A 67372-nucleotide genomic window follows, 5' to 3' on the forward strand; every position below is an offset into this window, starting at 1 on the left:
ATGGGGTGAGTACAGGGCCCAGGATATGGGTGAGTGGTGATGTCAGGTGCGGCATGGGGTGAGTACAGGGCACAGGATATGGGTGAGTAGTGATGTCAGGTGCGGCATGGTGGGATTACAGGGCACAGGATATGGGTGAGTGGTGATGTACGGTGCGGCATGGTGTGAGTACAGGGCCCAGGATATGGGTGAGTGGTGATGTACGGTGCGGCATGGGGTGAGTACAGGGCCCAGGATATGGGTGAGAAGTGATGTACGGTGCGGCATGGGTGAGTACAAGACCCAGGATTTGGGTGAGTAGTGATGTACGGTGCGGCATGGTGTGAGTACAGGGCACAGGATATGGGTGAGTGGTGATGTCAGGTGCGGCATGGTGTGAGTACAGGGCACAGGATATGGATGAGTAGTGATGTACGGTGCGGCATGGGGTGAGTACAGGGCCAGGATATGGGTGAGTGGTGATGTATGGTGCGGCATGGGGTGAGTACAGGGCCCAGGATATGGGTGAGTAGTGATGTACGGTGCGACATGGGGTGAGTACAGGGCACAGGATATGGGTGAGTGGTGATGTACGGTGCGGCATGGTGGGAGTACAGGGCACAGGATATGGGTGAGTAGTGATGTACGGTGCGGCATGGTGGGATTACAGGGCACAGGATATGGGTGAGTGGTGATGTACGGTGCGGCATGGTGTGAGTACAGGGCCCAGGATATGGGTGAGTGGTGATGTACGGTGCGGCATGGTGTGAGTACAGGGCCCAGGATATGGGTGAGTGGTGATGTACGGTGCGGCATGGTGTGAGTACAGGGCCCAGGATATGGGTGAGTAGTGATGTACGGTGCGGCATGGTGGGATTACAGGGCACAGGATATGGGTGAGTGGTGATGTACGGTGCGGCATGGTGTGAGTACAGGGCCCAGGATATGGGTGAGTGGTGATGTACGGTGCGGCATGGTGTGAGTACAAGACCCAGGATTTGGGTGAGTAGTGATGTACGGTGCGGCATGGTGTGAGTGCAGGGCACATGATATGGGTGAGTGGTGATGTACGGTGCGGCATGGTGTGAGTACAGGGCACATGATATGGGTGAGTGGTGATGTACGGTGCGGCATGGGGTGAGTACAGGGCACGGGATATGGGTAAGTGGTGATGTACGGTGCGGCATGGGGTGAGTACAGGGCACAGGATATGGGTGAGTGGTGATGTCAGGTGCGGCATAGGGTGAGTACAGGGCCCAGGATATGGATGAGTAGTGATGTACGGTGCGGCATGGGGTGAGTACAGGGCACGGGATATGGGTGAGTGGTGATGTATGGTGCGGCATGGTGGGAGTACAGGGCACAGGATATGGGTGAGTAGTGATGTATAGAGCGGCATGGGGTGAGTACAGTGCACATGATATAGGTGAGTGGTGATGTCAGGTGCGGCATGGGGTGAGTACAGGGCACAGGATATGGGTGAGAGGTGATGTACGGTGCGGCATGGTGTAAGTACAGGGCACAGGATATGGGTGAGTAGTGATGTCAGGTGCGGCAGGGGGTGAGTACAGGGCCCAGGGAATGGGTGAGTGGTGATGTCAGGTGCGGCATGGTGTGAGTACAGGGCACATGATATGGGTGAGTGGTGATGTATGGTGCGGCATGGGGTGAGTACAGTGCCCAGGATATGGGTGAGTAGTGATATGTATGGTGCAGCATGGTGTGAGTACAAGGCACATGATATGGGTGAGTGGTGATGTAAGGTGCGGCATGGTGTGAGTACAGGGCACGGGATATGGGTGAGTGGTGATGTACGGTGCGGCATGGGGTGAGTACAGGGCACAGGATATGGGTGAGTGGTGATGTCAGGTGCAGCATGGTGTGAGTACAGGGCACAGGATATGGGTGAGTAGTGATGTACGGTGCGGCATGGGGTGAGTACAGGGCCCAGGATATGGGTGAGTGGTGATGTCAGGTGCAGCATGGTGTGAGTACAGGGCACATGATATGGGTGAGTGGTGATGTATGGTGCGGCATGGGGTGAGTACAGGGCCCAGGCAATGGGTGAGTAGTGATGTATGGTGCGGCATGGGGTGAGTACAGGGCACTTGATATGGGTGAGTGGTGATATATGGTGCGGCATGGGGTGAGTACAGGGCCCAGGATATGGGTGAGTAGTGATATGGTGCGGCATGGGGTGAGTACAGGCCCAGGATATGGGTGAGTAGTGATGTATGGTGCGGCATGGGGTGAGTATAGGGCCCAGGATATGGGTGAGTAGTGATGTATGGTGCGGCATGGGGTGAGTACAGGGCCCAGGATATGGGTGAGTGGTGATGTATGGTGCGGCATTGGGTGAGTACAGGGCCCAGGATATGGGTGAGTAGTGATGTATGGTGCGGAATAGGGTAAGTACAGGGCCCAGGATATGGGTGAGTAGTGATGTATGGTGCAGCATGGGGTGAGTACAGGGCCCAGGATATGGGTGAGTAGTGATGTATGGTGCGGCATGGGGTGAGTACAGGGCACAGGATATGGGTGAGTAGTGATGTATGGTGCGGCATGGGGTGAGTACAGGGCACAGGATATGGGTGAGTGGTGATGTACGGTGCGGCATGGTGGGAGTACAGGGCACAGGATATGGGTGAGTGGTGATGTACGGTGCGGCATGGTGGGAGTACAGGGCACAGGATATGGGTGAGTGGTAATCTACGGTGCGGCATGGTGTGAGTACAGGGCCGTGATGTACGGTGCGGCATGGGGTGAGTACAGGGCACAGGATATGGGTGAGTAGTGATGTATGGTGCGGCATGGGGTGAGTACAGGGCCAGGATATGGGTGAGTGGTGATGTATGGTGCGGCATGGGGTGAGTACAGGGCCCAGGATATGGGTGAGTAGTGATATGTATGGTGCGGCATGGGGTGAGTACAGGGCACAGGATATGGGTGAGTGGGGATGTATGGTGCAGCATGGGGTGAGTACAGGGCCCAGGATATGGGTGAGTAGTGATGTATGGTGCGGCATGGTGTGAGTACAGGGCACAGGATATGGGTGAGTAGTGATGTATGGTGCGGCATGGTGGGATTACAGGGCACAGGATATGGGTGAGTAGTGATGTATGGTGCGGCATGGGGTGAGTACAGGGCCCAGGATATGGGTGAGTAGTGATGTATGGTGCGGCATGGGGTGAGTACAGGGCCCAGGATATGGGTGAGTAGTGATGTATGGTGCGGCATGGGGTGAGTACAGGGCCCAGGATATGGGTGAGTAGTGATGTATGGTGCGGCATGGGGTGAGTACAGGGCACAGGATATGGGTGAGTAGTGATGTATGGTGCGGCATGGGGTGAGTACAGGGCCCAGGATATGGGTGAGTGGTGATGTATGGTGCGGCATGGGGTGAGTACAGGGCACAGGATATGGGTGAGTAGTGATGTATGGTGCGGCATGGGGTGAGTCCAGGGCACAGGGGAAACATAAGCTGCTAATACAGCACATCACTGGCAGGTCACACTCCCGGCCCCGCGGACAGGATTGGCAAGCCTGGAAGAATGATGCTATATGTGTTATTGTAGCCCCGCCCCCACTGAGCAATGCCTGGAATACACCCCGGAGAGGGCAGCCAGGGACCCTGATGTCACGTGCGCAGAGTTTCTGTGCAGGGTAAATACTGACTGCTCTATGTTTTTCCTGCTGTTTACATTCTAGTTTGAACACCCCCCCCCCCCCACCACCCAAATCTAATGGGACCTACCGATGGGGCGACATCAGGGCATTGTCTCAGAGTTGCCGACCCCTGCGGAATGACCAGGAGGCCCCCATAAAGGTCCAGTGATCTGCGAGCACTGGAGAACCCATTTAATGGTCGCCTACCGTGAAATGATTTCTCCCACGCACTCATTGTGCAAATCATTCATTCTCAGCTGTGCGGGGAATCCTGGCATGCGATGGGGCATGGCCATCCGCGCATTCAGCGTTCATGAGGTCCCAGTCCTAACTTAAGGTGCATACACAATTTTCTTAACGATATTGATAATTTTGGTCCCTTCTCAGCGAGATCATATAAAATATTGCGCAGTCTGTATGCTATAATAGATTAAGGACGTGCACCCCTGGGGCAGGGGCTGATGTGACTGATACGCTCTCTGTAATGTGTGTACATGTGATAGGGAATATACAGTGTAAGCCGCACTGGGGCAGGGGCTGATGTGACTGATACGCTCTCTGTAATGTGTGTACATGTGATAGGGAATATACAGTGTAAGCACCACTGGGGCAGGGGCTGATGTGACTGATACGCTCTCTGTAATGTACGTACATGGGATAGGGAATATAGAGTGTAAGCACCACTGGGGCAGGGGCTGATGTGACTGATACGCTCTCTGTAATGTGTGTACATGTGATAGGGAATATAGAGTGTAAGCACCACTGGGGCAGGGGCTGATGTGACTGATACGCTCTCTGTAATGTGTGTGTACATGTGATAGGGAATATAGAGTGTAAGCAGCACTGGGGCAGGGGCTGATGTGACTGATACGCTCTCTGTAATGTGTGTACATGTGATAGGGTATATAGAGTGTAAGCAGCACTGGGGCAGGGGCTGATGTGACTGATACGCTCTCTGTAATGTGTGTACATGTGATAGGGAATATAGAGTGTAAGCAGCACTGGGGCAGGGGCTGATGTGACTGATACGCTCTCTGTAATGTGTGTGTACATGTGATAGGGAATATAGAGTGTAAGCACCACTGGGGCAGGGGCTGATGTGACTGATTTGCTCTCTGTAATGTGTGTACATGTGATAGAGAATATAGAGTGTAAGCAGCACTGGGGCAGGGACTGATGTGACTGATACGCTCTATGTAATGTGTGTACATGTGATAAGGAATATAGAGTGTAAGCAGCACTGGGGCAGGGGCTGATGTGACCGATACGCTCTCTGTAATGTGTGTACATGTGATAGGGAATATAGAGTGTAAGCACCACTGGGGCAGGGGCTGATGTGACTGATACGCTCTCTGTAATGTGTGTACATGTGATAGGGAATATAGAGTGTAAGCAGCACTGGGGCAGGGGCTGATGTGACTGATACGCTCTCTGTAACGTGTGTGTACATTTGATAGGGAATATACAGTGTAAGCACCACTGGGGCAGGGACTGATGTGACTGATACGCTCTCTGTAATGTGTGTGTGTACATGTGATAGGGAATATACAGTGTAAGCACCACTGGGGCAGGGACTGATGTGACTGATACGCTCTCTGTAATGTGTGTACATGTGATAGGGTATATAGAGTGTAAGCACCACTGGGGCAGGGACTGATGTGACTGATACGCTCTCTGTAACGTGTGTGTACATGTGATAGGGAATATAGAGTGTAATCACCACTGGGGCAGGGACTGATGTGACCGATACGCTCTCTGTAATATGTGTACATGTGACAGGGAATATAGAGTGTAAGCAGCACTGGGGCAGGGGCTGATGTGACCGATACGCTCTCTGTAATGTGTGTGTACATGTGATAGGGAATATAGAGTGTAAGCAGCACTGGGGCAGGTGCTGATGTGACCGATACGCTCTCTGTAATGTGTGTACATGTGATAGGGAATATAGAGTGTAAGCACCACTGGGGCAGGGGCTGATGTGACTGATACGCTCTCTGTAATGTGTGTACATGTGATAGGGAATATAGAGTGTAAGCACCACTGGGGCAGGGGCTGATGTGACTGATACGCTCTCTGTAATGTGTGTGTACATGTGACAGGGAATATAGAGTGTAAGCAGCACTGGGGCAGGGGCTGATGTGACCGATACGCTCTCTGTAATGTGTGTACATGTGATAGGGAATATAGAGTGTAAGCAGCACTGGGGCAGGGGCTGATGTGACCGATACGCTCTCTGTAATGTGTGTACATGTGATAGGGAATATAGAGTGTAAGCAGCACTGGGGCAGGGACTGATGTGACTGATACGCTCTCTGTAATGTGTGTACATGTGATAGGGAATATAGAGTGTAAGCAGCACTGGGGCAGGGGCTGATGTGACTGATACGCTCTCTGTAATGTGTGTACATATGATAGGGAATATAGAGTGTAAGCAGCACTGGGGCAGGGGCTGATGTGACTGATACGCTCTCTGTAATGTGTGTACATGTGATAGGGTATATAGAGTGTAAGCAGCACTGGGGCAGGGGCTGATGTGACTGATACGCTCTCTGTAATGTGTGTACATGTGATAGGGAATATAGAGTGTAAGCAGCACTGGGGCAGGGGCTGATGTGACTGATACGCTCTCTGTAATGTGTGTACATGTGATAGGGAATATAGAGTGTAAGCACCACTGGGGCAGGGGCTGATGTGACTGATACGCTCTCTGTAATGTGTGTACGTGTAATAGGGAATATAGAGTGTAAGCAGCACTGGGGCAGGGGCTGATGTGACTGATACGCTCTCTGTAATGTATGTGTACGTGTGATAGGGAATATAGAGTGTAAGCATCACTGGGGCAGGGGCTGATGTGACTGATACGCTCTCTGTAATGTGTGTACATGTAATAGGGAATATAGAGTGTAAGCAGCACTGGGGCAGGGGCTGATGTGACTGATACGCTCTCTGTAATGTGTGTACATGTAATAGGGAATATAGAGTGTAAGCAGCACTGGGGCAGGGGCTGATGTGACTGATACGCTCTCTGTAATGTGTGTACATGTGATAGGGAATATACAGTGTAAGCAGCACTGGGGCAGGGACTGATGTGACCGATACGCTCTCTGTAATGTGTGTGTACATGTGATAGGGAATATACAGTGTAAGCACCACTGGGGCAGGGGCTGATGTGACCGATATGCTCTCTGTAATGTGTGTACATGTGATAGGGAATATAGAGTGTAAGCAGCACTGGACTGATGTGACCGATACGCTCTCTGTAATGTGTGTACATGTAATAGGGAATATAGAGTGTAAGCAGCACTGGGGCAGGGGCTGATGTGACTGATACGCTCTCTGCAATGTGTGTACATGTGATAGGGAATATAGAGTGTAAGCAGCACTGGGGCAGGGGCTGATGTGACTGATACGCTCTCTGCAATGTGTGTACATGTGATAGGGAATATAGAGTGTAAGCAGCACTGGGGCAGGGGCTGATGTGACCGATATGCTCTCTGTAATGTGTGTACATGTGATAGGGAATATAGAGTGTAAGCAGCACTGGACTGATGTGACTGATACGCTCTCTGTAATGTGTGTACATGTAATAGGGAATATAGAGTGTAAGCACCACTGGGGCAGGGGCTGATGTGACTGATACGCTCTCTGTAATGTGTGTACATGTGATAGGGTATATAGAGTGTAAGCACCACTGGGGCAGGGGCTGATGTGGCCGATACACTCTCTGTAATGTATGTACATGTGATAGGGAATATAGAGTGTAAGCAGCACTGGGGCAGGGGCTGATGTGACAGATACGCTCTCTGTAATGTGTGCGTACATGTGATAGGGAATATAGAGTGTAAGCACCACTGGGGCAGGGACTGATGTGACTGATACGCTCTCTGTAATGTGTGTACATGTGATAGGGAATATAGAGTGTAAGCACCACTGGGGCAGGGGCTGATGTGACTGATACGCTCTCTGTAATTTGTGTACATGTGATAGGGAATATAGAGTGTAAGCACCACTGGGGCAGGGACTGATGTGACTGAGACGCTCTCTGTAATGTGTGTGTACATGTGATAGGGAATATAGAGTGTAAGCAGCACTGGGGCAGGGGCTGATGTGACTGAGACGCTCTCTGTAATGTGTGTGTACATGTGATAGGGAATATAGAGTGTAAGCAGCACTGGGGCAGGGGCTGATGTGACTGATACGCTCTCTGTAATGTGTGTGTACATGTGATAGGGAATATAGAGTGTAAGCAGCACTGGGGCAGGGGCTGATGTGACTGATACGCTCTCTGTAATGTGTGTGTACATGTGATAGGGAATATAGAGTGTAAGCAGCACTGGGGCAGGGGCTGATGTGACTGATACGCTCTCTGTAATGTGTGTACATGTGATAGGGAATATAGAGTGTAAGCACCACTGGGGCAGGGACTGATGTGACTGAGACGCTCTCTGTAATGTGTGTACATGTGATAGGGAATATAGAGTGTAAGCAGCACTGGGGCAGGGGCTGATGTGACTGATACGCTCTCTGTAATGTGTGTGTACATGTGATAGGGAATATAGAGTGTAAGCAGCACTGGGGCAGGGGCTGATGTGACTGATACGCTCTCTGTAATGTGTGTACATGTGATAGGGAATATAGAGTGTAAGCACCACTGGGGCAGGGGCTGATGTGACTGATACGCTCTCTGTAATGTGTGTGTACATGTGACAGGGAATATAGAGTGTAAGCAGCACTGGGGCAGGGGCTGATGTGACCGATACGCTCTCTGTAATGTGTGTACATGTGATAGGGAATATAGAGTGTAAGCAGCACTGGGGCAGGGGCTGATGTGACTGATACGCTCTCTGTAATGTGTGCGTACATGTGATAGGGAATATAGAGTGTAAGCACCACTGGGGCAGGGACTGATGTGACTGATACGCTCTCTGTAATGTGTGTACATGTGATAAGGAATATACAGTGTAAGCAGCACTGGGGCAGGGGCTGATGTGACTGATACGCTCTCTGTAATGTGTGTGTACATGTGATAGGGAATATAGAGTGTAAGCAGCACTGGGGCAGGGGCTGATGTGACTGATACGCTCTCTGTAATGTGTGTACATGTGATAGGGAATATAGAGTGTAAGCAGCACTGGGGCAGGGACTGATGTGACTGATACGCTCTCTGTAATGTATGTGTACATGTGATATGGAATATACAGTGTAAGCACCACTGGGGCAGGGGCTGATGTGACTGATACGCTCTCTGTAATGTGTGTGTACATGTGATAGGGAATATAGAGTGTAAGCAGCACTGGGGCAGGGGCTGATGTGACTGATACGCTCTCTGTAATGTGTGTGTAACAATGATTCTTACCTTAAATGAAACCAACCTTTACATGTTGAGAAGTGTAGAAAGATAAGCTTCCAAGGTGTTTCAGTGCTGTGTGTGGCTTGCAGGTAGTGAAATCATGGTTTGGACTTAATAGGCTGCAGCATTGCTTATTACATTCAGGTGTATGTGTGTGACTAGTAATCAGCGTTAATTAGCAGACACAGGCGTCCGCTCTCATACTGTATCTGTAGGGGTGGTCTGGAGCAATCTTTGGCGTCCATTCACAGCTGTATGAGCGAATTCGCCCTACGAAGGGTGACGGGCAGCAAAATGAGCAGTGGGTGGGTTAAAAAAGACACACAGCGCTGCGAACCAACCAGAATAAGGTCCATAGAGTGCAAGCTCTTTGGGGCAGGGGCTGATGGGAGTGCTTATTCTATCTATGTAAATAACAGCTAATATCAGCACAATGGCCGGGGGACCCTACATTGGATGTCAGTAAATAAATCAGACAGCTCCCTGCTGGTTACGGGGTGACTGCTATCGTTCTGGTTACAATGACACCGGGTGACTGACGTGCACATAATACTGCAGGAAACACAAGGCATCCGATAAGAATGTTTACGGTAATTATTAGTGATTGGATGACCGGTCTGAGCCAGGACACGGCTGGTTTGTGTGACCGGATTGCATGTGGGACTGGAGGAATGGCTGGGAACCTGCCTATGTTACACTGGAGCAGGCCGGCGTGTGACATAAGTGTGCCGGGAATTCTATACATACGGAGTGCAATAAACACAGAGAAGAGGGTCTGTCACCCCCCCAGGGTGACAGTATAGAGGGCACATCAGGGCGCACTCTCCCATAACCCTCATTACTGACTAGTACACACAGATAAAGGCTGGCATGGCCGCCACTTATTGACACAACAAACATAGCAGCCAAGGTGACGCTGGCAGTGACATGAAGGGTATGTGTCCTATCAACACACATGTAAGATGCAGATCTGGTAATACAAATGTGACACCTGACGCACATTCTGCGCTACAGCTGGCGCAGCCACAAATATCACACGGGATTCCCATGTTACTGCTGGGCACCAGCTGCCTGCTCCACAACAAGGCTAGAAGACTGGTCTCACACTTTCTGCAAGCTACTGCCCTCTGTTATCAGCCTTTCAGGCTCAGGAATGTTGGCCGCTGCGATACTGTCTGCAATACACAGAGGAAGCAGCCGCACTCACCCACTGTGACACGCTAACACAAATACATCAGTATACAAATGATGTGTTTATGTATTTGTGGAGCCCATTAGTGGTCTCAATGTCAGATCTGCACTTCAGGATTAATGGTCCGAAATCAGCAGGAAATGTCCTCACACTGGGTGACCAGCTCCTGGTTCTCATGTGGAAGCAGCAAAGGCAAGTTACCATATAAGGGGTGCAAACAAATATTTTCTGTGCAGGGTAAATACTGGCTGCTTCTGCATGTAGCCCACACCTAACTCTCTGCACATGTTACATCTGCCCCCTGCAGTGCAGCATGGTGTTACCCAGGTGCTCAGTTACTGGCTGCTTCTGCATGTAGCCCACACCTAACTCCCTGCACATGTTACATCTGCCCCCTGCAGTGCAGCATGGTGTTACCCAGGTGCCCAGTTACTGGCTGCTTCTGCATGTAGCCCACACATACTGGGCAGCTTTATTCTCACACTGCAATGTAGCTCTGAGCTAGGACACCCCTCCCACACCTAACTCTCTGCACATGTTACATCTGCCTCCTGCAGTGCAGCATGGTGTTACCCAGGTGCTCAGTTACTGGCTGCTTCTGTATGTAGCCCACACATGCTGGGCAGCTTTATTCTCACACTGTAATGTAGCTCTGAGCTAGGACACACCCCTCCCACACCTAACTCTCTGCACATGTTACATCTGCCCCTGCAGTGCAGCATGGTGTTACCCAGGTGCTCAGTTACTGGCTGCTTCTGCATGTAGCCCACACATACTGGACAGCTGTATTCTCACACTGCAATGTAGCTCTGAGCTAGGACACGCCCCTCCCACACCTAACTCCCTGCACATGTTACATCTGCCCCCTGCAGTGCAGCATGGCGTTACCCAGGTGCTCAGTTACTGGCAGCTTCTGCATGTAGCCCACACATACTGGGCAGATTTATTCTCACACTGCAATGTAGCCCTGAGCTAGGACATGCCCCTCCCACACCTAACTCTCTGCACATGTTACATCTGCCCCCTGCAGTGCAGCATGGTGTTACCCAGGTGCTCAGTTACTGGCAGCTTCTGCATGTAACCCACACATACTGGGCAGCTTTATTCTCACACTGTAATGTAGCTCTGAGCTAGGACACGCCCCTCCCACACCTAACTCTCTGCACATGTTACATCTGCCCCCTGCAATGTAGGACACACCCTTCCTTCTCATTCCCCAGCTCTATGCACATGTTACATCTCAATAAGGCCACGTGTTCATGACATCACTATCCATATTAAGGACTTCATTCATCCGGGGTATGGATCTCCTGGATAATATTAACCGATGCAGGTGGCGGATACCTGGTGGGCTCATGAAGCGGCAGATATATAGCGGTGCGGACTGCTTACAGCTGCAGACGCCGGGAGGACTCAGAGGCCTGGAGGACACGGATGCCAGGACTCAGGCGCCGGGAGGATGCAGACGCCAAGAAGACGCAGCCGTCGGGAGGACTCAGAGGCCTGGAGGACAGACATCAGAACTCAAGATGCCTGGAGGACACAAACACCTGGACACAGACGCAGGGAGGACGCAGACGACAAAAAGACGCAGCTGCCGGGAGGACGCAGATGCCTGGAAGACTCAGAGGCCTGGAAGACAGACATCAGGACTCAAGACGCCGGGAGGATGCAGACACCGGGAGGACTCAAGACGCCTGGCGGAGGCAAACACCAGGAAACAGACGCCCGGAGGATGCGCATATCTGGAGGATGCAAATGCCAAGACACAGATGCCAGGAGGACTCAGACGCCAGGATGCAGACATCTGGAGGACGCAGACACCGGCAGGACGCAGACACAAATGCCAGGAGGACGCAGACACAAGGAGGACACAGATGCCGGGAGGATGCAGACACGAGCAGGACGCCGATGCTACGAGGACGCAGAAACTGGCAGGATGCAGACACCAATGCCAGGAGGATGCAGACACGAGGAGGACACCGACGCTACGAGGACGCAGACACCGGCAGCACGCAGACACCAATGCCAGGAGGATGCAGACACGAGGAGGATGCCGATGCTACGAGGACGCAGAAACTGGCAGGATGCAGACACCAATGCCAGGAGGATGTAGACACGAGGAGGACGACCGACGCTACAAGGACACAGACACCGGCAGGACGCAGACACCAATGCCAGGAGGACGCAGACACGCGGAGGAAGGAGATGCCGGGAGGATGCCGACACTACGAGGACGCAGACACGAGGAGGAAGGAGATGCCGGGAGGATGCCGACACTACGAGGACGCAGACACGAGGAGGAAGGAGATGCCGGGAGAATGCCGACACTACGAGGACGCAGACACCGGCAGGATGCAGACACCAATGCCAGGAGGATGCAGACACGAGGAGGACGCAGACGCTACGAGGACGCAGACACCGGCAGCACGCAGACACCAATGCCAGGAGGATGCAGACATGAGGAGGACACCGACGCTACAAGGACACAGACACCGGCAGGACGCAGACACCAATGCCAGGAGGACGCAGACACGCGGAGGAAGGAGATGCCGGGAGGATGCCGACACTACGAGGACGCAGACACGAGGAGGAAGGAGATGCCGGGAGGATGCCGACACTACGAGGACGCAGACACGAGGAGGAAGGAGATGCCGGGAGAATGCCGACACTACGAGGACGCAGACACCGGCAGGATGCAGACACCAATGCCAGGAGGATGCAGACACGAGGAGGACGCAGACGCTACGAGGACGCAGACACCGGCAGCACGCAGACACCAATGCCAGGAGGATGCAGACATGAGGAGGACACCGACGCTACAAGGACACAGACACCGGCAGGAGGCAGACACCAATGCCAGGAGGACGCAGACACGCGGAGGAAGGAGATGCCGGGAGGATGCCGACACTACGAGGACGCAGACACGAGGAGGAAGGAGATGCCGGGAGGATGCCGACACTACGAGGACGCAGACACGAGGAGGAAGGAGATGCCGGGAGAATGCCGACACTACGAGGACGCAGACACCGGCAGGATGCAGACACCAATGCCAGGAGGACGCAGACACGATGACACAGATGCCAGGAGGACGCAGACACGATGACACAGATGCCAGGAGGACGCAGACACGAGGACACAGATGCCAGGAGGACGCAGACACGAGGACACAGATGCCGGGAAAAAGCAGACAGCAGGATGCAGGAACTGGGAGGACGCCGATGCTGGAAAGACGCAGACATGAGGAGGACACAGACGCCAGGAGGACTGATAGGCCAGGACTCAGGCACCAGGAGGACGCAAACACCAGGACACAGACACTGGGAGGACTCAGGCACTTGGAGGATAAAAATGCCAAGACTGCCAGTAGGAAGCAGATGCCGGGAGGACTCAGATGCTGAGAGGATGCAGAGGCCGGGAGGATGCAGACACCAGGATGCAGATGCCTGGAGGACACAGACGCTGGGAGGACTCAGGCGTCTGGAGGACGCAAATGCCAGAACGCAGACATCTGGAGGATGCCGATGCCAGGAAGACGCAGACATGAGGACACATACGCCAAGAGGACGCAGATGCTGGGAGGACTCAGGCGTCTGGAGGACGCAAATCCCAGGAATTAGACGCCAGGAGGACTCAGACGCCAGGACGCAGACATCTGGAGGATGCAGACACAAGGAGGACACAGACGCCAATGTCAGGAGGACACAGACACGAGGAGGATGCAGATGCTGGGAGGACGCAAAAGATCTGCGGGTGCCATTGACGGGAAGACACAGACACAAGGACGTAAGGATGCAGATATATGAGGACGCAGACATGAGGATGCCAATGCTGGGCAGATGCAGACGCTGAGAGGACGCAGACATGAGGATGCCAACGCTGGGAGGACGCAGACATGAGGATGCCAACGCTGGGAGGACGCAGACATGAAGATGCCAACGCTGGGAGGACGCAGACATGAGGATGCCAACGCTGGGAGGACGCAGACATGAGGATGCCAATGCTGGGTAGATGCAGACGCTGAGAGGACACAGACGCTGAGAGGACGCAGACATGAGGATGCCAACGCTGAGAGGATGCCGACGCTAAGAGGACGCAGACATGAGGATGCCAACGCTGAGAGGATGCCGACGCTAAGAGGACGCAGACATGAGGATGCCAACGCTGAGAGGACACAGACGCTGAGAGGCCACAGATGCTGAGAGGACGCAGACATGAGGAGGACGCAGACAAGAGGACGGAGACGCTGGGAGGACTCAGACACCGGAGGACGCAGAAACAAGGAGGATGCAGAATGAGGACACAGTTGCCAGGAGGACGCAGGCACCGGGAGTCACGGTACTGTAGACCTTTGGGCACTGCTAGTTTCCGGTTATCTCTTCCAGTAGGGGAGAATCCCTATAATTATTAACCAGCTGATAAGTTATATTTGTCTACTAGCATAATGGAATAATTCTAATAAAAGGGGGAACAAGATTGTACTCATTGTACTGGTGAAGGTGGTGCCAACTTATCAGTGCTTCCAGTGATGGCGACGTGTCGGTGCTTCCAGTGATGCCGACGTGTCGGTACTTCCAGTGATAACAACTTTACATAGATCACAGAGGAGGGAAAGGACTTCACATAACACTTTGGTATCCATGATGTAATGTGATAGGGACTCCTCCCGCACTGCCCTGGGATTCTCCTCTGCTCGGTATCCGGTACTGTACACTGCAACCTCCTCCTGAGACCACCCCTTACCTCCATGCCCTCATTACCCCCACCCCCGGAGGAGGGAGCACTGCCACCATCCCTTACCTCCATGTCCTCATTACCCCCACCCATGGAGGAGGGAGCACTGCCACCATCCCTTACCTCCACGTCCTCATTACCCAGACCCCCGGAGGAGGGAGCACTGCCACCATCCCTTACCTCCATGCCCTCATTACCCCCACCCCCGGAGGAGGGAGCACTGCCACCATCCCTTACCTCCATGCCCTCATTACCCAGACCCCCGGAGGAGGGAGCACTGCCACCATCCCTTACCTCCATGTCCTCATTACCCCACCCCCGGAGGAGGGAGCACTGCCACCATCCCTTACCTCCATGCCCTCATTACCCCCACCCCCGGAGGAGGGAGCACTGCCACCATCCCTTACCTCCATGCCCTCATTACCCCGACCCCCGGAGGAGGGAGCACTGCCACCATCCCTTACCTCCATGTCCTCATTACCCAGACCCCCGGAGGAGGGAGCACTGCCACCATCCCTTACCTCCATGCCCTCATTACCCCGACCCCCGGAGGAGGGAGCACTGCCACCATCCCTTACCTCCATGCCCTCATTACCCCACCCACGGAGGAGGAAGTAGTGACAACATCCCTTACCTTCATGCCCTCATTACCCCGACCCCCAGAGGAGGGAGCACTGCCACCATCCCTTACCTCCATGCCCTCATTACCCCGACCCCCGGAGGAGGGAGCACTGCCACCATCCCTTACCTCCATGCCCTCATTACTCCGACCCCCAGAGGAGGGAGCACTGCCACCATCCCTTACCTTCATGCCCTCATTACCCCGACCCCCGGAGGAGGGAGCACAGCCACCATCCCTTACCTCCATGTCCTCATTACCCCCACCCCCGGAGGGAGCACTGCCACCATCCCTTACCTCCATGTCCTCATTACCCCCACCCCCGGAGGAGGGAGCACTGCCACCATCCCTTACCTCCATGCCCTCATTACCCCGACCCCCGGAGGAGGGAGCACTGCCACCATCCCTTACCTTCATGCCCTCATTACCCCACCCCCGGAGGACGGAGCACTGCCACCATCCCTTACCTTCATGCCCTCATTACCCCGACCCCCGGAGGAGGAAGCACTGCCACCATCCCTTACCTCCATGCCCTCATTACCCCACCCCCGGAGGAGGGAGCACTGCCACCATCCCTTACCTCCATGCCCTCATTACCCCGACCCCCGGAGGAGGGAGCACTGCCACCATCCCTTACCTCCATGTCCTCATTACCCCCACCCCCGGAGGGAGCACTGCCACCATCCCTTACCTCCATGCCCTCATTACCCCCACCCCCGGAGGAGGGAGCACTGCCACCATCCCTTACCTCCATGCCCTCATTACCCCCACCTCCGGACAAGGGAGCACTGCCACCATCCCTTACCTCCATGCCCTCATTACCCCCACCCACGGAGGAGGAAGCAGTGACAACATTCCTTACCTCCATGCCCTCATTACTCCCACCCACGGAGGAGGAAGTAGTGACAACATCCCTTACCTCCATGCCCTCATTACCCCCACCCACGGAGGAGGAAGCAGTGACAACATCCCTTACCTCCATGTCCTCATTACCCCGACCCCCGGAGGAGGGAGCACTGCCACCATCCCTTACCTCCATGTCCTCATTACCCCACTCCCAGAGGAGGAAGCACTGCCACCATCCCTTACCTCCATGTCCTCATTACCCCACTCCCAGAGGAGGAAGCAGTGACAACATCCCTTACCTCCATGTCCTCATTACCCCACCCACGGAGGAGGAAGTAGTGACAACATCCCTTACCTCCATGCCCTCATTACCCCGACCCCCGGAGGAGGGAGCACTGCCACCATCCCTTACCTCCATGCCCTCATTACCCCCACCCCCGGACGAGGGAGCACTGCCACCATCCCTTACCTCCATGCCCTCATTATTCCCACCCATGGAGGAGGAAGCAGTGACAACATCCCTTACCTTCATGCCCTCATTACCCCGACCCCCGGAGGACGGAGCACTGCCACCATCCCAGTGGCGTAAGTTCATCCCAGTTGCCCGGAGGCAAGATAAATATTGGTGCCCCCCTTCCCCATGAAACACACACATACTGTACCACCTTTATATAAATACATTTTTGCATGTGTGTATGTATGTTATGTGAATTATCTTTAAAATAAAGAGAGTGAGACCTCTATGGTCCTGCTAGGAGGGGGAATCAGCCACAGAAGTGATATCAATGGATTTCAAACTTGCAGAGGAGGAGAGGTGCCCCCTTGGGAGCAGGAGCCCGGTGGCAGATGACTCCATTGCCTCCCAGAGTTCTGCCTCTGCACTATCCCTTACCTCCATGCCCTCATTACCCCACCCCCGGAGGACGGAGCACTGCCACCATCCCTTACCTCCGTGTCCTCATTACCCCACCCCCGGAGGACGGAGCAGTGACACCATCCCTTACCTCCATGTCCTCATTACCCCACCTCCGGAGGACGGAGCACTGCCACCATCCCTTACCTCCATGCCCTCATTACCCCCACCCCCGGAGGAAGGAGCACTGCCACCATCCCTTACCTCCATGTCCTCATTACCCCACCCACGGAGGAGGAAGCAGTGACAACATCCCTTACCTCCATGCCCTCATTACCCCGACCCCGGGAGGAGGGAGCACTGCCACCATCCCTTACCTCCATGCCCTCATTACCCCCACCCCGGACGAGGGAGCACTGCCACCATCCCTTACCTCCATGCCCTCATTACCCCCACCCCCGGAGGAGGGAGCACTGCCACCATCCCTTACCTCCATGCCCTCATTACCCCCACCCCCGGACGAGGGAGCACTGCCACCATCCCTTACCTCCATGCCCTCATTATTCCCACCCATGGAGGAGGAAGCAGTGACAGCATCCCTTACCTCCATGCCCTCATTACCCCACCCCCGGAGGACGGAGCACTGCCACCATCCCTTACCTCCGTGTCCTCATTACCCCACCCCCGGAGGACGGAGCAGTGACACCATCCCTTACCTCCATGTCCTCATTACCCCACCTCCGGAGGACGGAGCACTGCCACCATCCCTTACCTCCATGCCCTCATTACCCCCACCCCCGGAGGAGGGAGCACTGCCACCATCCCTTACCTCCATGTCCTCATTACCCCACCCACGGAGGAGGAAGCAGTGACAACATCCCTTACCTCCATGCCCTCATTACCCCGACCCCGGGAGGAGGGAGCACTGCCACCATCCCTTACCTCCATGCCCTCATTACCCCCACCCCGGACGAGGGAGCACTGCCACCATCCCTTACCTCCATGCCCTCATTACCCCCACCCCCGGAGGAGGGAGCACTGCCACCATCCCTTACCTCCATGCCCTCATTACCCCCACCCCCGGACGAGGGAGCACTGCCACCATCCCTTACCTCCATGCCCTCATTATTCCCACCCATGGAGGAGGAAGCAGTGACAGCATCCCTTACCTCCATGCCCTCATTACCCCCACCCATGGAGGAGGAAGCAGTGACAACATCCATTACCTCCATGCCCTCATTACTCCCACCCACGGAGGAGGAAGTAGTGACAACATCCCTTACCTCCATGCCCTCATTACCCCCACCCACGGAGGAGGAAGAAGTGACAACATCCCTTACCTCCATGTCCTCATTACCCCACTCCCAGAGGAGGAAGCAGTGACAACATCCCTTACCTCCATGTCCTCATTACCCCACCCACGGAGGAGGAAGCAGTGACAACATCCCTTACCTCCATGTCCTCATTACCCCACCCACGGAGGAGGAAGTAGTGACAACATCCCTTACCTCCATGTCCTCATTACCCCACCCCCGGAGGAGGGAGCACTGCCACCATCCCTTACCTCCATGCCCTCATTACCCCACCCCCGGAGGAGGAAGCAGTGACAACATCCCTTACCTCCATGCCCTCATTACCCCGACCCCCGGAGGAGGGAGCACTGCCACCATCCCTTACCTTCATGCCCTCATTACCCCGACCCCCGGAGGAGGGAGCACTGCCACCATCCCTTACCTCCATGCCCTCATTACCACCACCCCCGGAGGAGGGTGCACTGCCACCATCCCTTACCTTCATGCCCTCATTACTCCGACCCCCGGAGGAGGGAGCACTGCCACCGTCCCTTACCTCCATGCCCTCATTACCACCACCCCCGGAGGAGGGAGCACTGCCACCATCCCTTACCTCCATGCCCTCATTACCCCCACCCCCGGAGGAGGGAGCACTGCCACCATCCCTTACCTCCATGCCCTCATTACCACCAACCCCGGAGGACGGAGCACTGCCACCATCCCTTACCTCCATGCCTTCATTACCCCACCCCCGGAGGACGGAGCACTGCCACCATCCCTTACCTCCGTGTCCTCATTACCCCACCCCCGGAGGACGGAGCAGTGACACCATCCCTTACCTCCATGCCCTCATTACCCCCACCCCCGGAGGAGGGAGCACTGCCACCATCCCTTACCTCCATGCCCTCATTACCCCCACCCCCGGAGGAGGGAGCACTGCCACCATCCCTTACCTCCATGTCCTCATTACCCCACCCACGGAGGAGGAAGCAGTGACAACATCCCTTACCTCCATGCCCTCATTACCCCGACCCCGGGAGGAGGGAGCACTGCCACCATCCCTTACTTCCATGCCCTCATTACCCCCACCCCCGGACGAGGGAGCACTGCCACCATCCCTTACCTCCATGCCCTCATTATTCCCACCCATGGAGGAGGAAGCAGTGACAACATCCCTTACCTCCATGCCCTCATTACCCCCACCCACGGAGGAGGAAGCAGTGACAACATCCCTTACCTCCATGTCCTCATTACCCCACTCCCAGAGGAGGAAGCACTGCCACCATCCCTTACCTCCATGCCCTCATTACCCCCACCCCCGGACGAGGGAGCACTGCCACCATCCCTTACCTCCATGCCCTCATTATTCCCACCCATGGAGGAGGAAGCAGTGACAACATCCCTTACCTCCATGCCCTCATTACCCCCACCCATGGAGGAGGAAGCAGTGACAACATCCATTACCTCCATGCCCTCATTACTCCCACCCATGGAGGAGGAAGCAGTGACAACATCCCTTACCTCCATGTCCTCATTACCCCACCCACGGAGGAGGAAGCAGTGACAACATCCCTTACCTCCATGTCCTCATTACCCCGACCCCCGGAGGAGGGAGCACTGCCACCATTCCTTACCTCCATGCCCTCATTACCACCACCCCCGGAGGAGGGAGCACTGCCACCATCCCTTACCTCCATGTCCTCATTACCCAGACCCCCGGAGGAGGGAGCACTGCCACCATCCCTTACCTCCATGCCCTCATTACCACCAACCCCGGAGGACGGAGCACTGCCACCATCCCTTACCTCCATGCCTTCATTACCCCACCCCCGGAGGACGGAGCAATGCCACCATCCCTAACCTCCATGCCCTCATTACCACCACCCCCGGAGGAGGGAGCACTGCCACCATCCCTTACCTTCATGCCCTCATTACCCCGACCCCCGGAGGAGGGAGCACTGCCACCATCCCTTACCTCCATGCCCTCATTACCCCGTCCCCGGAGGAGGGAGCACTGCCACCATCCCTTACCTCCATGCCCTCATTACCCCACCCCCGGAGGAGGGAGCACTGCCACCATCCCTTACCTCCATGTCCTCATTACCCCACCCCCGGAGGACGGAGCAGTGACACCATCCCTTACCTCCATGTCCTCATTACCCCCACCCCCGGAGGAGGGAGCACTGCCACCATCCCTTACCTCCATGCCCTCATTACCCCACCCACGGAGGAGGAAGCAGTGACAACATCCCTTACCTCCATGCCCTCATTACCCCACCCACGGAGGAGGAAGCAGTGACAACATCCCTTACCTCCATGCTCTCATTACCCCGACCCCCGGAGGAGGGAGCACTGCCACCATCCCTTACTTCCATGCCCTCATTACCCCCACCCCTGGAGGAGGGAGCACTGCCACCATCCCTTACCTCCATGCCCTCATTACCCCCACCCCCGTAGGAGGGAGCACTGCCACCATCCCTTACCTCCATGCCCTCATTATTCCCACCCATGGAGGAGGAAGCAGTAACAACATCCCTTACCTCCATGCCCTCATTACCCCCACCCACGGAGGAGGAAGCAGTGACAACATACCTTACCTCCATGCCCTCATTACCCCACCCACTAGGGAGGAAGCAGTGACAACATCCCTTACCTCCATGCCCTCATTACCACCACCCCCGGAGGACGGAGCAGTGACACCATCCCTTACCTCCATGTCCTCATTACCCCCACCCCCGGAGGAGGGAGCACTGCCACCATCCCTTACCTCCATGCCCTCATTACCCCACCCACAGAGGAGGAAGCAGTGACAACATCCCTTACCTCCATGCCCTCATTACCCCACCCACGGAGGAGGAAGCAGTGACAACATCCCTTACCTCCATGCTCTCATTACCCCGACCCCCGGAGGAGGGAGCACTGCCACCATCCCTTACTTCCATGCCCTCATTACCCCCACCCCTGGAGGAGGGAGCACTGCCACCATCCCTTACCTCCATGCCCTCATTACCCCCACCCCCGTAGGAGGGAGCACTGCCACCATCCCTTACCTCCATGCCCTCATTATTCCCACTCATGGAGGAGGAAGCAGTGACAACATCCCTTACCTCCATGCCCTCATTACCCCACCCACGGAGGAGGAAGTAGTGACAACATCCCTTACCTCCATGCCCTCATTACCCCCACCCACGGAGGAGGAAGCAGTGACAACATCCCTTACCTCCATGTCCTCATTACCCCACCCACGGAGGAGGAAGCAGTGACAACATCCCTTACCTCCATGTCCGCATTACCCCACCCACGGAGGAGGGAGCACTGCCACCATCCCTTACCTCCATGCCCTCATTACCCCAACCACGGAGGAGGAAGCAGTGACAACATCCCTTACCTCCATGTCCTCATTACCCCACCCCCGGAGGAGGGAGCACTGCCACCATCCCTTACTTCCATGCCCTCATTACCCCCACCCCTGGAGGAGGGAGCACTGCCACCATCCCTTACCTCCATGCCCTCATTACCCCCACCCCCGGAGGAGGGAGCACTGCCACCATCCCTTACCTCCATGCCCTCATTACCCCCACGCATGGAGGAGGAAGCAGTGACAACATCCATTACCTCCATGCCCTCATTACTCCCACCCACGGAGGAGGAAGTAGTGACAACATCCCTTACCTCCATGCCCTCATTACCCCCACCCACGGAGGAGGAAGCAGTGACAACATCCCTTACCTCCATGTCCTCATTACCCCACTCCCAGAGGAGGAAGCAGTGACAACATCCCTTACCTCCATGTCCTCATTACCCCACCCACGGAGGAGGAAGCAGTGACAATATCCCTTACCTCCATGTCCTCATTACCCCACCCACGGAGGAGGAAGTAGTGACAACTTCCCTTACCTCCATGTCCTCATTACCCCACCCCCGGAGGAGGAAGTAGTGACAACATCCCATACCTCCATGCCCTCATTACTCCCACCCACAGAGGACGGAGCAGTGACAACATCCCTTACCTCCATGCACTCATTACCCCACCCACGGAGGAGGAAGAAGTGACAACATCCCTTACCTCCATGCCCTCATTACCACCACCCCCGGAGGATGGAGCACTGCCACCATCCCTTACCTCCATGCCCTCATTACTCCCACCCACGGAGGAAGTAGTGACAACATCCCTTACCTCCATGCCCTCATTACCCCACCCACAGAGTAGGAAGCAGTGACAACATCCCTTACCTCCATGCCCTCATTACCCCACCCACAGAGTAGGAAGCAGTGACAACATCCCTTACCTCCATGTCCTCATTACCCCACCACCGGAGGACGGAGCACTGCCACCATCCCTTACCTCCATGTCCTCATTACCCCACCACCGAAGGAGGGAGCACTGCCACCATCCCTTACCTCCATGCCCTCATTACCCCCACCCCCGGAGGACGGAGCAGTGACACCATCCCTTACCTTCATGCCCTCATTACCCCACCCAAGGAGGACGGAGCGCTGCCACCATCCCTTACCTCCATGTCCTCATTACCCCACCCCCGGAGGACGAAGCAGTGACACCATCCCTTACCTCCATGCCCTCATTACCCCCACCCATGGAGGAGGAAGCAGTGACAACATCCATTACCTCCATGCCCTCATTACCCCCACCCACGGAGGAGGAAGCAGTGACAACATCCCTTACCTCCATGTCCTCATTACCCCACCCCCGGAGGAGGAAGTAGTGACAACATCCCTTACCTCCATGTCCTCATTACCCCACCCCCGGAGGAGGAAGTAGTGACATCCCTTACCTCCATGCCCTCATTACTCCCACCCACAGAGGACGGAGCAGTGACAACATCCCTTACCTCCATGTCCTCATTACCCCCACCCCCGGAGGACGGAGCCCTGCCACCATCCCTTACCTCCATGCCCTCATTACCCCACCCCCGGAGGACGGAGCACTGCCACCATCCCTTACCTCCATGTCCTCATTACCCCCACCCCCGGAGGACGGAGCACTGCCACCATCCCTTACCTCCATGCCCTCATTACCCCACCCCCGGAGGACGGAGCACTGTCACCATCCCTTACCTCCATGTCCTCATTACCCCACCCCCGGAGGACGGAGCACTGCCACCATCCCTTACCTCCATGCCCTCATTACCCCACCCCCGGAGGACGGAGCACTGCCACCATCCCTTACCTCCATGCCCTCATTACCCCACCCCCGGAGGAGCTGAGAAAGGGGCCGTGCTTTGGCGCCATCCCTCATGGTATAATGCCACTTGTGGGGGGTGGTGAAGGACTCTGTCTATGAAAACTGAGACATCACAGTCATGCGAGGGTCTCGGCTAAACAGAGATTTCCTGTGCGAGATCGGCATCGTTCCGGTGGAGCAGCGGTGATACCTGTGGCTGAAATAGAAGTTATTCACATAAAGGAAGAGAGCGCAATTGTCAGAATTCTCAACCAATTTATTAAAAACACAATAAAATTGTTGTTCTTGTGTAGTTTCACGGCTTGATATATCGGATACGATATCGGCCGATATATCGATGCGATTTTTAACCTGTTCATAACCTCACTATCCACTACGCATGGAGTTGATTTTATATAGTGTGTTAAACGCAGTAATCCGCGTCCCCTCGCTACGCTCGCCACACTATATAACATCAACTCCATGCGTAGTGGATAGTGGGGTTATGAACAGGTTAAAAAATTGCATCGATATATCGACTGATATATCGGCCAATATTGCATCCGATATATCGGCCAATATCAAATCTGATATATCGGGCGCCGTGAAACCAAATCAATAATACTTTCTGAATAGAGAAGTGTATTCACACTGCAATACGTAGGACAGTCACAATATAGCGGATTGTAATAAAGAAACACAGGGTGACATTTAATAGGGTGCAAATAGTGTTTTTTGGTGTTTTTTTTCCCCCCGCAAAAACGGCCGAATTCCCACTTTATTCATAAATCAACAACTTAATGGGATGCGAATTGTGGCAGAAATCGCACTTTTTTGCCGTGAATTCGCACATTCAGAAGTGGCGATTTCACAATTCGCATCCAGATGTTTTCCCATTGAAAAATATAGAAATCGCCAATTTAATGTGGTGCGAATTTGGAAATCGCCCAAAAAATAGACCAGGTTCTGACTGACGAATTTGACAGAACCATGCAGAGATCATTGAGATCTGTGTATAACGGTTCTGTGTTACAATATGTGTAAAAGTAAAAATAAAATTAAAAAAATGGCATGGAGTCCCTCCTCCTTAGCATAACCAGCCCCGGGCTCATTGAGCTCCAAAAATACGGGGGACAAAAAATCTGGGGGTCCCCGTATATTGAAACCAGCATCGGGCTCCAACAGCCCGCGGTGTCATGCCACAGCCGGGGGACACTTTTTACATAAGGTCCCCCGGCCGAAACATGAGCACCGTGGCTGGTCAGCCTTGGACGGGGTACCTGGAGGAGTGCGGACCCCCCCAATAAAGGGGTCCCCCCCAGGCTTCACCCGTCCAGGGCTGAAGCCCGGGGCTGTCACCAGCATCCATGGCCAGTGGACGCCGGCCTGATAGTGTTAAATCTCACATAAAAGAAAACACACACACAGCGAGAAGTATAACTTTATATTACACACATACACACATCTCACTTTTACACCAATATACTTACCAATCCAGGGTCCAGCGCTGGTCCGTCAGCTACACAGCCGGCTCACCCCGCACTGACATGGAGACGCATAAGCCGAAGATGCTCAGATGGAGAAAGCCGGTTCATGCCGCTGTCAGTGCAGGGTGAGCCGGTTGTGGAGCAGACAGACCAGCGCTGGTTCCTGGATTGGTAAGTATATTGGTGTAAAAGTGAGGTGTGTGTGTGTGTGTCTAAAATAAAGTTATACTCTAAAGTTATACTTTTCTGTGTGTGTGTTTTCTTTTAACATTCTTTTTACAGGTGGACTACAAGTCCCAGCAGGCCCATTAATGCCCCGCATGCTGGGACTTGTGGTTCTCCAAGTCCCAGCATGCGGGGGAGGTCTGCTGGCACTTGTAGTTTTCCTGCATAAACCAATGTTACGTATGTGAGATTTAACCCTATCAGGCCGGCGTCCAATGGCCACGGACGCCGGTGACAGCCCCGGGCTTCAGTCCTGGACGGGTGAAAGGGGGGGGGCAGCCATAGTGCTCATGTTTCGGCCGGGGGACCTTATGTAAAAAGTGTCCCCCGGCTGTGGCATGACACCGCGGGCTGTTGGCGCCCGGTGCTGGTTTCAAAATACGGGGGACCCCCAGATTTTGTGACCCCCGTATTTTTGGAACCAGGACCGGTCCAAGAGTCCGGGGCTGGTTTCAGAAATACAGGGGACCCCTACGCTTTTTGTCCCCCATATTTTTGGAATTTGAGCAAAATCGCACATTTGAAAAAAATCGAACTTCACTAAATCTCACCCATTATGTTTCATTTTACACATCCATCTTTGAGTTCAAATGGAGAGTCACTTCCAGCCTACACAGATCTCCCAGGAGTTCTGAGTTACACAGAGTCTTGGGAGCAGCAAACTGTCATTATGTATTTGACAAAGGTCCTTGTGGATTGAAACGCGTTGGAAGCTGTGGAGGTGCCCTGACCCCTTGCCAGTTAGGACTGATACACCCTGGACTCCTACCATCTATCTATGTGGACATTTCGGATTCATCCACATCCAGGTCATATACTCCATCTTTTTGTTTATCTATCCTCACCCCCAAGGTGATAAAGGGCCTCCTTGTAATTATTGTATTTGCAATTTTTTATCTTTCATATGTTTGGAGTGTTTTTATGAATAAAATCTTTTTGGACACCAATGTGAGTGTCATAAAGAAACCTTGATGAGAGTTGCACCTCATTTTCCACAGTGAGTTGGGGTACGCTCCCCATGAAATATTCCCTTTGAAAGATACCTTTATATGAAATATCTGCCTTTCTTTACTGTGAGTGGGGTACGATCTTCAATATCCTTAAAGATACCTTTATGTGTGGGTTCTGCACCTCACTAAAGTGAGTCTATCGGTACGATAACGTTTTCTGCACTTGATGGTGGTAGGACATCAAAGCACCTGTTTTTCCCCTGAGAGTGAATCACTTGGGACTTTATTCTCCACATATGATCATATGTATTCTGATAGAAAATACATTGTCTTTATTTCTTTCATGCCTCTTTACGTGAACACTCCCATGGGACACCATTGAGAGCCTTAGGATCAGTCACGCCAACAGACCCTCGATGATAAAAAAGGGAAGTGACACATTTTTGTCATATTTTGTCATTCATAAGCGCTGTGTAGACCCCACTTATATTCCATTGTTCCAGTATTTGTATATGTGGGGAAGGTGATCCCCGATAAGTGTCAGAGTCAGACATAGTAGGAGTTGTGACCTTTATTTTTGTATGTCGCCTAATCACGCAGCGATCATTAGATGCTAATTGCACTGGGTTTTGTAAGGAGTTCAGTAGCCAGCTGCTGCCGCGATTGCCCCTCTCCATACTAGCTACTTAAGGGCAGACTGACGCTAGGCCAGCCCTCTGACGAAGTCGATGACGAAACGCGTTGGGGCGTGGCCTAACATCCTCTCCGACCAAATCATTTTTGGGTGACTACCTTCTTGCTGCTGAACATCTGTCCCGGGGGTAACTGCGTCCTATCGAGGTCGAGCCAAGTGTAACCGCTCCAACAACCCTGTGTGCGGGCAGCACCTATTCTTTGTGAAGTATCTGCGGTGTCTAGTATCGCCGCTTGGGGTTCGTCATTCTTGATAACAGCGTTTTATATTTGTGTGACTGTTAATAAAACTTCTAAAACTTATTCATGCACTATGGAGAGCGCCTTCTCTCATTGTTTATATATATATATATATATACTAGGTGATTCATCGCGCCCTACGGGCGCTCTTCACACCGGCGTAAGGGGCTGCGCCCCATTAATTTGTGAACGTTTGTATTGTGAGAAATATGGTTAGAATTGTATGAAAGATGCCTGTATTGCAACTTCAGTTATAGGTGAAATGTGTTATATAGAGAGCATATGATGTGGAAGGGGGTGTGTATTGTTTTGTTTAATTAAAAAGCGGTTACAGAGTAAGATGTACATTGATAGTGTGGATGGTACAGTGACATTTGTGGGTGGGGGGGGGGTGTGCGTGTTGTTTAGGTGTGTGTGTGTGCGCAATAGTATAGTAGGGTGTTTTTGAGTCAGCAGCGCCCCACTGGCGGAGGTCACGACACAGGAAAACAGGGGGCTGGGTAGTGATAGGGGTGTGTGGGCATAAGGGGGACTAAAGAGGAGGGTGGGAGATACTGTGCAGCTTCTGCCAGTGGGTGAGGGTCCAGTGTGGCAGTACAGGAGAACAGGATGGTGGCCCTGAGTCAGTGTCTCCTCCTACTGGGTGGGAGTTAGGGTGCATGAGAGCAGGAGGCTGGGCTATGAGGCATGATAGGGGAATGTGGGCAACACAGCGTCAGCGACTCCCCAGATGTGGAAGTTACGGTTCAGGAGAGCAAGAAGCTGGTAGTGATAGGGGTGTGTGGGCATGAGGGGTAGTAAAAGTTTTTGGGTGTTGCAGAGTAGGGATGGGCATTGGTGCAGACGCCATCGATAGCTGGCATTGATGGCGATTTTGCACCGTGCCATCGATAGTAGTAACATATTACTTGAATAACCATCGATTGTTGTAGCTATCAATGGTCATCCATTATATCTGACTGAATAGGCCGTGGGTCAATCAGAACTCGGTGGCAGGACTTCCGGGTGTGGGGGGCGGAGCTATGCTCCGTGCCTCGGCACCTTAAAACAATTTGAAACTTGATCGGTTCTCTTTTGCCATCGATGTAGGGAAACCATCTGGTCCTCCCACATCGATGGCAAAAGTATTCAACATCGGCCATAAACCATCGATGATTTGAAATCATTGATGGTCGATGGGCATCCCTAGAACTGGAGGAGGGTGGGGGACAGTATGCAGCTCCCGGCAGTGGGTGAGCGTCTCCTCCCACTGGGAGGGAGTGAGCGTGCATGAGAGCAGGAGGCTCTATAATAGTGGTATGTGGGCAAGACATTGATAAAAGTCGTGGTGCTGGTGCAGAGGACCGTGGGGTCACTTCTGGCAGTGGGGGAAGCTGCAGCGCGGCAGCTAGGGCTGGATTTCCCACCTAGGGGCGGCACCTTCTTGTGGCGGTACAGGATCCCCCATTCTCACGGGGGTATGTGAAATGCCAGAGCGGGGTCGCGGGGGCGTAATGGTGGATGGTGGCTGTGGAGTAATGGTGGATGGTGGCTGTGGAGTAATGGTGGATGGTGGGCTTGTACTGTAGCCCTGGCTGGGCGGGGGGAGGTGATGTCAAGGGGGTGGGGTGTGTAGAACGTTATACACATAGAACACTGGCCTTTTCCCTAGGGGGGCGGGTTTGTGTATCCCGCTAGGCGGGAACGTTATATACACAGGGGATGAGTGACAGATCTGGCAAAATATATAAGAGTTTCTGCAACTTACATAGCCACCCGCAACGTCTGACCTGGGCGACTGGATAGGTGTACTTACCCCTCACAAGATCACATGAGTGATCCTACTAATTATATATACAGGTCGAGTATCCCGCATCCGAATATCCGTTATCCGAATTATTCCGAAAACCATACATTCCAGAAAGTGAAAAAAATTTTTTTTGCTAAAAACTCACTGGGGACATTTGTAACAGCATCACTGGGGACATGATATGTAACTGGCACTATATATGTGCAAGACAAGGATTGCTTGGCATTCAAATTCAGTGCTGAGATAGTACACACATTTTGTTTCACGTTTTGAAACCTTGTTTTTTGAACAAATAAAATATATTTATGTGCATTTTATGTGTTTATACAGCATAAATGCAAGATACTTCAAAATACATCATTGAAATATTAAAATATTCCGAAATACGGAATAATCCGTTATCCAAAATTCTCCTGGTCCCGAGCATTTTGGATAAGGGATACTCAACCTGTATATATATCCAGAGTGGCACTATATATCTCACATGTCACACTGTATATCCGGAGCAGCGCTATATATCTCACATGTCACAGTATATATATCACATATTGCACTAGATATCTGGAGTGTGAGGTATATAGAGGTACAGTATACAGGGTGTGAGGTATATAGAGGTACAGTATACAGGGTGTGAGGTATATAGAGGTACAGTATACAGGGTGTGAGGTATATAGAGGTATAGTATACAGGGTGTGAGGTATATAGAGGTACAGTATACAGGGTGTGAGGTATATAGAGGTATAGTATACAGGGTGTGAGTTATATAGAGGTACAGTAAACAGTGTGTGAGGTATATAGAGGTACAGTATACGGTGTGAGGTATATAGAGGTACAGTATAGGGTGTGAGGTATATAGAGGTACAATACAGGGTGTGAGGTATATAGAGGTACAGTATACAGGGTGTGAGGTATATAGAGGTACAGTATACAGGGTGTGAGTTATATAGAGGTACAGTATACAGGGTGTGAGGTATATAGAGGTACAGTACAGTGTGTGAGGTATATAGAGGTACAGTATACAGTGTGTGAGGTATAAAGAGGTACAGTATACAGTGTGTGAGGTATATAGAGGTAAAATATAGTGTGTGAGGTATATAGAGGTAAAGTACAGTGTGTGAGGTATTTAGAGGTACAGTATATAGTGTGTGAGGTATATAGAGGTACAGTTTACAGTGTGTGAGGTATATAGAGGTACAGTACAGTGTGTGAGGTATATAGAGGTAAAGTATAAAGTGTGTGAGGTATAAAGAGATACAGTATACAGTGTGTGAGGTATATAGAGGTAAAGTACAGTGTGTGAGGTATATAGAGGTAAAGTACAGCGTGTGAGGTATATAGAGGTACAGTATAGAGTGTGAGGGATATAGAGGTACAGTACACAGTGTGAGGTATATAGAGGTACAGTACACAGGGTGTGAGGTATATAGAGGTACAGTACACAGGGTGTGAGGTATAAAGAGGTACAGTACACAGGGTGTGAGGTATAAAGAGGTACAGTACACAGGGTGTGAGGTATAAAGAGGTACATTACACAGGGTGTGAGGTATACAGAGGTACAGTACACAGGGTGTGAGGTATATAGAGGTACAGTATACAGGACGTGAGGTATACAGAGGTACAGTATACAGGACGTGAGGTATACAGAGGTACAGTATACAGGGCGTGAGGTATACAGAGGTACAGTATACAGGGCGTGAGGTATACAGAGGTACAGTATACAGGGTGTGAGGTATATAGAGGTACAGTACACAGGGTGTGAGGTATATAGAGGTACAGTACACAGTGTGTGAGGTATATAGAGGTACAGTACACAGTGTGTGAGGTATATAGAGGTATAGTATACAGTGTGTGAGGTATATAGAGGTACAGTACAGGGTGTGAGGTATATAGAGGTACAGTATACAGTGTGTGAGGTATATAGAGGTATAGTACAGTGTGTGAGGTATATAGAGGTACATTACACAGTGTGTGAGGTATATAGAGGTACAGTATACAAGGTGTGAGGTATATAGAGGTACAGTACACAGTGCGTGAGGTATATAGAGGTACAGTATACAAGGTGTGAGGTATATAGAGGTACAGTATACAGTGTGTGAGGTATATAGAGGTACAGTACAGTGTGTGAGGTATACAGAGGTACAGTACAGTGTGTGAGGTATATAGAGGTACAGTACCGTGTGTGAGGTATATAGAGGTACAGTATACAAGGTGTGAGGTATATAGAGGTACAGTACACAGGGTGTGAGGTATACAGAGGTACAGTACACAGGGTGTGAGGTATATAGAGGTACAGTATACAGGACGTGAGGTATACAGAGGTACAGTATACAGGACGTGAGGTATACAGAGGTACAGTATACAGGGCGTGAGGTATACAGAGGTACAGTATACAGGGCGTGAGGTATACAGAGGTACAGTATACAGGGTGTGAGGTATATAGAGGTACAGTACACAGGGTGTGAGGTATATAGAGGTACAGTACACAGTGTGTGAGGTATATAGAGGTACAGTACACAGTGTGTGAGGTATATAGAGGTATAGTATACAGTGTGTGAGGTATATAGAGGTACAGTACAGGGTGTGAGGTATATAGAGGTACAGTATACAGTGTGTGAGGTATATAGAGGTATAGTACAGTGTGTGAGGTATATAGAGGTACATTACACAGTGTGTGAGGTATATAAAGGTACAGTACAGTGTGTGAGGTATACAGAGGTACAGTATACAGGGTGTGAGGTATATAGAGGTACAGTACACAGGGTGTGAGGTATATAGAGGTACAGTACACAGTGTGTGAGGTATATAGAGGTACAGTATACAAGGTGTGAGGTATATAGAGGTATAGTACACAGTGCGTGAGGTATATAGAGGTACAGTATACAAGGTGTGAGGTATATAGAGGTACAGTATACAGTGTGTGAGGTATATAGAGGTACAGTACAGTGTGTGAGGTATACAGAGGTACAGTACAGTGTGTGAGGTATATAGAGGTACAGTACCGTGTGTGAGGTATATAGAGGTACAGTATACAAGGTGTGAGGTATATAGAGGTACAGTACACAGTGTGTGAGGTATATAGAGGTACAGTATACAAGGTGTGAGGTATATAGAGGTACAGTATACAGGGTGTGAGGTATATAGAGGTACAGTACACAGTGTGTGAGGTATATAGAGGTATAGTATACAGTGTGTGAGGTATATAAAGGTACAGTACAGTGTGTGAGGTATACAGAGGTACAGTACAGTGTGTGAGGTATATAGAGGTACAGTACCGTGTGTGAGGTATATAGAGGTACAGTATACAAGGTGTGAGGTATATAGAGGTACAGTACACAGTGTGTGAGGTATATAGAGGTACAGTATACAAGGTGTGAGGTATATAGAGGTACAGTATACAGGGTGTGAGGTATATAGAGGTACAGTACACAGTGTGTGAGGTATATAGAGGTATAGTATACAGTGTGTGAGGTATATAGAGGTATAGTATACAGGGTGTGAGGTATATAGAGGTACAGTACACAGCGTGTGAGGTATATAGAGGTATAGTATACAGTGTGTGAGGTATATAGAGGTACAGTACAGGGTGTGAGGTATATAGAGGTACAGTACAGGGTGTGAGGTATATAAAGGTATAGTATACAGTATGTGAGGTATATAGAGGTACAGTACAGTGTGTGAGGTATATAGAGGTACAGTATACAGGGTGTGAGGTATATAGAGGTACAGTATACAGGGTGTGAGGTATATAGAGGTACAGTATACAGGGTGTGAGGTATATAGAGGTACAGTATACAGGGTGTGAGGTATACAGAGGTACAGTACACAGTGTGTGAGGTATATAGAGGTACAGTATACGGTGTGAGGTATATAGAGGTACAGTATAGGGTGTGAGGTATATAGAGGTACAGTATACAGGGTGTGAGGTATATAGAGGTACAGTATACAGGGTGTGAGGTATATAGAGGTACAGTACAGGGTGTGAGGTATATAAAGGTATAGTATACAGTGTGTGAGGTATATAGAGGTACAGTACAGTGTGTGAGGTATATAGAGGTATAGTACAGGGTGTGAGGTATATAGAGGTATAGTATACAGTGTGTGAGGTATATAGAGGTATAGTATACAGTGTGTGAGGTATATAGAGGTACAGTACAGTGTGTGAGGTATATAGAGGTACAGTATACAGTGTGTGAGGTATATAGAGGTACAGTATACACAGGGTGTGAGGTATATAGAGGTACAGTACCGTGTGTGAGGTATATAGAGGTACAGTATACAAGGTGTGAGGTATATAGAGGTACAGTACACAGTGTGTGAGGTATATAGAGGTACAGTACACAGTGTGTGAGGTATATAGAGGTATAGTATACAGTGTGTGAGGTATATAGAGGTACAGTATACAGGGTGTGAGGTATATAGAGGTACAGTACACAGTGTGTGAGGTATATAGAGGTATAGTATACAGTGTGTGAGGTATATAGAGGTACAGTACAGGGTGTGAGGTATATAGAGGTACAGTACAGGGTGTGAGGTATATAGAGGTACAGTACCGTGTGTGAGGTATATAGAGGTACAGTATACAAGGTGTGAGGTATATAGAGGTACAGTACACAGTGTGTGAGGTATATAGAGGTACAGTATACAAGGTGTGAGGTATATAGAGGTACAGTATACAGGGTGTGAGGTATATAGAGGTACAGTACACAGTGTGTGAGGTATATAGAGGTATAGTATACAGTGTGTGAGGTATATAGAGGTACAGTACAGGGTGTGAGGTATATAGAGGTACAGTACAGGGTGTGAGGTATATAGAGGTACAGTATACAGGGTGTGAGGTATATAGAGGTACAGTATACAGGGTGTGAGGTATATGCAGTGTGTGTGAGAGGTACATGGCAGTACAGCACAGTATGGATTGGAATGATCAGACTCAGTGATATTCCCGATCTCCCAGCATTCCCGCGGCGGGGGCAGTGATTATGGCGATCTAGGGGCGGGGCCAGTGACGGAAGAGGCGGCGTGACGTAGGCCGGCATGTGACGTCACTAAAGATGGTGGTGGGCGCCTTTCCCATCGCGAAGCTCCTGTACCTGGGGATCCGGCAGATCAGTAAGCCGCTCGCCAACCGGCTGAAGGCGGGAGCCCGGCGCAGCGACTTCTTCCGCACCTACATATGCCTGCCGCCAGCACAAGGTGACCGGGGACTGTGCCGCCGCCTTAACGGGAGACTGACCAATGAGGGCCCGGGGAGGCAGGGGTCCGGCCAATCACGCTGCGGCCTCTGAAAGGGGCGACGCCAGCGGCAGCTAGAGGGAGAGGTCACCTCTGGTCATAGAGCAGCTCGGGTGTTCCAACCCTATATAATGCTGCCCCCCCCCCCCAATGTGTTATACACAGGCTGTACCCTCATATACTGACCCCCTATGTGTTATACACAGGCTGTACCCTCATATACTGCCCCCCCATGTGTGTTATACACAGGCTGTACCCTCATAAACTCCCCCCCCCCCGTGTGTGTTATACACAGGCTGTACCCTCATATACTGCCCCCATATGTGTTATACACAGGCTGTACCCTCATATACTGACCCCCATATGTGTTATACACAGGCTGTACCCTCATATACTGACCCCCATATGTGTTATACACAGGCTGTACCCTCCTATACTGACCCCCCATGTGTGTTATACACAGGCTGTACCCTCATATACTGACCCCCATATGTGTTATACACAGGCTGTACCCTCATATACTGCCCCCATATGTGTTATACACAGGCTGTACCCTCATATACTGACCCCCATATGTGTTATACACAGGCTGTACCCTCATATACTGACCCCCATATGTGTTATACACAGGCTGTACCCTCCTATACTGACCCCCCATGTGTGTTATACACAGGCTGTACCCTCATATACTGACCCCCATATGTGTTATACACAGGCTGTACCCTCCTATACTGACCCCCATATGTGTTATACACAGGCTGTACCCTCATATACTGACCCCCATATGTGTTATACACAGGCTGTACCCTCATATACTGACCCCCATATGTGTTATACACAGGCTGTACCCTCCTATACTGACCCCCCATGTGTGTTATACACAGGCTGTACCCTCATATACTCCCCCCCCAATGTGTTATACACAGGCTGTACCCTCATATACTGACCCCCATATGTGTTATACACAGGCTGTACCCTCATATACTGACCCCCATATGTGTTATACACAGGCTGTACCCTCATATACTGACCCCCATATGTGTTATACACAGGCTGTACCCTCCTATACTGACCCCCCATGTGTGTTATACACAGGCTGTACCCTCATATACTGACCCCCATATGTGTTATACACAGGCTGTACCCTCCTATACTGACCCCCCCAATGTGTTATACACAGGCTGTACCCTCATATACTGACCCCCATATGAGTTATACACAGGCTGTACCCTCATATACTGACCCCCATATGTGTTATACACAGGCTGTACCCTCCTATACTGACCCCCCCAATGTGTTATACACAGGCTGTACCCTCATATACTGACCCCCATATGTGTTATACACAGGCTGTACCCTCATATACTGACCCCCATATGTGTTATACACAGGCTGTACCCTCATATACTGACCCCCATATGTGTTATACACAGGCTGTACCCTCCTATACTGACCCCCCATGTGTGTTATACATAGGCTGTACCCTCATATACTGACCCCCATATGTGTTATACACAGGCTGTACCCTCATATACTGACCACCATATGTGTTATACACAGGCTGTACCCTCCTATACTGACCCCCCATGTGTGTTATACACAGGCTGTACCCTCATATACTGCCCCCCCCCATGTGTTATACACAGGCTGTACCCTCCTATACTGCCCCCCCCCCCATGTGTGTTATACACAGGCTGTACCCTCATATACTGCCCCCCCATGTGTGTTATACACAGGCTGTACCCTCATATACTGCCCCCCCATGTGTGTTATACACAGGCTGTACCCTCATATACTGCCCCCCATGTGTGTTATACACAGGCTGTACCCTCATATACTGCCCCCATGTGTGTTATACACAGGCTGTACACTCCTATACTGCCCCCCATGTGTGTTATACACAGGCTGTACCCTCATATACTGACCCCCCATGTGTGTTATACACCGTGTGTACTCCCATATACTCACCCCCATGTGTGTTATACACAGGCTGTACCCTCATATACTGCCCCCATGTGTGTTATACACAGGCTGTACACTCCTATACTGCCCCCCATGTGTGTTATACACAGGCTGTACTCCCATATACTGACCCCCATGTGTGTTATACACAGTGTGTACTCCCATATACTCACCCCCATGTGTGTTATACACAGGCTGTACTCTCATATACTGCCCCCCATGTGTGTTATACACAAGCTGTACCCTCATATACTGCCCCCACGTGTGTTATACACAGGCTGTACCCTCATATACTGACCCCCCATGTGTTATACACAGGCTGTACCCTCATATACTGCCCCCATGTGTGTTATACACAGGCTGTACCCTCATATACTGACCCCATGTGTGTTATACACAGGCTGTACCCTCCTATACTGACCCCCATATGTGTTATACACAGGCTGTACCCTCATATACTGCCCCCACGTGTGTTATACACAGGCTGTACCCTCATATACTGACCCCCCGTGTGTTATACACAGGCTGTACCCTCATATACTGCCCCCATGTGTGTTATACACAGGCTGTACCCTCATATACTGACCCCATGTGTGTTATACACAGGCTGTACCCTCATATACTGACCCCCTATGTGTTATACACAGGCTGTACCCTCATATACTGCCCCCCCATGTGTGTTATACACAGGCTGTACCCTCATAAACTCCCCCCCCCCCCGTGTGTGTTATACACAGGCTGTACCCTCATATACTGCCCCCATATGTGTTATACACAGGCTGTTCCCTCATATACTTCCCCCCCCATATGTGTTATACACAGGCTGTACCCTCATATACTGCCCCCATATGTGTTATACACAGGCTGTTCCCTCATATACTCCCCCCCATATGTGTTATACACAGGCTGTACCCTCATATACTGACCCCCCATGTGTTATACACAGGCTGTGCCCTCATATACTGACCCCCATATGTGTTATACACAGGCTGTACCCTCATATACTGCCCCCCATATGTGTTATACACAGGCTGTACCCTCATATACTGACCCCCCATGTGTTATACACAGGCTGTACCCTCATATACTGACCCCCCATGTGTTATACACAGGCTGTACCCTCATATACTGCCCCCCCCCATGTGTGTTATACACAGGCTGTACCCTCATATACTGCCCCCCCCCATGTGTGTTATACATAGGCTGTACCCTCATATACTGCCCCCCCCCGTGTGTGTTATACACAGGCTGTTCCCTCATATACTCCCCCCCCATGTGTGTTATACACAGGCTGTACCCTCATATACTGCCCCCATATGTGTTATACACAGGCTGTACCCTCATATACTGACCCCCCATGTGTGTTATACACAGGCTGTACCCTCATATACTGCCCCCCATATGTGTTATACACAGGCTGTACCCTCATATACTGCCCCCCATGTGTTATACACAGGCTGTACCCCCCTATACTGCCCCCATGTGTGTTATACACAGGCTGTACTCCCCTATACTGCCCCCATGTGTGTTATACACAGGCTGTACCCCCCTATACTGACCCCCATGTGTGTTATAGACAGGCTGTACCCTCATATACTGACCCCCCATGTGTGTTATACACAGGCTGTATCCTCCTATACTGCCCCCCATGTGTTATACACAGGCTGTACCCTCATATACTGACCCCCCCATGTGTTATACACAGGCTGTACCCTCATATACTGACCCCCCCATGTTTGTTATACACAGGCTGTACCCTCATATACTGCCCCCCATGTGTTATACACAGGCTGTACCCTCATATACTGCCCCCATGTGTGTTATACACAGGCTGTACCCCCCTATACTGACCCCCCATGTGTGTTATACACAGGCTGTACCCTCCTATACTGCCCCCCATGTGTTATACACAGGCTGTACCCTCATATACTGACCCCCCCCATGTGTTATACACAGGCTGTACCCTCATATACTGACCCCCCCATGTTTGTTATACACAGGCTGTACCCTCATATACTGCCCCCCATATGTGTTATACACAGGCTGTACCCTCATATATTGCCCCCCATATGTGTTATACACAGGCTGTACCCTCATATATTGCCCCCCATATGTGTTATACACAGGCTGTACCCTCATATACTGACCCCCATATGTGTTATACACAGGCTGTACCCCCCTATACTGACCCCCATGTGTGTTATACACAGGCTGTACCCTCATATACTGACCCCCCCATGTGTGTTATACACAGTGTGTACCCTCCTATACTGCCCCCCATGTGTGTTATACACAGTGTGTACCCTCCTATACTGCCCCCCATGTGTGTTATACACAGGCTGTACCCCCCTATACTGACCCCCATATGTGTTATACACAGGCTGTACCCCCCTATACTGACCCCCATATGTGTTATACACAGGCTGTACCCTCCTATACTGCCCCCCATGTGTGTTATACACAGGCTGTACCCCCCTATACTGACCCCCATATGTGTTATACACAGGCTGTACCCCCCTATACTGACCCCCATGTGTGTTATACACAGTGTGTACCCTCCTATACTGCCCCCCATGTGTGTTATACACAGGCTGTACCCTCATATACTGCCCCCCCCCCCATGTGTGTTCTACACAGGCTGTGCCCTCATATTGCCCCCCCCCCCCCCTCCATGTGTGTACTCCCATATACTGCCCCCCATGTGTGTTATGCACAGTGTGTACTTCCATATACTGCCCCCATGTGTGTTATACACAGGCTGTACCCCCATATACAGCCCCCCCATGTGCCCCCCCCATGTGTGTTATACACAGGCTGTCCCTCCCCCCCTTTATACTGCCCCCCCATGTGTGTTATACACAGGCTGTACCCCCCTATACTGCCCCCCCCCCATGTGTGTTATACACAGGCTTTACTCCCATATACTGCCTACATGTTTAATACACAGGCTGTACCCCCATATACTGCCCCATGTGTTATATGCAGCAACTACCTCCAATATAATGCCTGATACCCCTGAGTTATTATACACAGCCCAGATATAGTTCTACCCCCTCACCACAGTGATATTCTACCCAGAACATGTACCCCAATATAATGCAGTCATACACAGGCTGTACCCCCAATATGAATGATTACACGCCAGTGTTATTATACTCAGTCATGGTCCAATAATATTACCCTGATGTGATTGTATAATAGTGTAGATGCCCCAAGTACCCCACACCTTTTCCCAGTATGCCAGCTGGATGATATACTGTCTGGGCCATGTCACCTTTGCATCCTAATAATGTAATTTACTGTACACAACTTCTACACCCCTATTCCATCCCTCCTGCCCCTCGCTGGTATTCCATCCCTCCTGCCCCTCGCTGGTATTCCATCCCTCCTGCCCCTCGCTGGTATTCCATCCCTCCTGCCCCTCGCTGGTATTCCATCCCTCCTGCCCCCCAGTGGTATTCTCTCTTCTATTCCCACGCTTGCGGTCTACGTCAAGTTGCTGAGTATGACGTGTCAGTGTCTAGGTCACGGTGCTGGGTATAATGTGTCAGTGTCTGAGGCGTTACCCACTTGTGTCTACATCACGTTGCTGGGTATAATGTGTGAGCCGGTACCCCCTTGTGTCTAGGTCACGTTTCTGGGTATAATATGTCAGTGTCTGAGATGTTACCCACTTGTGTCTACGTCACGTTGCTGGGTATAATGTGTCATTATGTGAGCCGGTACCCCCTTGTGTCTAGGTCACAGTGCTGGGTATAATGTGTCAGTGTCTGAGGCAGTACCCCCTTGTGTCTACGTCACTTTGCTGGGTATAATGTGTCTGAGACGTTACCCAATTGTGTCTAGGTCACGTTGCTGGGTATAACGTGTCTGAGGCATTACTCACTTATGTCTAGTTCACGGTGCTGGGTATAATGTGTCGGTGTCTGAGATGTTACTCACTTGTGTCTAGGTCACGTGCTGGGTATAATGTGTCAGTGTCTGAGGTGTTACCCAATTGTGTCTAGGTCACGTGCTGGGTATAATGTCAGTGTCTGAAGCGTTACCCACTTGAGTACGTCACGTTGCTGGGTATAATGTGTCAGTGTCTGAGGTGTTACCCACTTGTGTCTAGGTAACGGTGCTGGGTATAATGGCAGTGTCTGAGATGTTACCCACTTGTGGCTAGGTCACGGTGCTGGGTATAATGTCAGGGTCTGAGGTGTTACCCACTTGTGTCTAGGTCACGGTGCTGGGTATAATGTGTCAGTGTCTGAGATGTTACCCACTTGTGTCTAGGTCACGGTGCTGGGTATAATGTCAGTGTCTGAGGTGTTACCCACATGTGTCTAGGTCACGGTGCTGGGTATAATGTGTCAGTGTCTGAGGTGTTACCCACTTGTGTCTAGGTCACGGTGCTGGGTATAATGTCAGTGTCTGAGGTGTTACCCACTTGTGTCTAGGTCACGGTGCTGGGTATAATGTGTCATTGTGTGAGCCGGTACCCACTTGTGTCTAGGTCACGGTGCTGGGTATAATGTGTCAGTGTCTGAGGTGTTACCCACTTGTGTCTAGGACACAGTGCTGGGTATAATGTCAGTGTCTGAGATGTTACCCACTTGTGTCTAGGTCACGGTGCTGGGTATAATGTGTCAGTGTCTGAGGTGTTACCCACTTGTGTCTAGGTCACAGTGCTGGGTATAATGTCAGTGTCTGAGATGTTACCCACTTGTGTCTAGGTCACGGTGCTGGGTATAATGTGTCAGTGTCTGAGATGTTACCCACTTGTGTCTAGGTCACGGTGCTGGGTATAATGTCAGTGTCTGAGGTGTTACCCACATGTGTCTAGGTCACGGTGCTGGGTATAATGTGTCAGTGTCTGAGGTGTTACCCACTTGTGTCTAGGTCACGGTGCTGGGTATAATGTCAGTGTCTGAGGTGTTACCCACTTGTGTCTAGGTCACGGTGCTGGGTATAATGTGTCATTGTGTGAGCCGGTACCCACTTGTGTCTAGGTCACGGTGCTGGGTATAATGTCAGTGTCTGAGGTGTTACCCACTTGTGTCTAGGTCACAGTGCTGGGTATAATGTCAGTGTCTGAGGTGTTACCCACTTGTGTCTAGGTCACGGTGCTGGGTATAATGTGTCATTGTGTGAGCCGGTACCCACTTGTGTCTAGGTCACGGTGCTGGGTATAATGTGTCAGTGTCTGAGGTGTTACCCACTTGTGTCTAGGTCACAGTGCTGGGTATAATGTCAGTGTCTGAGATGTTACCCACTTGTGTCTAGGTCACGGTGCTGGGTATAATGTGTCAGTGTCTGAGGTGTTACCCACTTGTGTCTAGGTCACAGTGCTGGGTATAATGTCAGTGTCTGAGATATTACCCACTTGTGGCTAGGTTACTGTGCTGGGATACCAAAGTTCAGTGTTCCAACATCGGAATCCCGATTGTTTAAATGCCCGACATTCGGAGGCTATTCTCCCTTCTGGGGGTCCATAACCCCCATAGAGGGAGAATAGAACCTGTGGCAAGCCACTGTGCCCGCAGCGAGCCCGCAAGGGGCTTCTTTGTGCTCGCCCCCCTGTTGGAGCACCGCCAGTCGGGATTCTGATGTCGGGTTCCCTATTGTCGGACCGCTATACCACACCCATACTGGGAATAATGTGTGGATCTGACACGGAAGCACCCTGCACCCATTACAGACTGTGCAGTTCCCCTTTCCTGTCTGCACTTGTGAGTCTAGCACAGTTGGGCCTGTATCTCAGCCCAGCTAGGTGCTGGGTGTGTAGGACTATATACAGTCACGCGTATACAGGACATTTCTGTAGGTTCAGCACCTTCTATGGGGCGATGTGTGGCAGTGGCCTTTATCTTGTGCCCCATAGTCCTTGTACAGGGGGTGGGGTCCCTGCTGCAACATGTCCTGCCTCTCACCACCTCCTCTCCTTGCAGCGTACCACTGGATTGAGATGCGGACGAAGATGAGAATCATGGGCTTCCGTGGAGCCGCCATTAAGCCCCTGAACGAGGAAGCCGCCGCTGAGCTGGGTGCAGAACTCCTGGGAGAATCCATCATCTTTTTAATAGGAGGCGGCTGCATGGTGGCAGAGTACTCACGGCAGGCTACCAACAGCCGCCGCAAAGAGGAGGAGCTGGAGGCCCGGCTGAGTGCCATGGAAGTGGAGATTGCCCGCTTAGGTCTCCTCTCGGACGAGCTGGATGCCCGTGCCCGGGCTGCAGAGAGGAATCAGGCCGTAAAGTGACAGCCTTGCCACGCGTGTAGTGATTCACGTGGCCTACATCCATGCGGGACGTGTCGTGGCCACGGTACAGACAGAACCCCGCTGAGGAATGAAATATGTATATACAGGAAATAAAGGACATAACTGTGCTGGATGTGAGTCTCTGCTGCTATATAACACTCGCCGTGACAGACGCACAGACGCCACGACACCGGCCCAACCTCATAGGCAAAGTCTTTTATTTCTAGAAAAGTTACAAAAAAAAGTCCTATATATATATATTGGCATAAAATAGTCCAAAAGCACTTATCTCTTGTCCGCTCTCCCGCGCTACATGTGCCGCCGGGCCCTTCTAACCGTCCAGTGTCTGACCCTATTATTGTACGCCCTATGTACCCACCACCGTGTGCCGCGCAGCACCCATTCTGCCAGCCTAGAAATTTTGTACAAAATTGAAATGATTTAAAAATAATAATAAAAAATAACCCGTTAATTATCCCATTGAAAATCCTATTGGTGGAAGCCTGCCGCTTCTGCGGACCCGTTTAGAGACTCTGCGGGGGGGGGGGGGGGGGGGGTTAGTCCAGTGAGTGCGTGTTGGACGGGGGTTTGGGTGCAGAGAAGCGTTTAGTACAAGGTGCGGAGTGGGGACAGATTAGCGAGGGGGGGGTTGGGGTAGGAGGATGATGGCCCCCCATACCCCGTCATTGGTAGGACCGCTGCACAGCAGAGGAATGATTGCAGAGTGCAGCGCAGTCACTGGAGCCTGAGACATCACAGGAGGAGGAGGCTGACATCACGGAGTGCCAGATCTGCGCAGTTCCTGCAGGAAGGCTGGAGACAGACAGTGGGTTAGATGCATCAAACCTTCCAGCAGCCATAGATACCCATCATTTTATACAATAGAAGCTGGTTGGTTGCTATGGGTAACGCTGCAGAGTTTGATATCTTCTTGTGTGTACTCCGCTGCACAGTTTCTGATGTACACGTTGAGCTATTGCACAGGATTCAGCGTATAAGACTTTGGACAAGATCCCACCCGCAGCTCTGGGTACATGTTTCCTAGCACGGCGCCCACGATATTCAGTCGCATGGCATTTTATGCATTGCATGCCATATACCCGCATGCGAATTTTAATTGTATAAGCACCGTAATGGGTGCTTAATGTTACATACACCCCCACTATCAACGCCAATCCGAAGCGTGGCGAGCGCAGCGGAACGCGTCCTCCGACCTTTTCATACCCCCACCATCCACGTCGGAGTTGATTTTATATAGTGTGGTGAGCCACCGAGCCCGAAGCGCGGCGAGGGGACGCGTATTACTTTACATGTATTCCGCTCGCCATACTATATAAAATGAACTCCACGCCGACGTGGATAGTGGGGGTATGAAAAGGTCGGAGGACGCGTACCGCTGCGCTCGCCACGCTTCGGGTTGGCGTTGATAGTGGGGGTGCATTTAACATTGAAAACACCCATTAGGGTGCTTATACAATTTTAAATCGTATACCATTGTACATGGCATACAATGCGATGGTATACTATTTAAAATTGTATAACATCAGCTGGCATCGCATACCATTGTATGCCTTATGGTATACGATGGGCACCGTGCTAGGAAACAAGTACCCAGCTCTGTCCATTCTCATAGGCTGGGTAAACACCAATAGGGTCCAGCGAGCCCACCCACTGACTGGTCATCATCGCTGGATGTGGTGCGGGTGTACAGGCAGGTGGTGGATCGCCCCATACACACAACACCCATGCACCAATATTTCTTAAGATATATCGGTAATGCGCTGTGTTGCACAACAAACACATTGCTGGCCGATGGGCCAGTGTGTATCGGCCATACCGACCCACCTATGTATCTGCCAGTGTGTATCGGCCATACCGACCCACCGATGCATCTGCCAGTGGGTACCGGCCATACTGACACCACCGATGTATCTGCCAGTGTGTACCGGCCATACTGACACCACCGATGCATCTGCCAGAGGGTACCGGCTATACTGACACCACCCACCACTAGAACAGAACCACAACGTACCCTTCTCCTACAATAACTATCGCAAGCAGACCCTCCAGCTGTTGTGAAACTACAAGTCCCAGCATGCATTGCCACTAGTGAATGCTAAAAGTATGGCAAGGCATGCTGGGATGTGTAGTATCACAACAGCTGGAGAGCCAGGTTGGCTAGGCCTGATGAGGTCATGTCGGTGTGTTATAATAGGGACATTATTTTAATCGCCCCCAGCCCATTGTGATGGAAATTGCCCAATGAGCCGCAGCTGCCGCCCTAAAGAATCATAGATTGAGTGCAAGCTCTTTGTACCACAATTAAAGGACCCATGGACGCAGCGTCCTCATCAGTGTAATTACTGACCTGCGCTCCAGACACTACCCACAATGGGGAATGATTGGCCACCCAAGTCACATGAATCACCAGGTATATATGTACATCTCTCACCTTCTATGATCTCTTCCTTGACTTTTTGCAGCTCTTTCCTCATCTCCTCCAGTAATTCCTGCAGAAGTAAGTATATGTATATAAATGTCTGCAGGGGCCGCTGCCAGCAACTCGGATTTAGAGTCATACGCTGCTGATATTCCTGCCCACAGGATGTGACAGTGAGGTCTGCATCGCCTGCTTCTTATAGGGCACCAGCTGTGACATCACCAACCAATCACACACTTACCTGCTACATAGACCGTGTGACATCACCATCCAATCACACACTAACCTGCTACATAGACCGTGTGACTGCGCTCACTCTCTGACATCACCAATCACACACTAACCTGCTACATAGACCATGTGGCTGCGCTCACTCTGTGACATCACCAATCACACACTAACCTGCTACATAGACTGTGTGACTGCGCTCACTCTGACATCACCAATCACACACTAACCTGCTACATAGACTGTGACTGCGCTCACTCTCTGACATCACCAATCACACACTAACCTGCTACATAGACCGTGTGACTGCGCTCACTCTGTGACATCACCATCCAATCACACACTAACCTGCTACATAGACCGTGTGACTGCGCTCCCTCTGTGACATCACCAATCACACACTAACCTGCTACATAGACCGTGTGACTGCGCTCACTCTGACATCACCAATCACACACTAACCTGCTACATAGACTGTGTGACTGCGCTCACTCTGACATCACCAATCACACACTAACCTGCTACATAGACTGTGTGACTGCGCTCACTCTGTGACATCACCATCCAATCACACACTAACCTGCTACATAGACTGTGCTCACTCTGTGACATCACCAATCACACACTAACCTGCTACATAGACCGTGTGACTGCGCTCACTCTGACATCACCAATCACACACTAACCTGCTACATAGACTGTGTGACTGCGCTCACTCTGTGACATCACCAATCACACACTAACCTGCTACATAGACTGTGTGACTGCGCTCACTCTGACATCACCAATCACATACTAACCTACTACATAGACTGTGTGACTGCGCTCACTCTGTGACATCACCAATCACACACTAACCTGCTACATAGACTGTGTGACTGCGCTCACTCTGACATCACCAATCACACACTAACCTGCTACATAGACTGTGTGACTGCGCTCACTCTGTGACATCACCAATCACACACTAACCTGCTACATAGACTGTGTGACTGCGCTCACTCTGACATCACCAATCACATACTAACCTACTACATAGACTGTGTGACTGCGCTCACTCTGTGACATCACCAATCACACACTGACCTGCTACATAGACTGTGTGACTGCGCTCACTCTGACATCACCAATCACACACTAACCTGCTACATAGACTGTGTGACTGCGCTCACTCTGACATCACCAATCACACACTGACCTGCTACATAGACCGTGTGACTGCGCTCACTCTGTGACATCACCATCCAATCACACACTAACCTGCTACATAGACTGTGTGACTGCGCTCACTCTGACATCACCAATCACACACTAACCTACTACATAGACTGTGTGACTGCGCTCACTCTGTGACATCACCAATCACACACTGACCTGCTACATAGACTGTGTGACTGCGCTCACTCTGTGACATCACCAGTCACACACTGACCTGCTACATAGACCGTGTGACTGCGCTCACTCTGTGACATCACCAATCACACACTAACCTGCTACATAGACTGTGTGACTGCGCTCACTCTGACATCACCAATCACACACTAACCTGCTACATAGACCGTGTGACTGCACTCACTCTGTGACATCACCAATCACACACTGACCTGCTACATAGACTGTGTGACTGCGCTCACTCTGACATCACCAATCACACACTAACCTGCTACATAGACTGTGTGACTGCGCTCACTCTGACATCACCAATCACACACTAACCTGCTACATAGACTGTGTGACTGCGCTCACTCTGTGACATCACCAATCACACACTGACCTGCTACATAGACTGTGTGACTGCGCTCACTCTGTGACATCACCAATCACACACTGACCTGCTACATAGACCGTGTGACTGCGCTCACTCTGACATCACCAATCACACACTAACCTGCTACATAGACTGTGTGACTGCGCTCACTCTGTGACCTCACCAATCACATAGACTGTGACTGCGCTCACTCTCTGACATCACCAATCACACACTAACCTGCTACATAGACCGTGTGACTGCGCTCACTCTGTGACATCACCTATCACATACTGACCTGCTACATAGACTGTGACTGCGCTCACTCTGTGACATCACCAATCACACACTAACCTGCTACATAGACTGTGAGACTGCGCTCACTCTGTGACATCACCATCCAATCACATACTAACCTGCTACATAGACTGTGTGACTGCGCTCACTCTGTGACATCACCAATCACACACTAACCTGCTACATAGACTGTGTGACTGCGCTCACTCTGTGACATCACCATCCAGTCACACACTAACCTGCTACATAGACTGTGTGACTGCGCTCACCCTGTGACATCACCAATCACACACTAACCTGCTACATAGACTGTGACTGCGCTCACTCTGTGACATCACCAATCACATACTAACCTGCTACATAGACCATGTGGCTGCGCTCACTCTGTGACATCACCAATCACACACTAACCTGCTACATAGACCGTGTGACTGCGCTCACTCTGTGACATCACCAATCACACACTAACCTGCTACATAGACCGTGTGACTGCGCTCACTCTGTGACATCACCAATCACACACTAACCTGCTACATAGACTGTGTGACTGCACTGACTGTGACATCACCAATCACACACTAACCTGCTACATAGACTGTGTGACTGCACTCACTCTGTGACATCACCAATCACACACTAACCTCCTACATAGACTGTGTGACTGCGCTCACTCTGTGACATCACCAATCACACACTAACCTGCTACATAGACCGTGTGACTGCGCTCACTCTGTGACATCACCAATCACACACTAACCTCCTACATAGACTGTGTGACTGCGCTCACTCTGTGACATCACCATCCAATCACACACTAACCTGCTACATAAACTGTGTGACTGCGCTCACCCTGTGACATCACCATCCAATCACACACTAACCTGCTACATAGACAGTGTGACTGCACTCACTGTGTGACATCACCATCCAATCACACACACTAACTAACCTGCTACATTGGTGATGTCACAGAGTGAGCGCAGTCTCACACTTACCTGCTATATAGATTGTGTGACCGCACTCTATGACATCACCATCCGCCTGTGACAGATGGTCAGGAGACATCCTTACAGGCAGCACAAGTGGGGTGACATTGGCACCTTGCACTGCGATCACATTGGTAGCACCTTTAGGGCGGGGTGGGGGGTACGAGTGACTCTCCAATGGCCAATAGTTACCTGTTTAATTCTTTCCATCGAGTCACATTCATCCACCGAACTGGGGGTCACGTCCATGCTACTGAGTGTGGATTTCATCCTGCAGGGACAGAGAGAAGCGTTGGGTGGTGGCATTGCCCAGGGACAGTAAATCCCACTCCAGTGCACCGCCAAGATGGTGGCTTTTACCTTGGTAACGTGGTGCTTCCCCTGTCCCACGGACGGCGTCCCGAGTCTGTAACCAGGGAAACAGAAATCATGTGTTGGTCAGTGCCATAGATTGGGTAACTACAATTACAGGTAAGTAGCCAGATGCTATCAATGGAGGAGGGATAGACAGACACACAGACAGACACACACACAGACAGACACACACACACAGACAGACACACACACAGACAGACACACACAGACACACACACAGACACACACACAGACACACACACAGACAGACTCTCAGTGATCTCTGGTAGTGGGCGCCTTCAGCCAGATATTGACACTGGATACAGAGAGGACAGCGGAACTCCACTAAGTTTTCAATGAAACACTGAAGCCATGAACAGATAATGGTCAATGTCTCAGGACTCTATGGTCCTTTTTTCATGACCGTACAATGTTGACGCTTATCTGTACATGGCTTCATTGTTTAATTGAAAACTTAGTGGAGTTCCGCTATCCTATTGTAAAGCACCATGGAATATTCTGCGCTATATCTGATCCAAGTGTGAGCGGGTTCTCAGACAGGAGTAATCCATCCCATGTACAACAGAAGACACCTGACAGATGTAACAGCGCTCAGTACAGCTATATACAGACAGCAGGGGATAATCTGAGGCGCCTGTGTGTGAGCGGGTTCTCAGACAGAAGTAATCCATCCCATGTACAAGAGAAGACACCTGACAGATCTAACAGCGCTCAGTACAGCTATATACAGACAGCAGGGGATGATCTGAGGCGCCTGTGTGTGAGCGGGTTCCCAGACAGAAGTAATCCATCCCATGTACAACAGAAGACACCTGACAGATGTAACAGCGCTCAGTACAGCTATATACAGACAGCAGGGGATGATCTGAGGCGCCTGTGTGTGAGCGGGTTCTCAGACAGGAGTAATCCATCCCATGTACAACAGAAGACACCTGACAGATGTAACAGCGCTCAGTACAGCTATATACAGACAGCAGGGGATGATCTGAGGCGCCTGTGTGTGAGCGGGTTCTCAGACAGAAGTAATCCATCCCATGTACAACAGAAGACACCTGACAGATGTAACAGCGCTCAGTACAGCTATATACAGACAGCAGGGGATGATCTGAGGCGCCTGTGTGTGAGCGGGTTCTCAGACAGGAGTAATCCATCCCATGTACAACAGAAGACACCTGACAGATGTACCAGCGCTCAGTACAGCTATATACAGACAGCAGGGGATGATCTGAGGCGCCTGTGTGTGAGCGGGTTCTCAGACAGGAGTAATCCATCCCATGTACAACAGAAGACACCTGACAGATGTAACAGCGCTCAGTACAGCTATATACAGACAGCAGGGGATGATCTGAGGCGCCTGTGTGTGAGCGGGTTCTCAGACAGAAGTAATCCATCCCATGTACAACAGAAGACACCTGACAGATCTAACAGCGCTCAGTACAGCTATATACAGACAGCAGGGGATGATCTGAGGCGCCTGTGTGTGAGCGGGTTCTCAGACAGGAGTAATCCATCCCATGTACAACAGAAGACACCTGACAGATGTAACAGCGCTCAGTACAGCTGTATACAGACAGCAGGGGATGATCTGAGGCGCCTGCGTGTGAGCGGGTTCTCAGACAGGAGTAATCCATCCCATGTACAACAGAAGACACCTGACAGATGTAACAGCGCTCAGTACAGCTGTATACAGACAGCAGGGGATGATCTGAGGCGCCTGTGTGTGAGCGGGTTCTCAGACAGAAGTAATCCATTCCATGTACAACAGAAGATACCTGACAGATGTAACAGCACTCAGTACAGCTATATACAGACAGCAGGGGATGATCTGAGGCGCCTGTGTGTGAGCGGGTTCTCAGACAGGAGTAATCCATCCCATGTACAACAGAAGACACCTGACAGATGTAACAGCGCTCAGTACAGCTATATACAGACAGCAGGGGATGATCTGAGGCGCCTGTGTGTGAGCGGGTTCTCAGACAGGAGTAATCCATCCCATGTACAACAGAAGACACCTGACAGATGTAACAGCGCTCAGTACAGCTATATACAGACAGCAGGGGATGATCTGAGGCGCCTGTGTGTGAGCAGGTTCTCAGACAGGAGTAATCCATCCCATGTACAACAGAAGACACCTGACAGATGTAACAGCGCTCAGTACAGCTATATACAGACAGCAGGGGATGATCTGAGGCGCCTGCGTGTGAGCGGGTTCTCAGACAGAAGTAATCCATTCCATGTACAACAGAAGACACCTGACAGATGTAACAGCGCTCAGTACAGCTATATACAGACAGCAGGGGATGATCTGAGGCGCCTGCGTGTGAGCGGGTTCTCAGACAGGAGTAATCCATCCCATGTACAACAGAAGACACCTGACAGATGTAACAGCGCTCAGTACAGCTATATACAGACAGCAGGGGATGATCTGAGGCGCCTGTGTGTGAGCGGGTTCTCAGACAGAAGTAATCCATCCCATGTACAACAGAAGACACCTGACAGATCTAACAGCGCTCAGTACAGCTATATACAGACAGCAGGGGATGATCTGAGGCGCCTGTGTGTGAGCGGGTTCTCAGACAGAAGTAATCCATTCCATGTACAACAGAAGACACCTGACAGATGTAACAGCGCTCAGCACAGCTATATACAGACAGCAGGGGATGATCTGAGGCGCCTGTGTGTGAGCGGGTTCTCAGACAGAAGTAATCCATTCCATGTACAACAGAAGATACCTGACAGATGTAACAGCACTCAGCACAGCTATATACAGACAGCAGGGGATGATCTGAGGCGCCTGTGTGTGAGCGGGTTCTCAGACAGGAGTAATCCATTCCATGTTCAACAGAAGACACCTGACAGATGTAACAGCGCTCAGCACAGCTATATACAGACAGCAGGGGATGATCTGAGGCGCCTGTGTGTGAGCGGGTTCTCAGACAGAAGTAATCCATTCCATGTTCAACAGAAGACACCTGACAGATGTAACAGCGCTCAGCACAGCTATATACAGACAGCAGGGGATGATCTGAGGTGCCTGTGTGTGAGCGGGTTCTCAGACAGAAGTAATCCATCCCATGTACAACAGAAGACACCTGACAGATGTAACAGCGCTCAGTACAGCTATATACAGACAGCAGGGGATGATCTGAGGCGCCTGTGTGTGAGCGGGTTCTCAGACAGAAGTAATCCATCCCATGTACAACAGAAGACACCTGACAGATGTAACAGCGCTCAGCACAGCTATATACAGACAGCAGGGGATGATCTGAGGCGCCTGTGTGTGAGCGGGTTCTCAGACAGGAGTAATCCATCCCATGTACAACAGAAGACACCTGACAGATGTAACAGCGCTCAGTACAGCTATATACAGACAGCAGGGGATGATCTGAGGCGCCTGTGTGTGAGCGGGTTCTCAGACAGAAGTAATCCATTCCATGTACAACAGAAGATACCTGACAGATGTAACAGCACTCAGTACAGCTATATACAGACAGCAGGGGATGATCTGAGGCGCCTGTGTGTGAGCGGGTTCTCAGACAGGAGTAATCCATCCCATGTACAACAGAAGACACCTGACAGATGTAACAGCGCTCAGTACAGCTATATACAGACAGCAGGGGATGATCTGAGGCGCCTGTGTGTGAGCGGGTTCTCAGACAGGAGTAATCCATCCCATGTACAACAGAAGACACCTGACAGATGTAACAGCGCTCAGTACAGCTATATACAGACAGCAGGGGATGATCTGAGGCGCCTGTGTGTGAGCGGGTTCTCAGACAGGAGTAATCCATTCCATGTTCAACAGAAGACACCTGACAGATGTAACAGCGCTCAGCACAGCTATATACAGACAGCAGGGGATGATCTGAGGCGCCTGTGTGTGAGTGGGTTCTCAGACAGGAGTAATCCATCCCATGTACAACAGAAGACATCTGACAGATGTAACAGCGCTCAGTACAGCTATATACAGACAGCAGGGGATGATCTGAGGCGCCTGTGTGTGAGCGGGTTCTCAGACAGGAGTAATCCATCCCATGTACAACAGAAGACACCTGACAGATCTCACAGCGCTCAGTACAGCTATATACAGACAGCAGGGGATTATCTGAGGCGCCTGTGTGTGAGCGGGTTCTCAGACAGGAGTAATCCATTCCATGTTCAACAGAAGACACCTGACAGATGTAACAGCGCTCAGCACAGCTATATACAGACAGCAGGGGATGATCTGAGGCGCCTGTGTGTGAGCGGGTTCTCAGACAGAAGTAATCCATTCCATGTACAACAGAAGACACCTCACAGATGTAACAGCGCTCAGCACAGCTATATACAGACAGCAGGGGATGATCTGAGGCGCCTGTGTGTGAGTGGGTTCTCAGACAGGAGTAATCCATCCCATGTACAACAGAAGACATCTGACAGATGTAACAGCGCTCAGTACAGCTATATACAGACAGCAGGGGATGATCTGAGGCGCCTGTGTGTGAGTGGGTTCTCAGACAGGAGTAATCCATCCCATGTACAACAGAAGACATCTGACAGATGTAACAGCGCTCAGTACAGCTATATACAGACAGCAGGGGATGATCTGAGGCGCCTGTGTGTGAGCGGGTTCTCAGACAGGAGTAATCCATCCCATGTACAACAGAAGACACCTGACAGATCTCACAGCGCTCAGTACAGCTATATACAGACAGCAGGGGATTATCTGAGGCGCCTGTGTGTGAGCGGGTTCTCAGACAGGAGTAATCCATCCCATGTACAACAGAAGACACCTGACAGATGTAACAGCGCTCAGCACAGCTATATACAGACAGCAGGGGATGATCTGAGGCGCCTGTGTGTGAGCGGGTTCTCAGACAGAAGTAATCCATCCCATGTACAACAGAAGACACCTGACAGATGTAACAGCGCTCAGCACAGCTATATACAGACAGCAGGGGATGATCTGAGGCGCCTGTGTGTGAGCGGGTTCTCAGACAGGAGTAATCCATCCCATGTACAACAGAAGACACCTGACAGATGTAACAGCGCTCAGTACAGCTGTATACAGACAGCAGGGGATGATCTGAGGCGCCTGTGTGTGAGCGGGTTCTCAGACAGGAGTAATCCATCCCATGTACAACAGAAGACACCTGACAGATGTAACAGCGCTCAGCACAGCTATATACAGACAAGTGAAGGATTATCCAGAAATGTAATAGAATGAATTAAAACATATGAGAAATCAAACACCATCCATTTGGTCCCCAGTTCCTTAGTAGTTGGCACCTCACACCGCGCCTCATCCTATTCCCACACCCCACACCGTGCCTCATCCTATTCCCACACCCCACACCATGCCTCATCCTATTCCCGGATCATGCCTCATCCTACTCCCACACTCCACACTGTGCCTCATCCTATTCCCACACTGTGCCTCATCCTATTCCCACACCCCACACCGTGCCTCATCCTATTCCCGCATCATGCCTTCTCCTATTCCCACACCCCACACCGTGCCTCATCCTATTCCCGCATCATGCCTTCTCCTATTCTTGTACCCCACACTGTGCCTCATCCTATTCCTGCACCCCACCCTCACACATTGCCTCATCCTCAGGCTGAAAAATCAAAACAATCCCATCAGAGATATAGCAAAAATATTAGGTGTGGCCAAATCAACGGTTTGGAACATTCTTAAAAAGAAGAGAGCTCAGCAACAACAAAAGACCCGGAAGACCACGAAAGACCACAGAAGACAACTGTGGTGGATGACAGAAGAATTACTTCCCTGGTGAAGAAAAACCCTTCACAACAGTTGGCCAGATCAAGACCACTCTCCAGGAGGTAGGTGTATAAGTGTCAAGACTTCACAAGAGGGAATATAGAGGGTCCACCAGAAGATGTAAACCATTGGGGAGCCTCAGAAACAGGAAGACCAGATTAGAGTTTGCCGCACAACATCTAAAACCTTTACAGTTCCGGAACAACATTCTATGGACAGATGAGACAAAGGTCAACTTGTACCAGAGGGATGGGAAGAGTATGGAGAAGGGAAGGAACGGCTCATCCCACCTCATCAGTGATGCCTGGTGGTGGTAGTGTCATGGCGTGGGCATGTATGGCTGCCAATGGAACTGGTTCCCTTGTATTTATTGATGATGTGAGTAGACTTCAGGAGAAAACCAAATGTCAAGGTCCCTCTGGTAACTTCCAACAGAGTGGTGTCATGGGTAGAGACCTGCAAATTCCTTGGGACAAAAATCTCTCACAACCTCAGATGGGAGCCCAACGTAACTTCCATGGTCAGCGGCTGTTCTTCCTGAGGCAACTGAAAAAATGCGACATTCTGCAGGAGCTGCTGCGGCTCTTTTACACTGCTATCGTGGAGTCCGTTCTATGCTCCTCTATTACACTCTGGTATAGGGTCAAGAAGCGAGCTGGGAAGATCGTGGCGGACAAACTCCACCCAGGCCATAACTTGTTTGATATTTTCCCATCAGGTAGACGCTTCAGGTCCATCCCTGCCAAGTCATTAAGAACCGCAAAAAGCTTCTTCCCGACAGCTATTCAGCTACTGAACAATGTACTGTAAGATACTGCTAATCTAACACCTGACTGCTCTGTCTGACCGTGCAAATCATAACATGTGAATTGTCATTTGTATGCGCAACTGATGCAATGGATGCATGTCCTGTTATCCCTCTTGTACCATGCTTGAAGCTGCACTGTATCCACAAAACATTCCTAGTATACGAGAGTATACACGGCCAATACCGTGATTCTGATTGTGATCCCTACAACCAAGCAGCTGCAGGAAATTCCACTCCTGGTGCACGTCCCCCAGCTCTGTCCCCTAGGGTCAGTTCTGAATATACCTTTCTTAATGACCCCAAGCATACCACAAAAGCAACCAAAGTTTTTTTTAAGGCAAATAAGTGGAATGTTCTGCATTGGCCGAGTCAGTCACCTGACCTGAATCCCTTAGAGCAGTGGTTCCCAAACTGTGTGCCGTGGCTCCCTGGGGTGCCTCGGGACACATGCAGGGGTGCCCTGGGTTGTTGGTCCAGGACCAACTCAATTTATTAATGGTTAGTTATTTTTGAGCAAAACCAGTGCTGGTGGCTGCCAATCATAAAATGTGTACAAACAGAAGCAAATCCTGCCCTGTACCACGTAACTGCCACTAAGGATCACATATAAACCCAATCTAATATTTTTTGGGCCTAGGGGTGACGTGAAAAAATTCTGATACTCTAGGGTGCCGTGATTCAAAAAACATTGGGAACCGCTGCCTTAGAGCATTTCACACAAATCTGAAGGGAAAATGCCCCAAGAACTGGAGACAATTGCAGTAGAGGCCTGGCAGAGCCTCACCAGGGAGGGACCCCAGCGTCTGGTGATGTCTGTGTGTTCCACACTTCAGGCAGAGGATTTGCAACAAAGTATTAAAAAGTGAAAGTGTGATTGAGGATGGTTTAGTTTGTCCCATTACTTTCGGTCCCTTAAAAAAGTGGGAGGCAAATATAGAAACCGCTGTAATTCCTGCACCGGTCACCGATTGGGATGTATATACCCTCAAATTAAATCTGAAAATCTGCAGATAAGGAACAATCAAATCCATTGTGGTGGAGGCTAGAGGCCAGAATATGAGACTTGTGTCTGTATGCCTGTGCTGGGTAATAATCCTGGGACAATTAAGAAGGTCCTTACTAACGAGTCTCACATACAGGTGTCAGTCACTCACCGCCTTGACTCCGCCCACTCTGAATGTCATTGTCATCCTGCGTGGCAGTGGGGGCCGGGCGCTCGCTCTGCTGCGTTATCTTCAACCTAAGGGCACAAGATGGCGTTACCGGGTGACAAATCCCATTATCACTAATTCCATCGTTCCCATTATAAGCTCCAATAATGAAGCCACAGAGACTGGATATTACATAGCGGCTGAGGGGACGGAAGGAACGTATCTCCGGTCACCTGGACTCAGCCAGGCCACAATGGATAATAAGATATATGTTACCTGCGTGCCAGCTTTGCGTTCATTTCCTCCATCAGGCCCCCACCTCCACCCCCGGTAGATGCTCCTCCACTGGTGCGGCTGATGTCCGGCTTCGCTGCCCCCCACACTAGCGGGAGACGTCCCACCTGATTCATCCTGTTAGAACAGAAAAGGAGCCATATTGTATAATCCACCACATGTTCCCCCCTGAGCGAGTAAGCCCCCCCCCCCAAGATCCATTGTATCCCCCCCCCCCAGGAACCATCCTTGCCGCTCACCCCCCATGACCCCCTACCTTTCTGTCCCGTCCCCCATGGATCCATCCCTGCCTCTCAACCCCCCCCCCCGTGACCCCCTACCTTTCTGCACTCCCCCCCCCCCAGGAACCATCCTTGCCTCTAACCCCGTGACCCCTCCCTATCTGCACCCCCCCCAGGAACCATCATTGCCTCACACCCCTGTGGTCCCCTCCCTATCTGCCCCCCCCCCCCAGGAACCATCCTTGCCTCTCACCCCGTGACCCCTCCCTATCTGTTTCCTTCCCGCCCCCCAGGATCCATCCTTGCCTCTCACCCCGTGACCCCTCCCTATCTGCACCCCCCCCCCCCAGGAACCATCCTTGCCTCTCACCCCCTGTGACCCCTCCCTATTTGCACACCCCCCCCAGGATCCATCCTTGCCTCTCACCCCCTGTGACCCCTCCTATCTGTTTCCTCCCCGCCCCCCAGGATCCATCCTTGCCTCACACCCCTGTGGTCCCCTCCCTATCTCCCCCCCCCCCCAGGATCCATCCTTGCCTCTCACCCCCTGTGACCCCTCCCTATCTGTTTCCTCCCCGCCCCCCAGGATCCATCCTTGCCTCTCAAACAACCCCCCCCCCCCCCCAGGTATTTTCATTTGTGTTCTCACCTTTGACATTTTCTTGAGCTTGGCAGCAGCAAGAGCGGCCGCCAGCCCCCCGGCACCACCACCGCCACCAGCACCCCCGCTAGAAGGTAGAGGAGGTGCAGGTGGAGGGCCCCCTCCTGGAGGAGCTGGTGGTCCACCCATTGGTGGAGCTGGCGGACCTCCCATCGGAGGAGCTGGGGGTCCCCCCCCTGGAACAGGTGGGGGTCCTGGTGGAGGAGGGGGTCCGGGTGGAGCAGGTGGACCAGTAGGTGCTGGGGTAACTGGCCCAACTACAAGAGACAACATGACACATCAGATCAGTATACAACAGTATTATACAGGCACTGTGCAACAGAGCTTACGATCTAATATTTTGTATTACTGCTCCGTTATAATGGACATGACTGCGTATATAAAGGAGAAGCGGCCTCACCTGGACTCTGGACTCTCTGCTCCGGTTCTGCTGGGGCTCTGAGAACAGAACACAAGACATACAGCTTTATTACACAGTGACATACACCAAATACTACAGATGTGGCTTCTGCGGTCACACCGGTGCCCATTACCAGAGATGCCCACTCCCCCTCCGGCCATGCCACGGACTGTGTACTTTACTGTACATTACTTTTTCGACAGATAGAACCGAAAAAGATAAGAGGTCTTATTGTAACAGAAACCAGCCGGACTGCTCGATGTGTCTCCTTAGGGTACATAAACTGTTCCCTAATCACTGTGGGGTCACCACTGGCCACGTACCTGGGGATAATACTGACCGCAACGTGCAAGTTACCCCAAAGGTTCCTTTTGTGTGTGCACAGAATTGTCACTGCGTCATGACAGCACCCGCACCCCCCATCTACATGTGCGCCACCACATACAGCGCGTCCTCACCTCCTCTGCGGTTCCTGCTCCTCTGCCTTCGGTCCATTCTGGGGCCAACCAGTGCCTGTGGGGGTATGAGAGTATGAAGGACACTGTAAGAGGCTGCCCGCCCACGGATACAGAGGTCAGGGTGCGTGTGAGATTATATAAATATATATATATATATATATATATATATTATATCCTATGCAGAACTGAAATGCAGAAGTCATTATGACACATTTGTAGATGTACAATGTAATTAGCTTCCACTATCAGAATGACCACAACCCCAGTCTGGGGAGGTGTAGGGGGGGGGGGGGGGTGAACAGCCAGCCAATCAGCTTCTACCTGTCTTGTCACAGACTGTGTTTGAAAAATATCAGGCAGGAGCTGATTGGTTGGTTGTTTATCACTCTCCATTTTATCACTTCTGAAGTTTAGTGCATCTGGCCCTGAATGTCCTCCTTAATTCGGCCCTGCTCACACCACAGACGGAACACAAGGGGAAGCTTCCTCTCTGACAGTACTGGGCTCTGGCGGCAGGCTGCGACATTAACCCCATCAGTGCCGGCAGCTTCGGTCCCCAGCGCTGCAACATTAACCCCATCAGTGCCGGCAGCATCGGTCCCCAGCGCTGCGACATTAACCCCATCAGTGCCGGCAGCATCGGTCCCCAGTGCTGCGACATTATCCCCATCAGTGCCGGCAGCATCGGTCCCCAGCGCTGCGACATTAACCCCCATCAGTGCCGGCAGCATCGGTCCCCCAGCGCTGCGACATTAACCCCATCAGTGCCGGCAGCATCGGTCCCCAGCGCTGCGACATTAACCCCATCAGTGCCGGCAGCATCGGTCCCCAGCGCTGCGACATTAACCCCATCAGTGCCGGCAGCATCAGTCCCCAGCGCTGCGACATTAACCCCATCAGTGCCGGCAGCATCGGTCCCCAGCGCTGCGACATTAACCCCATCAGTGCCGGCAGCATCGGTCCCCAGCGCTGCGACATTAACCCCATCAGTGCCGGCAGCATTTGCTGTATGCTGCCTGACGAAGGGTAATAAACCCGAAAGCTTGCACTACCTTGGCGTGTGTCTGAGTAATTACTGAAGAGAAATCCGTGGGTGCCGCCTATTGGACTGGTCTGTATTTATTTACTTTGGCTGGGCACCACGGTCATTGCTGCTACCCATTTGGGAAAAGGAGGGTGCCGGCCTACTGGACTGTATATACATACACATATATATTATATATATATATATATATATATATATATATATATATATATATATATATATATATATATATATATATATATATATATATATATATATATATATATATATATATATATATATATATATATATATATATATATATATATATATATATATATATATACATATACATATATACACACACACACACATACACATACACATACATACATACACACACACACATATAAAAGGCTGAAACGTTAACCGAGGATTTCGGCTACGTGTAATTATTTATTCTAGTCCCGAGTGCCGCGTCCCACATATATATATATATTTATTAGCTCATGCCTTGCCACAGTTTGCTATTAGGGAATGCTAAAACTATGGCAAGGCATGCTGGGATGTGTAGTTTCACAACAGCTGGAGGGCATGCCTGCACTACAGCAATACATATAAAATGTTTAAAACATGTCAAGTGCCCACTTTCATTTAAAGATTTTCAGTTCCAAGGCAACTCCGGCCACACCCCCTTTTTTCTATTTAGATTGTTGCAATAGGACCCACAGAACTACAGACAGACAGACCAGGCTCAGAGCAATACTTACCGGTCTCTAAGGCTTCCAGAGCCTGCAACATTCCTGCAGCAAACTGCCCCGCCTCCTCCTTACTGCTGAAGTTCAGCCCCCAGACCTGTCGCGCATCCCGCCACTGGTGGAAGTTTGGCGTGGCCTGATTGTACTTCAGTCCTCTCACCAGAGGGCAGTTGATGACAACCTTTACGTGAAAGAAATGAGACAATGAGATATTGTGTACAGCCACAGACAGTGCACTCCCGGTTACCCCCCGGTGCTCCCCGCGGCGGCCCTCCCGGTGCTCCCCGCGGCCGGCCCTCCCGGTTACCCCCCAGTGCTCGCCGCGGCCGGCCCTCCCGGTTACCCCCCCCATGCTCCCCGCGGCCGGCCCTCCCGGTTACCCCCCGGTGCTCCCCGCGGCCGGCCCTCCCGGTGCTCCCCGCGGCCGGCCCTCCCGGTTACCCCCCCATGCTCCCCGTGGCCGGCCCTCCCGGTTACCCCCCCATGCTCCCCGCGGCCGGCCCTCCCGGTTACCCCTGGTGCTCCATGCAATATAAGCTAGATACTCCACTAACAGCCAAGATGCCGCTGCCGCAAACACTGAAATTTTTGCTTTTATATAAAACACTGATGCTGAACGTTAATCTGGGAAATGTCACTGGCTGTAAATATTTATGCTGAGACCAGTTGTCCTGCAGTAATGCAGCTGTGTGTATACAGTATATGAGCGGAGATAGGAATTCCTTGAGGTGCAGTACCGACAGTCAGCCTGCGGGGGAGCTGTGTACAGACTCTGGGAACAGTCACATAAGAGTAAAGTAAGGCTACAATTAGGTCATAAGGAGCCCATACACGGTTCGTTGTGTACGGCTCCGTACTGTACTATGCGATGCGCGCTCCCGCGCATCACATAGTACGGTACAAAACGTATGTGCTGCACATGCACACTGCATGCACTAGGGATGCGATCCGATCCGATGTGTACTATTTAAGTCCCAAACGGATCCGTTAAACGGACCGTGTATGGGCAGCTATAGAATGACTTTACATTAGACAATTGCTACTAGTATAAAAAAGAAAAGCCCAGAGTTCTCTATTCCTCAGCAAATACAGAGAATGATGGATACAGCCCGTTACAGATGGATCAGAGACCTGAGAATAGCACAGGAAGTGCCCCTAATGGATGGGCAGCATTACAGACCGAGCTCTCAGACCCTCTTAGGGCGAGATTCCGGGCACTGAGCTCATACATATTTCATTAGGTTATTGCTGCTGCAGGCGGCAGACAGGAGTCACTGTAATGGCACTTAGGAGAGCATGGCCTCCGCCCAACATGTCACGTCTCCACCTCTCCTAATGGCAGATCAATGATGGTCAGCTCGTGGCTATGTATCCCTCCGCGCCTCTTTACCCCGGTCACACACCAGCTACGTATCCCTCCGAGCCCCTCTACCCCGGTCACACACCAGCTACATATCCCTCCGCACCCCAACCCCAGGTGCACACCAGCTACGTATCCCTCCGCGCCCCAACCCCAGGTGCACACCAGCTACGTATCCCTCCGCGCCCCTCTACCCCGGACACACACCAGCTACATATCCCTCCGCACCCCAACCCCAGGTGCACACCAGCTACGTATCCCTCCGCGCCCCAACCCCAGGTGCACACCAGCTACGTATCCCTCCGCGCCCCAACCCCAGGTGCACACCAGCTACGTATCCCTCCGCGCCCCTCTACCCCGGACACACACCAGCTACATATCCCTCCGCACCCCAACCCCAGGTGCACACCAGCTACGTATCCCTCCGCGCCCCAACCCCAGGTGCACACCAGCTACGTATCCCTCCGCGCCCCTCTACCCCGGTCACACACCAGCTACATATCCCTCCGCACCCCAACCCCAGGTGCACACCAGCTACGTATCCCTCCGCGCCCCTCTACCCTAGGTGCACATAAGCTACGTATCCCTCCGCGCCGAAACCCCAGGTGCACACCAGCTACGTATCCCTCCGCGCCTCTTTACCCCGGTCACACACCAGCTACATATCCCTCCGCGCCCCTCTACCCCGGTCACACACCAGCTACATATCCCTCCGCACCCCAACCCCAGGTGCACACCAGCTACGTATCCCTCTGCGCCCCAACCCCAGGTGCACACCAGCTACGTATCCCTCCGCACCCCTCTACCCCAGGTGCACACCAGCTACGTATCCCTCCGCACCCCAACCCCAGGTGCACACCAGCTACGTATCCCTCCGCGCCCCTCTACCCTAGGTGCACACCAGCTACGTATCCCTCCGCGCCCCAACCCCAGGTGCACACCAGCTACGTATCCCTCCGCACCCCAACCCCAGGTGCACACCAGCTACATATCCCTCCGCGCCCCAACCCCAGGTGCACACCAGCAACGTATCCCTCCGCGCCCCTCTACCCCGGGCACACACCAGCTACGTATCCCTCCGCGCCCCAAACCCAGGTGCACACCAGCTACGTATCCCTCCGAGCCCCTCTACCCCGGGCACACACCAGCTACGTATCCCTCCGCACCCCAAACCCAGGTGCACACCAGCTACGTATCCCTCCGCGCCCCTCTACCCCGGTCACACACCAGCTACATATCCCTCCGCACCCCAACCCCAGGTGCACACCAGCTACGTATCCCTCCGCGCCCCAACCCCAGGTGCACACCAGCTACGTATCCCTCCGCACCCCTCTACCCCAGGTGCACACCAGCTACGTATCCCTCCGCACCCCAACCCCAGGTGCACACCAGCTACGTATCCCTCCGCGCCCCTCTACCCTAGGTGCACACCAGCTACGTATCCCTCCGCGCCCCAACCCCAGGTGCACACCAGCTACGTATCCCTCCGCACCCCAACCCCAGGTGCACACCAGCTACATATCCCTCCGCGCCCCAACCCCAGGTGCACACCAGCAACGTATCCCTCCGCGCCCCTCTACCCCGGGCACACACCAGCTACGTATCCCTCCGCGCCCCAAACCCAGGTGCACACCAGCTACGTATCCCTCCGAGCCCCTCTACCCCGGGCACACACCAGCTACGTATCCCTCCGCACCCCAAACCCAGGTGCACACCAGCTACGTATCCCTCCGCGCCCCTCTACCCCGGTCACACACCAGCTACATATCCCTCCGCACCCCAACCCCAGGTGCACACCAGCTACATATCCCTCCGCGCCCCTCTACCCCGGTCACCACCAGCTACGTATCCCTCCGCGCCCCTCTACCCCAGGTGCACACCAGCTACGTATCCCTCCGCACCCCAACCCCAGGTGCACACCAGCTACGTATCCCTCCGCGCCTCTTTACCCCGGTCACACACCAGCTACGTATCCCTCTGTGCTCCAACCCCAGGTGCACCCCAGCTACGTATCCCTCCGCGCCCCTCTACAACGGTGACACACCAGCTACGTATCCCTCCGCGCCCCTCTACCCCGGGCACACACCAGCTACATATCCCTCCGCGCCCCAACCCCAGGTGCACACCAGCTACATATCCCTCCGCGCCCCAACCCCAGGTGTACACCAGCTAAGTATCCCTCCGCGCCCCAACCCCAGGTGCACACCAGCTACATATCCCTCCGCGCCAAAACCCCAGGTGCACACCAGCTACGTATCCCTCCGCGCCGAAACCCCAGGTGCACACCAGCTACGTATCCCTCCGCGCCGAAACCCCAGGTGCACACCAGCTACGTATCCCTCCGCGCCGAAACCCCAGGTGCACACCAGCTACGTATCCCTCCGCACCCCTCTACCCCAGGTGCACACCAGCTACGTATCGCTCCGCACCCCAACCCCAGGTGCACACCAGCTACGTATCCCTCCGCGCCCCTCTACCCCAGGTGCACACCAGCTACGTATCCCTCCGCGCCCCAACCCCAGGTGCACACCAGCTACGTATCCCTCCGCGCCCCAACCCCAGGTGCACACCAGCTACATATCCCTCCGCGCCCCAACCCCAGGTGCACACCAGCTACGTATCCCTCCGCGCCCCTCTACCCCGGTCACACACCAGCTACATATCCCTCCGCACCCCAACCCCAGGTGCACACCAGCTACGTATCCCTCCGCGCCCCAACCCCAGGTGCACACCAGCTACGTATCCCTCCGCGCCCCAACCCCAGGTGCACACCAGCTTCGTATCCCTCCGCGCCCCAACCCCAGGTGCACCCCAGCTACGTATCCCTCCGCGCCCCTCTACCCCAGGTGCACCCCAGCTACGTATCCCTCCGCGCCCCTCTACCCCGGTGACACACCAGCTACGTATCCCTCCGCGCCCCTCTACCCCGGGCACACACCAGCTACATATCCCTCCGCGCCCCAACCCCAGGTGTACACCAGCTACGTATCCCTCCGCGCCCCAACCCCAGGTGCACACCAGCTACGTATCCCTCCGCACCCCAACCCCAGGTGCACACCAGCTACGTATCCCTCCGCGCCGAAACCCCAGGTGCACACCAGCTACGTATCCCTCCGCACCCCAACTCCAGGTGCACACCAGCTACGTATCCCTCCGCGCCCCTCTACCCCGGTCACACACCAGCTACATATCCCTCCGCACCCCAACCCCAGGTGCACACCAGCTACGTATCCCTCCGCGCCCCAACCCCAGGTGCACACCAGCTACGTATCCCTCCGCACCCCAACCCCAGGTGCACACCAGCTACGTATCCCTCCGCGCCGAAACCCCAGGTGCACACCAGCTACGTATCCCTCCGCACCCCAACCCCAGGTGCACACCAGCTACGTATCCCTCCGCACCGAAACCCCAGGTGCACACCAGCTAGGTATCCCTCCGCACCCCAACCCCAGGTGCACACCAGCTACGTATCCCTCCGCGCCCCTCTACCCCAGGTGCACACCAGCTACGTATCCCTCCGCGCCCCAACCCCAGGTGCACACCAGCTATGTATCCCTCCGCGCCCCAACCCCAGGTGCACACCAGCTACATATCCCTCCGCAACCCAACCCCAGGTGTACACCAGCTACGTATCCCTCCGCGCCCCAACCCCAGGTGCACACCAGCTACGTATCCCTCCGCGCCCCTCTACCCCGGTCACACACCAGCTACATATCCCTCCGCACCCCAACCCCAGGTGCACACCAGCTACATATCCCTCCGCACCCCAACCCCAGGTGCACACCAGCTACGTATCCCTCCGCGCCCCTCTACCCCGGGCACGCACCAGGTACGTATCCCTCCTCGCCTCTTTACCCCGGTCACGCACCAGCTACGTATCACTCCGCGCGTCTTTACCCCGGTCACGCACCAGCTACGTATCCCTCCGCGCCTCTTTACCCCGGTCACGCACCAGCTACATATCCCTCCGCACCCCAACCCCAGGTGCACACCAGCTACGTATCCCTCCGCGCCCCTCTACCCCGGGCACGCACCAGGTACGTATCCCTCCTCGCCTCTTTACCCCGGTCACGCACCAGCTACGTATCACTCCGCGCGTCTTTACCCCGGTCACGCACCAGCTACGTATCCCTCCGCGCCTCTTTACCCCGGTCACGCACCAGCTACGTATCCCTACCCCAGGTACGCACCAGCTACGTATCCCTACCCCAGGTACGCACCAGCTACGTATCCCTACCCCAGGTACACACCAGCTACGTATCCCTACCCCAGGTACACACCAGCTACGTATCCCTACCCCAGGTACACACCAGCTACGTATCCCTACCCCAGGTACACACCAGCTACGTATCCCTACCCCAGGTACACACCAGCTACGTATCCCTACCCCAGGTACACACCAGCTACGTATCCCTACCCCAGGTACACACCAGATACGTATCCCTACCCCAGGTACACACCAGCTACGCACCCCTACCCCAGGTACACACATGACTATGTTCCTGTTACAGGAGGAAGCGATTATAGACTTACATACACTAAGTTCCGGAAGAAGAAGAGGAAGTCCGTCCTCTCCTGCAATGAGCGGGACCTGTACAAGACACCTCAGGGTTGCGGGATTACATAACAGGACGTGACACTCATTACACAATTCTGCTTCAGTGACACAGGAGCATGCTCTGCCAGGGGACCAGGTGTGCTGAGACTTGTAGTGTCACGGAGGCACAGGTGGCTATAGGAGGAGATGTAGTACCACCTGCGCTCCTGGTACCTCTGAGTCTCTCTACCTGTCACACAAGCCATATTATACCAGTCTTCTTGTCCCAGGAGCTTGCAATCCCAAATCCCCAACACACAAACAGTCCAGGGTTTAAGCATATCCAGCTTCATCGCAGATGGCTACATACAAGTGACTGATGTTCTATGAAGTCTCCTGTGCTCAACCATGGCTATCCCTAAAACCTGGAGTGTTGAGATGCCTTGAGGGGAACACTGCTCATTGAACCTAACCCCAAAACAGGCCCACAGAATAGAAATACCCATTGCATAGCTCAGCCAGGAAAAAGAAGGCTGATGGAAAGGCCGACACTGGAAAGATCCACCAAAGATTTTGGGGTGCACTTAGCATGGTCAGCCTCGTACCCCAATCAGCGTCAGGGTGCAAAAGTTGAAAAGACGAAAAACTTGTGTCGCAATTGGAACCCGCTGACCTAATTAAAGGTCGATGTGTCATCCGGACAGTGATAGGACACACAAGGAGGTGTGTGAGGGGTCACTTGCTGGACAACCACCACCCCCCCATACAGGACACACAGTACCCCCCCCCCCCATACAGGACACACAGTACCCCCCCCCCCATACAGGACACACAGTACCCCCCCCCATACAGGACACACAGTACCCCCCCCCCCCATACAGGACACACAGTTTCCCCCCCCCAATACAGGACACACAGTATCCCCCCCCCCATACAGGACACACAGTATCCCCCCCCCCCATACAGGACACACAGTATCCCCCCCCCCCCCCATACAGGACACACAGTATCCCCCCCCCCATACAGGATACACAGTATCCCCCCCCCCCCCCCAATACAGGACACACAGTATCCCCCCCCATACAGGACACACAGTATCCCCCCCCCCATACAGGACACACAGTACCCCCCCCCCATACAGGACACACAGTATCCCCCCCCCATACAGGACACACAGTATCCCCCCCCCCCATACAGGACACACAGTATCCCCCCCCCATACAGGACACACAGTATCCCCCCCCCATACAGGACACACAGTATCCCCCCCCATACAGGACACACAGTATCCCCCCCCATACAGGACACACAGTATCCCCCCCCCCATA

The 67372-nt window shown here is 52.2% G+C and overlaps 2 protein-coding genes across 2 annotated transcripts; one reads left to right on the plus strand and one right to left on the minus strand.

Moving 5' to 3' along the window:
• The first annotated feature begins 34107 nt into the window (after positions 1-34107).
• Positions 34108-42663, plus strand: OPA3 (outer mitochondrial membrane lipid metabolism regulator OPA3). Its single transcript, XM_083168202.1, has 2 exons — positions 34108-34290; positions 42225-42663. The coding sequence occupies exons 1-2, from the start codon at positions 34149-34151 to the stop codon at positions 42533-42535; spliced, it is 453 nt and encodes a 150-aa protein (XP_083024328.1). The 5' UTR covers positions 34108-34148; the 3' UTR covers positions 42536-42663.
• Positions 42664-42736: 73 nt separating this feature from the next.
• VASP (vasodilator stimulated phosphoprotein) lies at positions 42737-60499 on the minus strand. Its single transcript, XM_083168201.1, is given in 11 exon segments — positions 42737-43348; positions 44988-45045; positions 48426-48504; positions 48594-48639; positions 56335-56420; positions 56608-56699; positions 56701-56742; positions 57496-57764; positions 57908-57945; positions 58366-58420; positions 60160-60499. Coding segments are annotated over 11 exon segments (1143 nt in total). The 3' UTR covers positions 42737-43310.
• Between the last annotated feature and the right edge of the window lie 6873 nt (positions 60500-67372).

The sequence above is a fragment of the Crinia signifera genome, unplaced genomic scaffold (assembly GCF_055691185.1).
Source record: "Crinia signifera unplaced genomic scaffold, ASM5569118v1 HAP2_SCAFFOLD_341, whole genome shotgun sequence".
Lineage (NCBI taxonomy): Eukaryota > Metazoa > Chordata > Amphibia > Anura > Myobatrachidae > Crinia > Crinia signifera.

Bases quoted from the DNA above. Each gene is read 5' to 3' on its own strand.
- OPA3 (XM_083168202.1), top strand. From the start codon at position 34,149: ATGGTGGTGGGCGCCTTTCCCATCGCGAAGCTCCTGTACCTGGGGATC. The intron at 34,291-42,224 runs GTGACCGGGGAC...CTCTCCTTGCAG, and splicing joins ATGCCTGCCGCCAGCACAAG to CGTACCACTGGATTGAGATG.